The sequence below is a fragment of the Muntiacus reevesi genome, chromosome 1 (assembly GCF_963930625.1).
Source record: "Muntiacus reevesi chromosome 1, mMunRee1.1, whole genome shotgun sequence".
Lineage (NCBI taxonomy): Eukaryota > Metazoa > Chordata > Mammalia > Artiodactyla > Cervidae > Muntiacus > Muntiacus reevesi.
The window spans coordinates 49,054,685-49,115,632 of NC_089249.1; the positions used below are offsets into that span (position 1 = coordinate 49,054,685).

General features: G+C 45.0%; 1 protein-coding gene across 1 annotated transcript; it reads right to left on the minus strand.

Annotated features, from left to right (window-relative positions):
- Positions 1 to 14,492: 14,492 nt before the first annotated feature.
- Positions 14,493 to 50,468, minus strand: GALNT8 (polypeptide N-acetylgalactosaminyltransferase 8). Its single transcript, XM_065936436.1, has 12 exons — positions 50,392 to 50,468; positions 50,069 to 50,304; positions 42,332 to 42,629; positions 31,008 to 31,174; positions 27,551 to 27,734; positions 26,020 to 26,217; positions 25,216 to 25,330; positions 21,835 to 22,020; positions 20,087 to 20,224; positions 18,885 to 18,980; positions 17,762 to 17,929; positions 14,493 to 14,636 (listed from the first exon to the last, which is right to left on the minus strand). The coding sequence occupies exons 1-12, from the start codon at positions 50,466 to 50,468 to the stop codon at positions 14,493 to 14,495; spliced, it is 2,007 nt and encodes a 668-aa protein (XP_065792508.1).
- Between the last annotated feature and the right edge of the window lie 10,480 nt (positions 50,469 to 60,948).

Genomic DNA, 60,948 nt, shown 5'->3' on the forward strand with positions numbered 1-60,948 from the left:
GCACGCTCATTTGGTAGTTGCTTCCTGCTGCTTTTTCCAAGGTAGGGCTTGAACTGGCAAAAGGGAGAAGAAATAATCTCCGCATTATGTCTTAAGAAAATAAATCCTTGCCCTAATAAAATCAGCAGTTCTGAAATATGCAGGAAGGGAGATGGAAGGTCCTCCATTCCTAATTAAGTTTCCATCCTAACGTGGGATTGGAAAGGCATTAGGGCCCTAACACTTGGAAGAAACAGTCTTACTTCGTTATAAGGCGTTAGCATGAGTGGTCCCTCTGCTTTCTGTTCAAGTGATGTGCATATTCCCTAGCACAACGTCTGAATTAGTCTGGACCTTTCTCTTAGGCCAAATGCCACTTCATTCTCCTTTTGATTACTGTGTGCTTAGTCGCTCAGTCATATCCAGCTCTTTGTGACCCCGTGGACTGTAGCCCGCCAGGCTCCTCTGTCCATGAGGTTTTTCAGGCAAGAATACTGGAGTGTGTTGCCGTTTCCTTCTCCAGGATATCTTCCCGACCCAGGGACTGAACCCATGTCTCCTGTGTTTCCTACTTTGCAGGCAGATTCCTTACCTTCTGAGCCGTTGATGACTGAGGTTGCCTTATTTATTCCTCTAAATTATTTGGTCCAGTGCAACCCAGCCATCTCCTATGTATCACGCCTGAGTCAGCCCCTATTAAACCTCCATGAGGGGAAGTAGTGTGGGTGTGGGCGGGGTGGTCTGAGGATGGGGAAGGGGGCAAGTCATTGAAGACGAAGCAGCAAAGGAAGCTGAAGAAGCCTAGGGACCCTGACCCCATCAGAGCAGACAGGAAGAAGCATCTCCTGGCAGACAGCATCTCTGTCCTAAGGGTGCCAAGGCTAATGCAGTTTCCCTTTGAAGGATGTTTTACTGCTGCTAATGGACTGTTTCTTACTGAATCTTGTTTCCTGCTACATTTAAAGAAACCATGAAGGAGGAGAGCTCTCACAACCCACAATTTACATTTCCTTCCTGGGGTGTTTGTTTTCTTCAGAGACACACTTTCCCGGGCACAAAAACCACATTCAGAGAAACAAATAGCATACATTAATGCATATGTGTGGAATCTAGAAAAATGGTACAGATGATCTTATTTGCAAAGCAGAAATAGAGACACAGACGTAGAGAGCAAGTGTATGGACAGCCAAGAGGTAACAGTGTGGAGGAGTAGGATGACTTGGGAGGTTGGGATTGACGTATATACACTACTCACGCATGCGTGCATGCTAAGTCGCTTCAGTTGTGTCCGACTCTGTGCAACCCTGTGGACTGTAGCCCACCAGGCTCCTCTGTACGTGGGTTTCCCAGGCAAGAATACTGGAGTGGGTTGCCATTTCCTTCTCCAGGGGAACTTCCCAACCCAGGAATTGAACCTGTGTCTTCTGCATTGGCAGGTGGATTCTTTACTACTGAGCCACCAAGGAAGCCCCAATGTCTGTGTATATAGAGCTAATTCGCTATACAGTAGTGTATACTATAGCACAAACTAACACACCATTGTAAAGCAACTATACTCCAATAAAAGTTCATTTAAAAAAAAAAACCCACATTCAACCCTTACCTGTCCAAGGCACTGCTAGAGGCACGGATCTATCAGCAATTTAACTCTGGAAAACATTTGCCCATATAGTCAAATAGTGGGAAAGACTGACCCAGTGTGCAGTGAACCATTTCCTTCTCATCCTGGACACACAACTGGACTACATTTCCCAGCTTCCTTCGACATTATGTGGATACAGTCATGTGACTGGGTTCTGCCCAGTGGAATGTAGACAAAAAGGATGTGGGTTACTTCCGGGACTGGCCCTGAAACCACACAAACCTGAACACTCTCTTTCCTTCCCCCATCTGTTGACCAGATAAGGAGGCGCCAAGGACTGCGGGGTGGAGGGGCTGAGGGAGCCCTAAGGTGGAGGCTGGCTGAGTCCCTGAGTCACAAGGTGGAGGAGAGCTAAGCAGAACACCTGCGTGGCTGTTGTATGAATAATTCATAAACTTTTATCAAGTTAAACTACTAGGTAAACGTTGGTTACAGCAGTTAGCCTACCCTGGCTAATACAGGGCTTCCCTGGTGGCTCAGACAATAAAGAGTCTGCCTGCAACGCAGGAGATGTGGGTTCGATCCCTGGGTCGGGAAGATCCCCTGGAGAAGGAAATGGCTACCCACTCCAGTATTCTTGCCTGGAGAATTCCATTGACAGAGGGGCCTGACAGGCTAATACCTCCCCCATTCTAAAGATTATGGAATTGAATTGCAGCTGAATTTCTGTGACTTGCTCACTGTCAGATGCTGTTCAGTGGCAGGGCTGGGATTCACAGGCAGATTTTCTGCCTAACACCGGTGCATTCACCCCATCCCACAGCTGCTCCATCATCGCTTCTGCTCCTGCTCTCAGAGAAACAACAAATCTGCTGAGACAAGCGATCATCTCCTACAGCTGCATTTACAGCTCATTGCTGCTGTCCTAATTAGGACCTTAATGAAGATGGCCTCTGGGGGGGGAGGTGGGAGGTGGGGGAAGACACTGGAAGCAGGGAGGTAATCAGAGCCTCGTCCTGGACATGACGTGGGAAGAGATTCTGCAGAGTCGCCTTTGAGGACCTTACGGCAGCCTTAGCAACAGCAGGCACCAGGGTTAACCCAGAGGGTGGGCTGTGCTCAGTCCCCATTCGTATCCAACTCTTGGCGGCCCCATGGACGTAGCTTGCCAGGCTCCTCTGTCCATGTGATTTTCCAGGCAAGGGTACTGGAGTGGGTTGCCATTTCCTTCTCCAGGCCATCTTCCCACTTTAGGGATCGAACCCACATCTCTTATGTCTCCTGCACTGGCAGGCAAGCTCTTTACCACTAGCACCACCTGGGATGCCCCAGAAGGTGGGTTAAGAGGGTCTGAAAGGGCTGCACTGCTTATTTTAGAAAAGGTAGAGTGTGTGTTGTCCCCAGGAGGAACCCAAGGAAGCCCCAAGCACGCACGGGAGCATCCCCGGAATGTAATGATACCTGGCCAGCACATCAGCACCTCTGCTCCTCTGTTCAGAAATCTTTCAGTGGCTTACTCGTGGCTACAGCATGAAGTCCAGCACCTTAACTGCACCCAAGTTCCCCCGAGACCTGCCCGTTCTTACCTGTCCATCTCAGGCCCCCTCCTCAAGGACAACCCAGGCAGAGCGTGGAGAAGTACCTTATGCTCCAGCAACGTAGACGATCTTAACTACCATCCCACCCAGGTCTTTGCAAACTCTGTTTGCTCTGCATGGACCCCCAGCCCCGTTCCACCACCTTAAATCTCAGGCCAGCTGCCTTCTCTTTCTCCAGTCTGGGGGGATGCTCCTGTTTGGTGCTTCACAACAGCCTTTGCACACCCACACGTCAGATTGCAGTAGACGGCAGAATAAGCAGAATCCTGACAAAAATCCACTTGGCACGGGGGTAGGTAGAATAATGGCCCCTCCAATGGTCTCCAATCCTGATGCCTATAACCGTCACTAAGAGATGTTACTCAGCACAGTAGAATTAAGGTGATCAACTGACCTTAAGACAGATAATCCTGGGGACTTTCCTGGTGTTTCAGTGGTTAAAAATCCACCCTCCAATGCAGGGGACACAAGTTTGATCCCTGGCCAGGGCACTAAGATCCCACATACTTCATGGCCAGAAAAACAAAATCTTAATCAGAAGCAATATTGTAACAAATTCAATAGAGACTTTAAAAATGGTACACATTAAAAAAAAAAAAAAAAAAAAAAAAAAACCTCAAAAAACAAAAATCCCAGAAAGGAAAATCAGATAAGCAGAGACTTTCCAAACCGAGGGACCAAAGAAAAGTAAGAGATTGGTAGCAATATTTCTCCAATAAATACATATCATTTATAGAGTCTGGAGGAAAGGTGTGTTTTAACAAAAGTGATTCCAAGTCATGTTTTTTGTTTATTTCAAAGGCTATATTTTTTTATCCTGCTACACACTGGAAACCCAGTTATAGTCCTCATCTGACCATTCACCTGTTGTGTGACCGTGAACTGGAATATAATCTCTGAGAGACTTACTTTCTGCCTTTGTAGAATGTGGACATAATGGTTACGTGGTCAGGGTGTTCGGAGGATGACGAGTGGCATTTGCGCAGCCCCCAGAGTCCAGAAGCTAGTAGATGCTCAATAAACATCATCTCGGTTGAGGAACATCTTCCAGGGTGGGAGGCTCCTTTTGCTCTCGGCTGGGAGGTGCTGACTCCATCATTACAGACAAGACCGAGTCCTATAGGTCTATAGTCGCTGGAGAACAGAACTAGGGGAACACACACCTGGGAGAACAGAACTCTTTCTTTCTAACACACCTGCCTCTGCCTTCTTCCTCTTGGAGCAGCAGCCCCGGTGCTGGCCTGTTTGACGGAGGAAGTGCTCTGTTGCACCAAAAATTTGTGCCTGAAAGATTCACCCACATCATCATTCCACCGAGTCATCTTCTAAAGCCTGTACTAGAAACTTCTGTCTTTCAGCAGATGACTCCTCTATATTCAGAAATAATGAGCTAGTGAAAAAGGCTGGATTTTTTTAAAGTATTAAATTTAAAAATTCAAGCTACACCTGTGTATAAAGTATGGTCCTAATTTTATAAAATGTTTATATTCAGACACATAGATTCAAAGAAAAAAAGACAAGAAGGAAATAAGGAGATATTTATCATTATTACCTGAAAGTGGTTGGATGATGTAGGCTTTTTTATGTGTTTATTTTTGCCTTTATATGTTTTGGAAATGTTTACAATGAAAAATAAGACCTGAGTATTATTTATCCTTTTGTTTCTCTGTGCGTTCCTGAAGAAGGCAGGGTGGAGGATGTTTCTTTACTTTTTCTTTTTTATATACATTCTTTTTTTTTTTTTTTTTTTAATATTCTTTTCCACTATGGCTTACCCCAGGAGGTTGGAATATAGTTCCCTGTGCTATACAGGAGGACCCTGTTGTTCGTTCATCCTAAATGTGATAGTTTGCATCTGCTAATTACAAACTCCCAGTCCATCCCTCTTCCTGCTCCCCTCCCCCAACACAAGTCTGTGCTCTATGTCTGTGAGTCTGCTTCTGTTTCATAGATAGGTTTATTTTGTCACAATTTAGAGTTCACATATAAGTGCTATCATATGGTGTTTGTCTCTTCCTTTCTGACTTACTGGAGTGGGTTGCCATTTCCTCCTCCAAGGGATCTTCCCAATCCAGGGATCGAACCTGCATCTCCTGCATTGGCAGGCGGGTTGTTTACTACTGAGCCACTGGGGAAGCCTCGTAAAAGGACTTTTAGTACGCTGTTTTCTTTTATTCCAGCTGTGGCTTAAGACCTGATTTGCATTCCTAGTCTAGAAGTCATTCTTGATCACAAATATCAGGAGTGATGACAGAGTTGAAAGTCTTACTTATCAGAATAAGAGTCCAAGAGAACCTCTGATTGACTCCAAAGTTTCCCCTTTTTAAACTTGGGATGTTTGTCTCTCTTCATGCTGCTATGTCAGGGGAAAGCGCTGCCAAATGGAGTTTTTCCATATTTGACTCAAAGCGGGTGGAGGGTTGAAGTTGATCCTTGTTATAACGTTGGTGCCAACAGTTGGCCAGGAATAAGCATTCACAGCCAGATTTTTTAATTCCAGCAACCAGGAGCCCATAATAAAAAGACTCCTACAAACCCCCACCTCTCTCTCTCTCTCTCTCTCTCTCTCTCTCTCTCTCTCTAAGGCCTTCAGCCAAGAAAAGCAGGAACCTCTGGAGCCAAAAGGATTCAAGGATGGAGTGGAGAGAGACAAGAGTCCTGGCAAAGAACTCGACTGGGTGCACTCATTCCAAGCATGTCTGAGACGAAGTCTCTCCATTGCTGGACCGGCCAGGCCACTCCCGCCTCAGGCCAGGGCAAGCTGGACTTCAGAACAGTTGCTGTTTCAACCACATCGCACTCAGTTGGTGACCAGCCAGCTGTTCTATTTGCCCAAAGAGGCCCAACCCAACCACAGCCACCACCCCACGGAGAACTTGGCTGCTTCTTAAGAACCTCCCTTCCTTGCCTTCTGGATAGAACAGATCCTGGACTGTTTTTATTTTTTCAGCACCCCTGCCCTCCCTCCAGACATAAGCAGGATGTTTAGAAAAGCTCAAGATGGCCAGGGGTCGGCTGTGTTGGCCATTGGTCCTCACTTGGAAAGTAGTTTTGATCAATATCAGTGGATCTACTTCTGTGAAGACTTTGGATAGAGCCCAGGACTCCTGAACCTCTCTCTCTCTGTCTCTCTGTCTCTCTGTCTGTCTCTCTATGTTTCTCTCTCTCTCTCTCTCTCTCTCTCTCTCTCTCTCTCTCTCTCTCTCTCTCTCTCTCTCTCCCTGAGAGAACTTGGCTACAGGGAGTCCTACATAGTAAGGTAGAAAACATGCCTTCCCTTTTTAAGGATTTTTCTTATTAGACTTTCAAGAAATCTTCCCCAATCCCAAAAAGTTCAAGGGAGAAAATAAGTCTCATTTTGTTGTTGTTTACCCACTAAGTCCTGTCCAACTCATTGCAACTTCATGGACTGCAGCACACAGGTCCTCTGTCCTCCATTATCTCCCAGAGTTTGCTCAGATTCGTGTCCATTGAGTTGATGATGCCATCCAACCATCCCATCCTCTGTTGCCACTTTCTCACTCTTTCCCAGCAGCAGGGTCTTTTCTAATAAGTCAGTTCCTCACATCAGATGGCCAAAGTATTAGAGCTTCAACTTCAGCATCAGTCCTTCCACTGAATATTCCGGCTTGATTTCCTCTAGGATTTCCTTTAGGACTTTGCTCTCCTTGCAGTTCAGGGGACTTTCAAAAGTCTTCTCTAGCACCATAATTTGAAAGCATCAATTTTTCGGTGCTCAGCCTTCTCTAAGGACCAGCTCTCACATCCATATGTGACTATTGGAAAAACCATAGTTTTGACTCTAGGGACTTTTGTCAACAAAGTGATATCTCTGCTTTTTACCATGCTACCTAGGTATGTCATAGCTTTCCTTCCAAGAAACAGGCATCTTTTAATTTCATGGCTACAGTCACCGTCTGCAGTGATTTTGGAGCCCAAGGAAAGAAAATCTGTCACTGCTTCCATTGTTTCCCCATCTATTTGCAATAAAGTCATGAGCCTCCTAGCTGGGGGTCTTGCCCCTTTGCAGCAAGCTCTTCTCAGTCTCCTAAGGACTGGGATAGGATCCAAAAAACAAACAAACAAAAAAACTCCTCTATAGAAAACAACCTGTCTGATTAAAGGTCTGTTGGGCAAAGTGTCCATGAGTAAAGACCTCCTCTTGCTCCCTCCAGACTGAACAGAAAGCTGCACAAGAGCAGATTCACCACTGATGAATTGAGCCAGTGCCTGCTCCTCCAGAACTGAGTTCATCCCAGAAGCAAAAGTCCTAAGATTTGAGGATGGAGGTTGGGAAGCCTCAGGCACAGTGAGAAAGCCAGAGCTGTCTTGCAAGGAATGGATCAGGAACAGCGGCAGCCACACAGAGGCCCCCTTCTCCTGGCTGTTTCACACGTGCCTGTCTGGTCAATCCCCAGGCTCGACTATCAGCATTTCACTACCTGCCACTGCCAGAGCTCCCTGGGGGCTGTTCAGTACCATGGGGGCTCCTGTAGCAGCTACTAGAGGCAAAACTAGCCTTTGCCCACCCTGCACCTCCATCACCCTGCAGGATCCACTGCCCTAGGATGTGCAGGTACCGTTGGTACCCACACAGCCACACCCATCCCACAGGTTCTCCATCACCCAAACTGACTTTGCAGTGGCCACACCTTTTGCCCCCAAGTCAATTCTTTTCTGCTCCGTCAGTCCATCCCCCCTGTTCCCTAAGCCAAGCTGGACAATTCCCAGTGATGCAGTGTTCCAGTCCAGCAGAGCAAGGCAGGCTCAGCAGGTAGCCAGTCGCCAGAGCAGCAGCCCTCCCAGGACCCAGCAACTGGTTACAGTTGTGGAAGATAAGCCATCATCAGGATGGCAGGACCCATGCTTAGAGTGGGCTTCCTTGGTAGCTAAGATGGTAAAGAATCCGCCTGCAATACAGGAAACTTGAGTTCGATCTCTGGGTTGGGAAGATCCCCTGGAGAAGGGGATGGCTACCCACCCCAGTATTCTTAACTGGAGAATGCCATGGACAGAGGAACCTGGCGGGCTACAGTGCATGGGATCTCAAAGAATTGGACGTGACCAAGTGACTAACACTTATGGCTTAGAGTGCGGAGCATCCATCCTGAGGCATCTTCACAGAATCCATACACCTTCCCTGCACCTTCTACCAGTCAGTAATAAAAGACTCCAGCAGGCATTGAAGGCATCCCTCCATAAGGCTGGGGTTGGCACTTTTGGAAGAAAGGGGTTCCCCAAATTATGATACTAGAGCTTTATGCAGAGTCCCCTTTTTTGCCACTGTCCTTGTAACCCATATTTCTAGATTTTCCCCTTTCCCGCATGGATCAGAGGAAACTGGGGAAGTATAAATACATTTGACTTTATTCAGTCTTCAGCAAAACTCTCCTGCCCTGGAGAGAGAAGCCTTGGAAGATTAAAAAGTCACAGGGAATCCATTGCTGAAGATGGTTACAATCATGAGAACCACTGTGAACCCCTGTGAAGCCACCAGACACCATATCCAGGCTGCTCCCCATGGGGCCACAGCTCCCCTGGCCACCCACAGCAAGGAACACATGGACATGAGAAGAAAAGCCTTCTGGGAAAGTAGCTTTGTCAAAGGCATTTTGAAAAGTTTGGCAAATGTGTGGCAACATGGCTAGACCTAGAGGACATGATGCTAACTGAGATAAGCCAGATACAGAAAGACAAATACTGTATCATCTCATTTATATGTAGAATCTGCTGCTGCTGTTAGGTCATCAGTCATGTCTGACTCTCTGCGACCCCATGGATGGCAGCATGCCAGGCTTCCCTGTCCATCACCAACTCCCGGAGCTTGTTCAAACTCATGTCCATCAGGTTGGTGATGCCATCCAACCACTTCATCCTCTGTCATAGAAGTTTAGTTAGTTTTAGATGTCATAGGTTAGTTTTCTAAATCTAACTAAATTTATAGAGGTAGAGAGTAGAATGGTTGATGCCATGGGTCAGGGAAGGGGGAGAGGGGGAGAGGATGGTCAGTGGGTATAAAGATGCAAGATGAATGAGCTCTGGGATCTCCTCTATAGTCTACTCTATGGCTAATCATTCTGCATCTTTAAAAATTTTGGGGGGCATGTGGGATCTTAGTTCATCCATGAGGGATTAAACCGAGTCCTAACTGCTGAACCACCAGTGAAGTACCAATAATTCTATATTTTACACTTAAAATTTTCCTAAGAGGATAACACTTATGGTACGTGTGCTAACAATGATAATAATGGCCAAAGGAAACTTTAGGAGGTGATGGGTATCTGTGCTCTTGATAGGAGGGATGGGTTCCTGGGTGACACTTGTCCCCAGACTCATTAAACTGTGTGCATTAAATGTGTACATATCAGCCACTCCTCAATGAAGTGGATTCTTAAAAATATGGCCAAAAAAATTTGGTGAAAAAGAACAGTTTTTTAAGAGGAAATCCTGAGAAACCCAGTTTGATTGACTATTTAATGGAAACCCTGGGCAGTAAATTAGGGAAAACCACCTGGCAGTTTCCAGCACTGTTAAGGTATTATCCCCAACAATTTATCAACAGGTACTATCTTTAGGGTTCAGGAACAAAAATTAGAATTTAGGGGAATTTTCAGTAACACCCCAAATCATAAGTTATTGTTTGTTAGTGTCTCAGTCACGTTAGTTGCTCTTTGCAACCCCATGGACTGCAGCCCACCAGGCTCCTCTGTCCATGTAATTCTCCAGGCAAGAATACTGGAGTGGGTCACCATGCCTTTCTCTAGGGGGGTCTTCCTGACCCAGGGATAGAACCTGAGTCTCCTGTACTGCAGGCAGATTCTTTACCATCTGAGCCACCAGGGAAGCCCAAGCTATTCTTTAATTATTTCTAAAATTAATTATTTTCTTTACTCATGGATATCTAAAAAATTATATACAAAAAAATATTAATTGTAGTTGCATTTATGAACACTAGAGTCTATAGCAAATATTCAAACACTAGAAAACACCAGCAGAATGCCCTGGTGGGTAGAACTTCTCCTTCCAATGCAGGGGATTCAGGTTTGATCCCTGATTGGGGAGCTAAGAGCCCACATGCCTCTGGCCAAAATGCATAAAACAGAAGCAATATTGTAACAAATTCAATGAAGACTTTAAAAATGATCCAATAAAAAAAAATCTTTAAAGTAAATACCAGCAAACATCATGGTGCTTTATAATGTAACATTCAGATCTCCCAGTGAGACACTAATAGTTAACAGCACTAGTCAGAATCGTACATTGAAATCGCTCTTTTTAAAACGTGTTTTGCTTCCAAAATTTATTATTTCTTGGAACACCATTCATAAGATTCGTGGAAAGCATACAATGCACAAAATGTATTAATAAATTAATAAAATGTATTAGTTATTATTTTATTTGCAACAGTCACTCACCATTAGAGACAGGCAGGTCACAGACACACACTTATAACATGGCTCTAGCTATAGCTTGGAAGATCAACTGGTTAATCATCACTGCTTTTCTTCCGGGTGTTCCTGTCCTGGTTTCCAAAACTATCACCCTTAACCTTGGACTGTGTGTGTCAACATCTCCTGCACTCATGTTCCATTACACTTCAGTGGATTCCTTCAGAGCAGTAACATCTCTGTGTTACTTGCAAAGTTTTCATTATCAAAGGAGAATACTAATTTTTTCTTGTTTTCCTAGCGTCTCTACTGGTTTTCCTAGAAATTTGAAATTTGAAAAAACACAGAAATTTCCCAAGCAATTCTTCCAAGTTTGAGCTGCAGGTCTGGTGGGGATGGGCCATCAGCAGGGCCCCTGGAAGGCAAGTAGGTAGCTTGATGGGGTAGGGGAGGAACTGGGACATGGGGCTGCAGTCTAGCCTCAGGACAAATCATCTGTGAAAACAGGAACCCATAAGCCTGTCTTCTTCAATTTAGCCTTGGCTAGAAACCGTATTGGCTTTCCTGGTGGCTCAATGGTAAAGACTGCCTGCCAGGGCAGGAAAATCAGGTTCAATCCCTGGGCCAGGAAGATCCCCTGAGAAGCAAATGGCAACCTACTCCAGTATTCTTGCCTGGAGAATCCCATGGACAGAGGGGCCTGGTGGACTATAGTCCATGGGGTCACATAGAGTCGGACATGACTTAGCGACTAAAAAACAATAGAAAACATAGAAACAACAGCCCCCAGCTTCATTTAGTAGCTAGTGAAGAAAATTCGAAGAATGAAGAAGACTGACAAGGTACTTGGAAAAGACAAGTCCTGACTTAACTGTGATGACTTGTCAAAGAAAGAAGGAAAATATTAGGGAAATACTGATACAACGGTTTATATCAAATAAAATGAAAACTACACCTATTTCTTCTTTGTCATAAAGTTGAGTTTCTGCCTAAAGCTCTTTGTTAGGAAGGCCAAACAACTTTCTCGTAATATTGAGAGATTTGATTTTTATAGTTTCAAGGACAGTAGACTTGAAATCCTGACACAGGTCTGCTCTTTGAACTATACTTGTCAAAATGTTTGTGGCAGGGGAACAAGCCATGTTTTTTAAAATTATAACAACTTAAAGTCATGAGAAGCTGATTTATTCACCAGTTCTAGTGATAATTTTTCACCAGGACATTTCTCAGTTCAGTTCAGTCACTCAGTCGTGTCCGGCTCTTTGCAACCCCATGGACAATGCAGCATGCCAGGCCTCCCTGTCCATCACCAACTCCCGGAGCTTACTCGAACTCATGTCCATTGAGTTGGTGATGCCATCCAACCATCTCATCCTCTGTCGTCCCCTTCTCCTCCTGCCTTCAATCTTTGCCAGGACGTTACTGGCCTAACTCTATTCCACTTAATCTTTATTAAAGGACTTTATGGGGCTTCCCCGGTGGTCCAGTGGTTAAGAATCTGCCTTGCAATGCAGGGAACACTGGTTCAATCCCTGAGTCTGGGAAGATCCCACATGTCACAGGGCAACGAAGCCTGTATGCCACAACTACCGAGCCTGCCCTCTGGAGACCACGAACCTCAACGAGAGAAGCCACTGCAATGAGAAGCCTACACACGGCAATTAGAGAGTATCCCCTGCTTCCACAATGAGAGAAAGCCCACAGGCCACAGGAGGACCCAGCACACTGAAGATAAATTTATTTTTTTAAAGAAAAGGACTTTACAAATTTCCTTAAAATTAGGAAATTAGCTAAAAGCACATTTCCTATTGTAAAAATGAATTGCAAGGAAAATAAAGCGACTGTTGAGGAGATTAACTTCAGAACTGGTAGAATCTCAGTTTGTTATGACCCAGACCTTGGCCCTTTATCTCAGGTTTTGCACAGATGAGGAAAATGCTTGTCCTAAAGAGCACTGGGATGCTCAAGGCTGCTGTGGATGACAGCTGGGGCCTGGAGAAAAGGCCCAGACACCTGACCACAGTCTCAGGCCCATCTTTCTTTGGAAAAGTGCCAGAATCCACGAGCAGCAGGAGGTGCAAACAAGAGAGGCCTGTCCTGTCGCTTTAATCTCCTTTACTCTGGGGCAGTTCCTCAGTTGGTCTTTGTTCTTTATGACTGACGTCACGAAATATAAAGACCATTTATTTTGAAGAATGTCCCTCGGCTTGGGTTTAAGTGATATTCCCTGAAGATTATAGAATCAGGCTCTGTATTTTGGGAAAAAGACCAAGCCCCTGATGCTGCGAAAGACTAGGGCAGAAGGAGAAGGGGGCAACAGGGAATGAGATGTTTGGATGGCACCATTGACTCGACGGGCATGCGTTGTGCAAACTCCAGGAGTGAGTGAAGGAAAGGGAAGCCTGGCCTACAATGCACATAACTTTAGAGGTTGCTTTTCCTCTTTCACACTGGAAATCACTCCATATCCATTCAAAAAGTGGCCCTCATTCTTTCTTACAGCCGCACCCCACTAGGCGAACCACTCTCTGATGTTTCAGTATATGGTTTGTTTCCAGCATTTTACAACTGCAATCAACACTGCAAGGAATTATTTTGTACATAACTATTTTCTTGTTTTTGGAGTCATGAATTTCTAGAGGTGCAATTAGTGGCACAAATAGAAAGTACACATATAATATTTTTAGATAATGCCAAACATCCCCCCAAAAGCATTGTACCAGTTTTCGTCCCTACCATTGAAACATAAGATTGCCTACTTCCCCAGTCCTGCTGACCAGAATGTGCCATTATACTTTAAAATTTTTACCATTAAGTGAAAAATGATTTCAGTACAGTTTTAACTTGCATTCCTCTATGAGTGAGGTTAAACATTTTTTCTTTTAAGAATATTGTGACTTTTGAAAAAAAAAAAAAAGAATATTGTGACTTTTGCCCATTTTTCTATTAGGCACATGCTTTAAAAGAAAAAAACTTGGCTATGAATTGAATTTTCCTTTCAAAGTGCTGGGCAGAAGCTAGAAGTTATACATTTGCTTCACATTTATCCTCTTCATTTTTTTCATCATAAAATCTCTGATGGCGGTAACATTTTAGTCCTTGATATTGATATGGTCACTTCAAACATTTTATCAAGCTGTACATGTATGACTTGTACATTTATAAAAAGTTACTTGAAAAAATCTGGGCTGATTTAATTCTGCGCTAATTTATCAGTGTCTTGTCTGCCTAATGCTTAAAGGAAGCCCGATGATTCCCAGAATCACACCCAGGTAACCCTGACATGAAAAGATAAAAGGATGCACTTGAAAGGCAAACCCAGCAACATAGCACACAGCGCGTTCTACTTCTCCCACCCTGACGCTCACTCCCACCAGCCTCTAAGACCTCATGGAAGCTGATACCCCTGATGGATCTGCCTAACTCACCACCTATCGGAAAGGATTTATCCAATGGCCAGCAGTAAGGATCCCCTGATCTTAGTTATTTGCCTACAATCCCTTCTTTGTGTCCCAATAAGTGATGCCCCTCTGTTTCAAGCCTCCTTTTCTCCATAATTTTCAAGTATAGTAGCAGGAAACAAGTAGTCAAGCCTATTAAATGTGATAAGCTCCTTAGAGAAAGACCCTCAAGGGCTTGGATTTTTTTCCACCGTTTTCATGCACTGGGCAGAGTGGGACTGGCTAGTTAGGTGTGTCCCCCCCCTACCCTGTGGGAGAGACGGGGATTTCCGAAGAAACCTGCTGTGGGGTGTGGGGCTGGCTGGATGGAGGGCTTTTTTTTTTTTAAAGATTACTGGTTGATTTGCACCTTTCAGGATAGTACTAGCTGAAGTTACAGTAAACACACACACACACATGCACACGCACTTTCTCTCCCCCTTCTCTGTTTGAGCAGCATTGGGAGCTGTGGCAAGAACCCAGGCTCTCCGAGCATCCCTGGACCTTACTCTGACCCCCAGTTTCGGACAGTGTACTGGATTGTCCACACTTGTGCGGTGCAGGCCTGGAGAACAAGCGTGTAGCCACCCCAAATGTCCTTCGTCATCTCCAGACATCGTTTGGTGGCTCTGTTGATAATGGCTCTTCCCTGGATGGAAGGAGAAAGAGCGAAATTACTAACACACCCTGGGAGAACATCCCTTCGCCTGCTCCCAGTCTGCCTGCCGTGCTCTGATAGAAGTCCGAGGGCTCCCTCAGTCCTCGACAAGTCATTCAGAGGAGACAGGAAGCCTAGCGCAGATTTGATCACCCAGAACCTTCTCTCCTCCCCCCACGGCGAGCTAACCCCAGACCCAGGAGTGAGCAGTGCTGGGCCGGCTCCTCTGTTCTCCTCCGCCCCTCCTGAGCTGGAAGCATCAGGTCAGCACGGCTGGCAAGTCAGCCTGCAGCCTGGAGAACCGTGGTCTTCTACTTGGTCTCCTTTCTACGTCTTCACCACTGAGCTCATGAAACCCATCCGAACCCTCCCTCCCACCAGCAAAGCTCACTGGTGAGACAGGAGCAAAAGCCCCATTCAAGAATCTCAGCCTGTTTTATCCACCTGCTTTCTCTGAGGGGCAGTTCCTGCCCCCCTGTTGTAGGGGCTTCACCAAGGTTTACTGCTGGAAACACTGAGGGCTTTAAAGCCAAAGAGTGTGGGTTGAATGCTTGCTCAGTTAATGGAGAGAGAGATGTGAGCAGATGACCATATCAGGGTTAATACTGACCAAGCTCTGTGCCTGACATGCAAGACGTGCCACAGATCTTAGCTCATCTCTGCCTTTCGGCATCCTCATGGGGCTGAGGGAGGGACAGCATCCTCATGGGGCTGAGGGAGGGACGGCGTCCTAGTCTGTGCCCCGTTGTGCCACCTCCGTCACCCCCGACATCACCTCTCTGCTCCTTACCTGCTCACTCTGACACCGAGGGCCATGCCATCTGTCCTGGCCCTGTCTCCCTCTCCTAGTTTTTCCACTCCCCATCCCGCTCTCCACTACTTTGCAGGAATCTGCTTCAGTGCTGTGAATTGGTTCCTTATATCCTCAGAGTTCACAGCATCCAGGCAGATGTCTGGTGAGAAGCCCAGAGCTCACTGCTCCCCCTCCATGACCTACCCCTCCCCACGTGTTTCCTTGGCACCAAGCAAAGCTGCTTCTGTTTAGTGGCTCAGTCATGTCTGACTCTTTGCAACCCTATGGACGATAGCCCGCTAGGCTCCTCTGTCCATAGGATCCTCCAGGCAAGAATACTAGAGTGGGTTGCTGCTCTCTATGATGCGAAGACCTGACTCATTGGAAAAGACCCTGATGCTGGGAAAGATTGACGGCAGGAGCAGAAGGGGGCGACAGAGGATAAGATGGTTGGACCGCATCACTGACTCAATGGACACAGGTTTGGGTGGACTCCAGGAGTTGGTGATGGACAGGGAGGCCTGGCGTGCTGCGGTTCATGGGGTCGCAAAGAGTCGGACACAACTAAGTGACTGAACTGAACTGAACTGAACATCCAAATCTCTGCTCCCTCTCTGACCCCCGCATCCCTGCCTCTCATCTCTTCCAACCACAGACTGCCTGCAATGATTCCTCCCTTGCCACCTGGGTCTCCCTCTGCCAGCCACCTCCACATCTCCCTGGGTACATCCCTCCAGCATCAGTCATTCAGGCTGCCCTCCCGTTCTTCAACTGCCCCCATCACTCCCACTGCCCCATTCTCTGGGCCCCATTCCTGGACTGCAGAGTGCTCCTGGAGAGGGTGTGTTAACCGAGTAGCCTGGTCCCAGAAGTGCCTGGAGCAGTCTGGCCTCAGAACTTGGCTGACTCCTGCGGGCTCCTCGTCCAGGCCTCCTCAGCACGCTTTTACCCCTCGACCACCTTCACTAAATGCCTTCATTTGTTCCTTTGTCAAAAGACCTTGCTTCCAGCCAATCTAGCCCCCTCCCAAGTGTCATGAGCAATCCCAGGGATGGTCTCAGGGGAGCTGCCCTGTCTCTGCCTCTGCAGTCAGCGACCCCATGCTCCGAGCCCGGCCATCCCTGACGCTGAAGAAACACCCTTCCTGTCTAATATCCTTCTCTTATTTCTCCCTCTCGGCAGATTCCTTTCCTACTGACTTTAAATATATCCAAATGTTCTATTATTCGAGAAGGGAAAAAAGCTCCTAACTCAACCATCTTTTTCAACCAACATTCAGTATTTTGTTCCCTTTAAGAATCAAACTTACAAAAAAAAAAGAATCAAACTTACCAAGCACTAAGGCAAAAGCAATGGATATGATTCTGTGTTTGAATCCTGGATATGCTGTGTGACCTGGGGGATGTTGTTTGACTTCTTTGTGCTTTAGTAACTTCACAGAAAAGTTGAGCTAATGGTAGTACATCTCTTATAAGAATTGGGTAAGGATTAAATTAGGTAGTGTTTATTCCAATGCTTGGTATTTAAACATATACACATTAAATCTTGGTTATTACAATTTACAGGCTTCCCTGGAGGCTCAGTGTGTAAGAAACCTTCTGCCAATGCAAGAGGTGTGGATCTGAACCCTGGATTGGGAAGATCCCTTAGAGAAGGAAATGGCAACCCACTCCGGTGTTATTACCTGGGAAATCCCAGGACAGAGGAGCCTGGCGGGCTACAGTCCATGGGGTCTCAAAAGAGTTGGACATGACTTGGTGACCAAACAACAACAAAAATCACCCTGATACAGATCATTATCCCTAATGAGTTCAGACAAAAAAAAGTCTTCAACAAAATACTCAAAAAACTGTGCACCTTAAGTTCAGTTCAGTTGCTCAGCCGTGTTCAACTCTTTGTGACCCCATGGACTGCAGCATGCAGGCTTCCCTGTCCATCACCAACTTCCAGAGCTTGCTCAAACTCATGTCCATCAAATCAATGATGTCATCCATCCATCTCATCCTCTGTCATCCCCTTCTTCTCCTGCCTTCAATCTTGCCCAGCATTAGGATCTTTTCCAATGAGTCAGCTCTTCACATCAGTTGGCCAAAGTATTAGAGCTTCAGTTTCAGCATCAATCCTTCCAATGAATATTCAGAATTGATTTTCTTTAGGATTGACTGGTTTGATCTCCTTGCAGTCCAAGGGACTCTCAGGAGTCTTCTCCAGCACCACAATTCGAAAGTGTATATTCTTCAGCACTCAATCTTCTTTATGGTCCAACTCTCAGACTATACATTAATATATCTATCTTAAAAAGAAACAGAAGCATGTGACTCACCGGTTTAAAATCCCAGTGTATGTTCAGTCTATCTTTGACCGCCTTGGAACATGGCTCCAGAGTGGGCTTCTCCTCTTTGCCGGGGTCTGTCAGGCAGCGATCACCAGCGTCTCTCTGTGCAATCAGTGGTCCCACATAGAGTTCCCCAGTTAGGTGATAGTAGACGTTCTGCAAGAGAACAAAGGGATCAGCCATGGACCCTCAGTCAGGGATGCCCTTGACCTCACAGAGGACATAAAGACTGCTCTTGGGTCCCTTAGACACCCAGTCACCATGGAGGAATCCTTGAGCATTCCTGGGTAGCAGAGTCTCCTCTGTTCCCTTCCCCATCCCCAGCTGACTCGAGAAAGAAGACCAGGCATGACAAAAAGACACTAGCCTGCTTCCTTCCACACGAGGGCTCCAATAGAATCATTTCCTACTGGACAAGGGAGCTTATCTTGGAAAACAGAAACAATACAACTCAGCTTCAGAAGCTGTCATTATAAACCCCAGTTAAGGACTTGTCAGGAAACCTTTCAAACGCTCACTCACTCCCTGCCTTGTTCTGTGAACTTGGACAAATTGGTTGTTTCGTGTCTTCGTTTTTTTTTTTTCCAATGCTGTCTACCCTGCAGACCTCAAAAGGTTCCCCATGAGGCCAACATGCAAAGTCACATGACAGCTGGAAAAAGTCTCCTGGGGGCACCCTCCACGTGGTCCCCGATCGCTCCTACCCTGTGGAGGGGCTTCCATTCAGCTTCTCTCTTCCCTAACCCCCTGTTTCCTCCTCTGTGGAAGAAGCCACAGGGAGCATCACCTGTCCACCTTCCAAGGCATACAAGGTGGCAGTGGGAGGATGGAAGGGGTGGGGAGGAGGAGGAAAGGAAGGGATCGGGGGTCGTTTTCAATGAAGGTATTACCATAGAGAGTGCAGCCCTTCTACCCACCCTTCCTGTACCTGAGATGGAATGACCTCTCAGGTGAGCTCAGAAGAGCTGAGTTACAAGCACAAGTTTGGGCTTCTCCTTGACCCATTACCCAGGCTGCTCAGCTCCTGTCTCCCCATCACCTAACACCAAGTCCAAACCTGCCAGGGGCTGAGCCACAACAGACTGCCCGGGGGGCCGGAGCAGGACGATACCTGGGAACTGTACTGATGGCAGTGATGCATGATAGGGGTGTTGCCTGGAACAGCTCCCTGGTCCAGGCAGACGCTTTCATCCAATGTGTTTTTCATCTGAGGGAGCAAAACACATGGCAACACAGTTGGAAAGAGGCAGAGATGGAGGTTCCCCGACCCTCCCAGGCCCCTGCACCTTTGCCTGTACTCCAAGGGTACCCAAAAGGGGCAAGGGTTTGAGATCCTGGCAGCCACTTTCTAAGCTCTAGACAAATGCCGAAGCAAAACTCTGCTGTGATGCGCTTCCTGGGAATGAAGGAGGAAAGAGACAGAACAGGCTCCATCTTGAAAGCAGGACTCCATCTTGGGCCGGACTGTGGACTTTGAGCTATATGCCCAGTATATACATGATCTATGTGCCCAGTATTTCCAGTATCTATGGAAACAACATACCAACTGGAAAACCAGACTCCCCGCGGATGGAAGAGCCCCAGGACTTGTACCTAGACTCTCCCCTAAAAGAATACCCTAATTATCTGTTAACCAAATAGAATCATAAATTCTATTATGCTTATTGGGGTATGACCACAGGCCTATTGATAATTGTCCACTGTTAACTACCTAGGCTTAAGGCATACGAATCATGGGTTAACTTTGTATCTTTCTTCTCCTTTGTTCAGGCTAGTTTCAGGGAATTTGGGGAGGTGGGTTTGAGCACGTACACTTAGGGTACATAAGGTTTTCACAAAAACTGGTTGGGGTCCTTGGCTAAGAGGAGACTCTGCCTTGGGCCTGCCAGTGTAATAAACTGCACTCCACTATCTGCATTGTCCTTCTGGGTGAGTTTGTTTCCTGGAACACGTGGCTACAACAGGAACACCCACTCCTCAGACCATTATACCACAGGCAAAGGAAGGACTCCTACACCTGCATTCAGGGGGGTGAGGCCACACACCCCAGTGGGCCGAGGAACCGTGAGGGTCCGAGCAAGGGCTGATGCTTGCAAAGTAAGGAACCAGAGGCAGAGAGAAGGAAAAGATGGAGACTGCGGACAGAGAGGAAAGAAAACCAAGAGGCTGGAGGAGAGAGTTGGGGGAAGGAAGAGAATGGGGGCGGGGGGAGTGGGTTTTGAAAACCCTTGTCTGGAAAGTCATGAGACTGAGATCTCTTCATCTTTTACACGCAAATGTTTAAAACCTGCAATGAAGTTTCTTAAAACATACTCTTCCATAGGCCACAATGCTGCGGACTGGTTTCAGAAGAGGATAAACATTTTTCAGATACCAGTCAAAAGTTTTGCATTTCAGTTTCTTCCGGAGTGCCATTCTGGAAGAAATGTCTCCAAAATCGATTTCGGAGTTCTGCAAAGAAAACACAGAACATGGCTGTACCCTGAAACACCCTGGACTCCACCACAGGAGTGTGCTCAGATGTGTCTGACTCTGTGCAGCCCCATGGACTGTAGCCCACCAGGCTCCTCTGTCCATGGGATTCTCCAGGCAAGAATACTGGAGTGGGTTGCCATTTCCTCCTCCAGGGAATCTTCCTGACCCAGGAATCAAACCTGTGTCTCCTGCATTGGCCGGCAAGTTCTTTACAACTGAGGCATCAAGGAAACAGACAGTGCAGGATGGAAGCAAGTATTTTCCTGATTCCCTGTAAGATAACCTTTATCACATATAGATTTCCAGGGAAACTGGAAGAAGCTTGACCCCTAGGAATTTCTGCTGGTCTCAGAGGCACTTTTGAGGCCTGCATATCCAGGTTTATGTCTCATCAGTAGCAAGCAGATGCAGACTGCTCCTGTTTGAGACCATATTCACGTCAACCAGGCACAAAATGGTTCTCATGATGGCCAGGAAAGGCTTCCAAAAGGAGCATTCTGGCAGCAAGCCTGGGAGGTTAAAGGAGACGTCCTAGAAGTGGTATCTGTGGGGAATCAAAGTGGAAGGATGCTTGAAGCCAGAGCCCCATCTCAGGGACAGAGACAGCATGTCATATCAGCCTCAGGGACTAAGGTCATCGATGTGACCTTAACCAAGGTTATCCTTGCTCACATGCGTCCAGTAGAAATACAGTGCCTGCTACCACCATCCCTCACCCCACTGCCATATTCAAGTCCTCTTAAGACAGTGAATCCTTGCCCACTCCTGCCCACAAGGAATCCCCGTATAGATGACAGATGAAGGGCACAGAATCTAGAAGTTTCCTTGGTTTGAGTCCTATCTCTGCTCTTAGGACATTATTACCTTGAACAGCTTTTCCCCTTCCATTCTGTGTCTCCGTTTCTTCTAAATTGGTAAACTTAGAATAATAAAAGCAAATCTTAAGCCAGAGCTACATGGTGATGGGACGGGCGTGCCGGAAACTCAGTCCTGGGACGCAAATGCTAATGCCATTGCCCCCACGCTGTGAGGACGTGGCCTCAGGTCTTCAGGGCTGCAGTGGCCCTGTTGCAGAGAGAAGCCAATTCTGACTCCAGGCCGAAACTGCTTCTGTTTGACTTCGCTCTCTGTTGCTTTCGTTTATAATCATAGCTAATGGGCTGCCTCAGAGAATCTTGCCTCTCTGCCTGACTCTTAAAGTGCTTTTGTTCAGAATCTTGTCCACTTGTGGATGGCAGGAAGGAAGAAATTAACACACCCCCTTGCCTAAGGCCTGCCTCCTAGGAGATGTTTGCAAGATTAATGGCCTTTTTACTTTGTTTCTTCACTGTCCTTCCCTCCATCTCTGATCTATAAAAGAACAGGACATCCAGACCCCACAAGATGGCTATTTTGAGACATTCCGTTGCCATCTTCTGGCGAACAAAGTCATATTCTTTGCCTCAACACCTCATCTCTTGGATTCATTGGCTTGTGGTGCAGCAAGCAGACCAAGCTTGGACTCTTGTCCCTTCCCATTCCCGCCAGGACCACCACCCCTTTCTCCTCCTCCATCCTTCTCAGATTCTGTCCCATCCAGGACGAACCTGCAGAGGTATGTTCCAGGCCATGTAGACCATGTCTTTGTACTCGTCCATCCAGATTTCAGCCACTCTCAGGGCATTCCGCTTCAAAGGAATTGTCAGATCTAAGGAGTAGGGCTTGTGGTGTCTCTCCAGGTGGGCAACTCGGGAGCAGGGCAAGACCTCAATGCTGCCTCCACACTGCCACACCTGCAAAGGAAGGAAAAACAAAATCACCCGGGCAAGCGTGAAGAGCACAGCCTGCTGACGAGGACACCACTCTTCAGAATCACTTTTTAAAGAGTGTAGGGACCTCCCTGGCAGTCCAGTGGTTAAGCCTCCGCGCTTCCACTGCAGGGGGTGAGGGTTTGATCCCTGGTCGGGGAACTAAGATCCCAGATGCCTGGTGACCAAAAAAACAGACCATAAACCAGAAGCAATATTGTAAAAAAGTTCAATAAAGACTTTAAAAATGGTCCATATTAAAAAAAAATGTTTTTAATAGAGTGTAGATTCAGTCTTTCTACCTGTCTCTATGAGCCTCCCAACCTATTCATTGAAAACAAACTGCTTTTCTCGTCGCTCAGGAGCTCCAGAAATCCCACCAGGCGTGGGCTCCGACCCACAGGAACTGTGAGATAATCACTGATTTTGCTTTGAGCCACTAAGTTTGTGAAAAATTTGTTACACTGCAATTGATAGCTACTACTTGGCTCAGAGGTTAAAGCCTCTGCCTGCAATTCAGGAGACCTGGGTTCAATCCCTGGGTCAGGAAGATCCCCTGGAGAAGGCAATGGCAACCCACTCCAGTATTCTTGCCTGGAGAATCCCATGGACAGAGGAGCCTGGTGGGCTACAGTCCATGGGGTCGCAAAGAGTCGGACACGACTGAGCGACTTCACTTACTTACTTACTTACTTACAGGTAATTCTTGACCAAGAGACACCCCGACTTGATCATGGTCTAGTCATAAACATTCTTCCTTTGCTTTCCTGATGGATACACACATACTTGTCATTCTAACATGTGGCTTAAAATATTTAAAAATTTGGTCTTTGTCCCAGTAGATGATAGAAGTAGTAGCAAGTAGATCTATCACTTCATCCCTGTAAATGCTACATCTAGTGATGTTAAATTGATAGAATGGCTCCAGTATGTTCTCTTCCAAGCAAGTTGCATTTTCTGGGAAATACTAGCCTGTCTAGCTGTTATGCTCAGTCATGTCCAACTCTTTGCGACTCCATGGACTGCAGACTGCCAGGCACCTCTGTCCATGGGGATTCAGGCAAGAATACTGGAGTGGGTTGCCATGCCCTCCTCCAAGGGATCTTCCCGATCCAAGGATTGTACACAGGTCTCTCGCATTGCAGGAGGATTCTTTACCGTCTGAGCCAGCAGGGAAGCCCTTCCAACAGTGGTTAGCAACTTACCACACTCACGTCTGCAAATCCCTGAATATCTCAGGTCCAGTGGCTCAGTTAAATACCTTGGGATGGGTTATCTTAGACCAACAGCTTTCAGATTTTTCTCTCTCAATTTATTCCCACTTGCCAGATGTCCCCCCACCCACCCATCCTCCATTCCCTCCCCCTTTCTCTGAAACACACGAAAAGAAACAGGAAGCTTCTGATTATAGTAGCAATGGCTTACTTTGCATCACAAACCATCCTGACATTTTTCAGGAAGTTAGCCTTCACCATGTAGGTATCATGATTATTCCCATGAAGGTAATGGGCCCACCCTTACCAGCTAAGAAATGACAAAGCCAGAAGGATTCTGTGATGCTCTGGCACAGCCCCAGGGATACACAAGGTTCTGAACCAGGGTGGGAGTACTTCCTCTCCCAGCAGACCAGAACTCCTTCTGCATTTATACACATCCAGGGGCACCATCAGGGCTGTGGCCTCTAGGTGTCAGAATAAAACATCACATGCAACTCTGATGGCCTCCAAGGTCTGTTCCTAGAGAAATGTACATCCTAGCAAATGCTTAGAGGTTTGAAAGGACCAATGGCCACATGAGCAAACCACGGAAGCTGGATACAGGTACTGTTTTATCAAGAAAAGGGAAGAATGACCCTTCAGAGGGTACGGCAACCCACTCTAGTATCTTTGCCTGGAGAATTCCATGGACAAAGGAGCCTGGAATGAGTGGAGTGGGTTGCTATGCTCTCCTCCAGGGGATCGTCCTGACCCAGGGATTAAATCCGCATCTCCAACATCTCCTGCTTCGGCAGGCGGGTTCTTTATCACTGAGCCACCTGAAAACCTGTTCTCTTCATACCGATGAGAATACAGATGTGGTGTTGAGTGTATCAGAACAATGAGATGGAAGAGGCTTGGTTCCCAACACCCTGCTGGTGGTAATTTAGTCACTAAGTCATGTCCAACTCATGTGACCCCGTGGCTGTAGCCAGCCAGGCTCCTCTGTCCATAGGATTTTCCAGGCAAGCGTACTGGAGCGGGTTGCCACTTCCTACTCCAGGGGATCTTCCCAACCCAGGGATCAAACCCACGTCTCCTGCGTTGCAGGCGGTCTCCTGGGTTGTAGGTAGATTCTTTACCGCTGAGCTACCAGGGAAGACTGGAACTGTCGTCTGAATCCTGAACTGCTCATGTTCAAACTATTACAGGAATTAATTTCTATCTCATTTAAACCTCTGTTATTTCGGCCTCTGTCACAGAAATCAAACAAGGATTCTAATTCTCAAATGTTTATAAATTATTTCAAGTTATTTATCACGTTTGAACTGCACTGTCATCCTTAGGAGGGAAATAAACTGGGGTTTCTCTGGTGACTCACAGGTAAAGAATTGCCTGCAGTGGAGGAGATGAGGGTTCGATCCCTGGGTCAGGAAGATCTCCTGAAGAAGAAAATGGCAACACATTCCAGGATTCTTGCCTGGGAATATTCCATGGACAGAAGATCCAGAAGGGCTACAGTCCACTCGAGTGTTCAGTTGCTACAGTCCACGGAATCGCAAAAGAGTTGGACATGACTTAGGAACTAAACAACAGCAAAACTGGGCAACAGATCATGGAAGAAAACGGACATGAGCCCACACGTCTTTATCAGCTGGTCCCTCTGCCCATTCCGGTTTCTGTCTGACTGGTCTTGCAGAGAACCACCCACCCCAAAGTTGGTGTATCTCAGGAGATGCTTGGAAAATGCCTGAAGTCCTCAGGGAAATAGGGACACCATCTTCCCAGCAATATCTCCCAGACTATACAGACCTATACCAAGAAGCTCCACTCCAGAAGTTCCACAGCCTCTACCTAGCGACCTGGAAACATGAGAATTTGTTCACCTCTTGAGCCAATGGCATCCATCCTTGTTCCAAGGTTCCAGAGATCCTCTACCTTACCCTTCTGCTTTGTCCCATAATGAAAATGGAAACATACCTACCCTCAGGCTAAGTTCCACATTCTCTCCTCCGTAGGTCAGCATCCCACCATCCAGAGAGCCAATTTCTTCCAAGAAGAGCCTATTGGCAGCCAGGATGCCCATGATGGAAGGACTTCTGTGGAGCACATGGCAAGAGAGTCACTAACCCTGGATGCAGAATGTCAGGATGAAGGTGATGGATAGGAATCTCAGTGATGATGTAGCCTTTGAAACTCTCTCTACCCAAGCTTCTTCTTATCCTGAAGGCTTGCCCTAAATCCTCAGGCTGAACTAAGAGCCTGGAGCCTTCCCGTCTCAGATAATATAGAAATCCATGTTGGTATCCCTACTTCATAGCATGATAAATGCTTAAAGGGGCTGAAGTGTTTTCTAAGAAGTTACACACTTTGCTTTATTTTGCTTAAAATTCCTTAAATAGCCAAAGTATCTGTGATTTCCTTTCTGGGATCAGTTCTTTTTTTAACTTTTAATTTTGTATTGGGGTATAGTCAAGTAACAACGTTGTGATAGCTTCCCTTGAACAGTGAAGGGACTCAGCCATACATAGACATGTATCCATTGTCCCCCAAACTCCCCTCCCATCCAGGTTGCCACATAACATTGAGCAGAGTTCCATGTGCTCTACACGAGGTCCTTGTCGGTTATGAGATCTGCTTTTTTCTCTCTATCCCCTGTCCTTCACCCCAACTCCTCTGCTCCTCTCACCCCACTCCTAAGACTACCACCAAAGACAAACAAAGCCCAGACTGTCCATCCCTGACTTCCCCTGGACTAATCAAATTTCCCGAGCTCATGCAGACTGACCTGATAGGAGCAGTGACATCATGGAGATCAACCCAGGCTTCCGGCAGTGCATCATAGCGGCACCAGAGTTCCCAGTCAAACCCGTCAACCGCCAATGCATACTGAATCAGCTCAAAGGTGTCAAAAAGAATGTTGTCAAACACGGGAGACACGATCACAGTGCGGTCTTCCTGAATCCGAGCCAAGATGGGCTCTGCCCTGCAAGAAGGGTGTGCAACAGACCCAGGTGGGATTTGAGGATAACAGCCAAAGCGAGCAGACAAAGCTGCTCCATCCCATCCCCTCGTCCTGACCCTGAGCACCTTCTTCACTCAGGCCACGCTGGCTAGTGGGCAGAACTCTCCAGAGTCCCGAAAATCTGCAGGTTTGAGGAATAGCTGGGGCTGCTGGCAGCTGACTCCAGACAAGAGCACATTTGAAACTGGGGTACCCAAGTACCAACCCCAAGCCACTCTGAGCAGAGCTATCAGTATCTGTCTGAATTTGCTTTATTCCTTGGGTCTCCCTGCTTCCAAAATAACATCTCTTTACTATCTGATTCCCCACATTCTTTGAATAACACAACTCTTCGTATCATGTAACTTCATGGGAAAACCTTAAGAATTACCAAAAGGTAGTCTCTTCATGTATGGATGTGAGAGTTGGACCATAAAGAAAGCTGAGTGCTGAATAATTGGTGCTTTTGAACTGTGGTGCTGGAGAAGACTCTTGAGAGTCCCTTGGACTGCAAAGAGATCAAACCAGTCAATTCTAAAGGAAATCAATTCTGAATACTCATTGGAAAGACTGATGCTGAAGCTCCAATACTTTGGCCACTTGATGTGAAGAACTGACTCATTGGAAAAGACCCTGTTGCTGGGAAAGATTGAAGGCAGGAGGAGAAGGGGACAACAGAGGATGAGATGGTTGGATGGCATCACTGACTCAATGGACATGAGTTTGAGCAAGCTCTGGGAGTTGGTGATGGACAGGAAAGCCTGGCGTGCTGCAGTCCATGGGGTCACAAAGAGTTGGACATGACTGAGTGACTGAACTGAACTGAGTCTCTTCATTTCACAGATAAAGTAATCTGTTTGTTTAGTTGTTAAGTCATGTCTGACTGTTTTTCAACCCCATGGACTGTAACCCTCCAGGCTCCTCTGTCCTTGGGGACTCAAGGAAGAATACTAGAGCGTGTTGCCATGTCCTACTCCAACCCAGGGATTGAACCTGCATCTCCAGCATTGGCAGGTGGATTCTTTACTGCTGAGCCACCAGGGAAGCCCTAAGTTGTGACTCATTCAAAGTCACAAAATATCTGTCATAGTCAGGGTTGGTATCCAGTTGTCAACACTCCAAGCCTATCGTTTTTTCTCTAGCCTACTTCCTGTAGCCAACCAAAGTCCTTGAATAAAAATATCCAGTTTTTGGAGCTTCCCTTTTCTTAAGTTCTGGTACTGACTTTCCCCACTTCCTCAATATCCCGTCTCTACTCACTGTACGTACAATTTCTCCTCTCTCCCCTTCCCCCAGCGAGCCCCTGGAGCCTTACCACCCAACGTTCACTTCAATATGAGCATCCAAGATGGCCACCACGTCGGCCGTGGCCCCCTCCCTGCCGGTGTTGCGAGCCGCAGCCAGACCTCTTCTCTCGGTATGCCGTATTATCTTCAGGAGTCCTGGAGACTTCTGGTTGTAAAGCTTAATCTTCTCATCCAAGTCTGCCTTTAATTCTCCTGCCAACCAAAGGCACACCTATAGAAATTCTGAGTGCAATAATCAACACAGTGCAGAAATTTTATACTAGGATATCGTAATGGTTGGACTACCTCCTGCATAGGGTGGGCAATTCTACAGCCTTGACTGAGAAAATAGTCTTTCCCCTATACTGACTTCTCCTCTGCCTTCCATCCTCAGAATTTATGTTCCCATTCCTAATCTTTCTCTTGAGGTTAAACTATCTTAGCATAATAAAACTGCTGTGTCAGGCACTGTTACAGGTACTTTAAGTGTATTGAGAAATTATTATAAGAATGAATGGGACCAGAGAAAACCATAATTTGAAAAGACACATGCACTCCAATGTTCATTGCAGCACTATTTACAATAGCCAGGACTTGGAAGTGACCTAAACGTCCATCAACAGGAATGGATAAAGAAATGTGGTACATATATACAATGGAATATTACTCATCAGAAAAAAGAATGAAGTTGTGTCATTTGCAGAGACATGGATGGATCTAGAGACTCTTACACAGAATGAAGTAAGTCAAAAAGAGAAAAATAAATATCATATTAACATATAATGTGGAATCTAGAAAAATGATATAGACGATCTTATTTACAAAATAGAAATAGAGACACAGATGTAGAGAAGAAACGTGGACACCAAGGAGAGAAAGTGCGGGTGAGATGAACTGAGAGATTGGGATTGACATATATACACTATGACACTATGTATAAAATAGATAACTAATGAGAACCTGGGGTTTCCCTGGTGGCCCAGAGAGTAAAGAATTTGCCTACAATGCAGGAGTCATGAGTTCAATCCCTGGGTCAGGGAATTCAGTGCTCTGCGGTGATCTAAATGGGAAAAAAATCCAAAACAGAGGGGATATAGCTCATTTACTTTCCTGTACATTAGGAACCAATACAACATTGTATACACCAATAAAAGTTTTTAAAAAATGAATGGGACATGCCTGACCTAACTAAGGTAGTGTTGCTGATAGACAGACATTGCAGATACAGCCTGGAACATCATCTCTACAGCTAACCTCTCAAGATTTTCTGGAGAGCACATAAACAACTGAAATTGTTTCATTTTCTTTCAGATATTCCTACTTGACCTTCTCAGGCTAAATTGGGATGGAGTGCCCAGATGAATCTGCTTTTCAGCTTCTATATAATATGTTTATCCCCAAAATAAAGAAGGCTGAGTGCCTAAGAATTAATGCTTTTGAACTGTGATGATGGAGAAGACTCTTGAGAGTCCCTTGGACTGCAAGGAGATCAAACCAGTCAACCCTAAAGGAAATCAGTCCTGAATATTCACTGGAGGGGCTGTTACTGAGGCTGAAGCTCCAATATTTTGGCCACCTGATGTGAAGAACTAACTAATTGGAAAAGACTCTGATGCTGTGAAAGATTGAACACAGGAAGAGAAGGGGATGACAGAGGATGAGATGGTTGGATGGCATCACCAACTCAATAGACTTGAGGTTGAGCAAGCACCAGGAAATGGTGATGGACAGGGAAGCCTGGTGTGCTGCAGTTCATGGTGTCACAAAGAGTCAAACACAACTGAATGATTGAACAACAATCTCTAAAATAATGCAAACAAGATTCGCTATTCCACATTGTTCACAGTTTCTTCTTCTCTCTCTCCTCTGTTTTAAAAAAAAAAATATGTCTATGCATTCCTATCAATTTTTAAAAACTTGGATTAAATCCAAGTTGTTGGACCCCTTTTGACCCTTGAAATATTTGACTTGATACAAATGAAGCTTCATATCTAGGGGGGACAAAGGAAGTGGGTACACCTCTCATGTCAATGGGTAGCATTTCAATCTTACTACTATTGATGGTGAAGACAAGGAGAATTACACTAGCTAACATTTATTAGGGACAAGCCCTGGGCTGAGGACTCTACAGGTGTTAATTCCCAAAGAGCCCTGTGAGGAAGCACTATTATTTTACAGATGGTGACACTGGAGACATGAAGTCACTGAGAGACTCGCCACCACCTAGAGTCACATGAGTAGTAAGCTTCTCCTGTGGCTGACATGGTAGAGACTTCCGATCATCTTCTTCAATTTAACACACACAAAAAGGTTTTAATACAATACATAATTCAGTGCAGGCTCAAACTGGCTGCTGTTTCCATGGTTACTAAGAGAGAAGGTGATTGCTGCCCCAGTGACACCAGTCAAAGAATGACCAACAGTTCCCTCTGCCATGCCCTCCCAAGCAAATTATCTCCATGGAAGACACAAATGGGCTCCTGACCCAAGTGAGCAGGATGTGTTATACATAGGGTCTGGAACAGCCTAGAACTTTCTTTGGCTTCAAATAGTTAATGAACATAAGGTATTTAGAATAAATGGTGTTTACTGCTATCACTACCTCTTTAATTCTCACTCTAGTCCATGAGATCATGATTATTCTCAACATCCGTGCTTTGCAGATGAAGAAACTAGTGGAGAAGTAAGTCACTCAAGGGATAGAGCTTGCAAGGGTGGAACTGAGATTCCGTTAAGTGAAGACTCAAGTGCACTGCCTTCTACTTCTCCCTGTAACATCTCAGCGGGGACTGGACCAAGTTGGGGGAGAGGGTGGGCCTGAGCAAGAGACGCAGCCACTATGGAGAGTCTCAGCACCCAGAGCTTCCTTCTCTCCAGGCTTAAATACCCAGGAAGGTTGGGGTTTCCTCCTAGGGGATGATTCTGAATCTCTCCCTGGTATCTGGGGTTTTCCTTTGGACCCGCCTCTCTCCCTGCCGTCTCCCTCGTGGTGCATGGGCCCAACTGACTGCAGATTCACATTGGAGCACATTGTGTGACCTCTCTGTCTTTGTTTCTTCTTCTGTGTGACCAAGAGGACCATCTTCATCCCCTATTTCAACTATGGGAAGATTAATGTGTCCTGCACAGTCAATAAACAGTCCCTCTCTTTCCCTCCATGAGAAACCCAACTTCCTGTCCTCATATGTGTGTGTGTATGTGTGTGCATGCTCAGTAGTGTCTGACTCTTTGGAACCCTCTGGACTGTTGTCCCCCAGGCTCCTCTGTCCATGGGATTCTCCAGGCAAGAATACTGGAGTGGCTTGCCATGCCCTCCTCCAGGGGAACTTCCTGACTCAGGGATCGAACCTGCATCTCCTGCATCTCCTGCATTGGCAGGCAGATTCTTTACCACAGTGCCACTTGGGAAGCTAAGCTAAAACCCCTTTATCCCAGCACAATCCATACACGGTCATTTTTATACTATTCCTTGATCAAGTTGCTCACCATTTGAGCTAAAATCATCCACTAAGATGATCTCTTTCAAGAATTGAGGGGGGGTCCGCTGGATGATGCTGGTGATGGCTCGCTGGATGACAGACAGAGCTTCATCCATGAATATGAGGATGACGCTGAGAGATGGGAGCTGTGAAGGGTACTGCTTCCAACGACACCTGTAAGAGACCTTTCATAGTAACCATATCACTCTTTTAATTACTTAAACATTGTTATCTAAAGTCCCCCTTCACTACATAGGATGTTATAATAACTCAATCAGTTCACCAACTCTCAAACTCATTAGGAAGGGAAACTGTCAGTTGCTTATCACAGTAGAAAGATTTTCATTTGTTTGTCCAAAGTTCTCCTGTTGTGGGGATAAACTTCATTTCTTTTTGATTGATCATCAGTAGACATTTCCCCTTGAACAGTCAACCTGCCCCACAAAGAATTCCCATTCCTTCCCCTGCCCCAAAGTAGCTTCTTTGCCAGAAGTCCTCTTTCTGCCTCCCTTTCCCCATGTTCTCAGACCTTCCATCATTTGGACACATCCCTCAACTTCACAACTATAGAGAGGTGGCAGACTGTCCAAAGAAGTGTGCTTGACACATGTTTTAAATGTCACAGCTTACATTTAGTAAATGCTTACCACATGCGAGGCACTGGCTTACTCTTTTTTTTTAACATCCTCATCAAGATATATTTTACACACAATAAAAGTCACCCATTTAAAACTGCACATTTCATTGTTTTTAATAATATTCACAGAGTTGGGTAATCATCACCACCATCTAATTTTAGGACAGTTTCATCACACTAGAAAGAAACCCCATACCCATTAGCAGTATTTCTTCATTTCTCCCCAATCCCATTCCCCCTCAGCCATAGGCAATTATTAATCTACTTTTTATCTCTATAGAATTGCCCATTCTGGACTTTCTATATAAATGGAAACATACAATATGTGGTCTTTTGTGTTCACACAGCATAATGTTTTCAAAGTTCATCAATGTTGTACCGTATGTCAGCGTTTCATTTCTTTTTATTGCCAAATAATATTACATTGCATGGATATGTGACATATTTATCTGTTCATCCAATATTGGACATTTAGGATGCTTCTACTTTTTGGCTGTTATAAATGCCACTATGAAAATTCTTGAATGAGTATGTTGGCATGTTTTCATTTTACTTATACACACATCTCACCCTAGGTGAAGATTCTTGGAGAAGGATCCTCTTGACTGCAAGGAGATCAAATAAGTCAATCCTAAAGGAAATCAACCCTGAATATTCATTGGAAGGACTGATGCTGAAGCTGAAGCTCCCAATACTTTGGCCACCTGATACAAAGAGCTGACTCACTAGAGAAGACCCTGATGATGCTGGGAAAGACTGAAGGCAGGAGGAGAAGGGGACAACAGAGGATGAGATGGTTGAATGGCATCACTGACTCAATGGACAAGTTTAGCAAGCTCCAGGAGTCGGTGAAGGACAGGGAAGCCTGGCAAGCTGCAGTCTACGGGGTCATAAAGAGTCGGACAAGACTGAGTGACTGAACTGAACTGAACTGAAGAGTGAAATTGTTAAGTCATGTGCTAACTCTATACTTAACAATGTGATGAACTGCTATACTGTTTTCTAAAGTGACTGCACCATTTTACATTCCCACCAATAATAAATGATGGCTTTAATTTTTCTCCACATTCTGGACAATATTTGCATTATCTGTCATTGGGATGATAGCCTTCCAGGAGTATGAAGTATGGTCTTACCCTTGCTTTGATTTCCATTTCCCTAATAACCAACGGTGTGAACATAACTAATGGAGTTAACTCAGGCATGACTCAGTGACTAGCACTTTCAGTTTTCACTTCATGGCTGATTCACTTTGCCTAGAGCAGAAGCTAACACAACACTGTAAAGCAACTATTCCAATAAAATAAATTTTTTTTAAAGAATCAGAACACATTTCCTCTGATTACAGAACTGTCAAAAAAACAAATTCTCAGAAGGCAAAAAGGAACATTACAAGGCTTTGAGAAATCAGGAAACAGAACATAAAAGTAAAACATAAATAAACACAAGTTGGAATAAAAATTAAAACGGGGAATTGCACAGTTAAGCTTTTCTCCCCAAATCAGTTCCTCCTTTTTCTTGCCACTCCAACATTGATGAAATGCAGAGTAATCGAGATTGACTCTGGAGACACATCAAGGGACTCCAAAAGGCCATGCAGGGAATTTCAAGTAACACTGAAAAGCCATACAGAAGTCTGCAAGGATCTCTCCTTTCTCCTTGTTTCCGAGCACCTGACTGGCATGTGTGGACCAGTTCTGTCCAGTAGAATTTCCTACAGTGATACAGATGTTCTGTACATGCTGTCCATTGTGATCTACACTAGCCACGTGTAGCTAGTAAGTATTATAACAAGGCTATGTAAATTTAAAAAAAAAAAACTGCTTTTTAATTTAATCCAATTTTAATTAATTTAAATAGCCATATGTGACTGATGCTACCATATTGGATAGTGCAGTAAAATATACTAAAAAATATTTATTGTTGGTTAATAGCTGGAGGAATTAATCTTTAGCAAATACTTCCAGTATAGAATTACAATTGCTCCCTCACCCTTAGTGGGCTTCCCAGGGGCCTCAGTGGTAAAGAATCCACCAGCCAAGCAGGAGAGGCAGCAGATGTGGGTTTAATCCCTGGGTCAGAAAGATCCCCTGGAGGAGGAAATGACAACCTACTCCAGTATTCTTGCCTGGAGAATCCCATGGACAGAGGAGCCTGGCAGGCTGCAGTCCACGGGGTCACAGAGAGGCAGACACAACTCTGCACACCCACATGCGCTCACTCACCCTTAGCAACAGGAGGGTACAAAGGGAGAAATATATAAGGTGAGTATGTTAGATGTTAGATGTTAGCTCTAGATGTTAGAGCTAGAAGTGTGTGTGAAGTCACTTAAGTCATGTCTGACTCTTTGCGACCCTATGGACTGTAGCCCGCCAGGCTCCTCTGTCTATGAGATTCTCCAGGAAAGAATACCGGAGTGGGTTGCCATGCCCTTCTCCAGGGGATCTTCCTGACCCAGGGATCGAACCCATGTCTCTTATGTATCCTGCACTGGCAGGAAGTTTCTTTACCACTAGCACCACAGCCAAATCCCAGATGTTAGAGCTAGAAAGATAAGTTGTATGCAAATGACAACGTTGCCAGAAACTGCTGTTGTGAAAAACAAAAAAACTGATATGCACACATGCAACAATTGCCAAACATCTTCTTATTGATACATTGGGGTTTCCTGAGGCAAGTTAGGAGGGCAGCAAGACCAGCTTCCTGGGTGTCTGGCTTGTGCAATCACACAGGTTCCGACACTTGTGAATTAACTCGATTTAATAATTTGCTATCACCATCTTGAAATATTTTTTTAGTAATTTTTAAATGACAAGCCCCACGTTTTCATTTTGCACTGGGCCCTGCAAGTTTTGTAACTAATCTGGTCACGGCATTTTTCTGAACTCCCTATTAAAGATTAGCTATTGAAGCCCTGCCTTTCCATGTGTTTAATTGTTTGTTGGAACTTAACATCTCCTTAGGGGTTCCCAGGTGGCTCAGTGGTAGAATCTGCCTGCCAATGCATGAGATACAGGAGATACGGGTTTGATCCTAGGTCAGGAAGATCCCCTGGAAGAGGAAAGGGCAACCCACCCCAGTATTCTTTCCTGGAGAATGCTATGGACAGAGGAGCTTGGTGGGCTACAGTCCATGGACTTGAAAAGAGTTGGACACAAAAGAAGCACCTGAGCATGCAGGATCTACTTGAAACTCAATAAAGTTTATTGATTCCCCCGAATGGCCTTTCTCTGGTCTCTGAAAATTAAAGGGAGGGTGTGACCACTTGGAGACTGCCAGGGCTGGCATGTTTCTGGTATCAGACAACCATCCAGGAAACTGGGGAAACCAGTAGTGATGACCACCACTTTGCACCTTGCTGGTAGGCTGCCTTCTATGGGGTCACACAGAGTCAGACACGACTGAAGTGACTTAGCAGCAACAGCAGCAGCAGACATAGAAGGTCTATCCTCATATTATCTTGTAATTTATGTGACGGCTCTGAATCACTAAATTACTTCTTTCTCAGAGAAAGTCCAAGGAGGACTTTCCTGGTGGTCCAGTGGATAGAAATCCATCTGCCAATGCAGGGGACACAGGTTTGATCCCTGATGTGGGAATGTTCTATATGCCGCAGAGCAACTAAGTCCATGTGCCACAGCTACTGAGCTGGTGCTCTAGAGCCTGTGCTCTGCAACAAGAGAAGCCATCCAACAAGAAGCCCAGGCACCGCAACAAAGAATAGTCCCAGCTTGTCCTAACTAGAGAAAGCCCTCTTGCAGCAGTGAGCACCCAGCAGGGTCAAAATTAAATAATAAATAAAATAAAATTTAAAAAGTCCAGGGAGTGGTCTTCCTATAGTTCTCAAAGCGTGGTGGTTTCCAGGATGCCTTAGTTCTGGAATCCATCCACCAGGGCCACATGGATTTTATTTTATTTTATTTTTTTATGGTCAGCAGGATGGAAGAGCACTCATTTGGTTTGTAAGCAGCAGACATGACTCATGTTATTCAAGTATAGAAGGGTACTTGAATCAGACATAGTTTGCATCCACACTAATACTTTCTAATAAGCCCTTTCATGACTTAATCTCTATAGAATTCAACCTTAATGATCCAAAATGTGTCAGTTACCCACTGATCTCAGCATATTATCCACACACCTAAAGACTTAAATGATGAAATTGAGGCAGGTTCCAAGGAAAGTAGGAGAAATGCAGAGATGCACACCCAGACACACCTTAGTCCAAATACCAAAAGCCAAAGATAAAATATTGAAAGTAGTCAGAGAAAAATGACTCACCATATACAAGGAGATCCTCAACAATATTAAGAGTTGACATCTCATCAAATACAATAAAAATAGAAGGTAGTGGGACAACATACTGAAATTGTCCAAAGAAAAAAGACTATCAACAAAGCATCTTACATCTTTCAAATGTGAAGAGGAAATCAAGGCAAGTAAACATTGAGAGAATTTGTTGGTAGTAGACTACCTTAAAAGAAATACGAATTTCTTTTTTTATACTTTTTTTTTTATTATTTTAACATTTTTTAACTTTTTATTTTATATTGGAGTATAGTTGATTAACAATGTTGTGATAACTTCAAGTATACAGTAAAGTGATTCAGTTATCTCTTATTTTTCAAATTATTTTCCCATTTAAGTTGTTACATAATATTGAGCAGAATTCCCTGTGCTATACAGTAGGTTGTTGTTGGTTATCTATGTTAAATATAGTAGCGTACACATGTTTAGCCCAAACTTCCTAACTATCTCTTCCTCTTTCCTTCCCATCTGGTAACCCTAAGTTCATTCTCTAAGTCTGTGAGTCTTTTTAGGCTAAAAACAAGTGATCTTGGGCCATAATGCAAATACACACACACACACAAACAGGCAAAAACAAAGAGCACCAGTAACGGTAACTGTGTAATTATGAAAGACAGTGTATTTCTTCTCTTAACTAATTTCAAAAGCAATTGTATTTTTTAAAGTGTATGTAATTGTATTATTGGGACTATAATATACAGCAATTTGATATACTTGACAAAACAGCACAAAAGAGATGGATGGGAGCAAAACTGTATTGAAGTAAGGAAATCACACCAGATGGTAAATTGAATCTACAGGAATAAGTGCAGAGAATCAGGCATGGTAAATAAGATAAATATAACACACTGTAAATTTATACTTCCTCTGCTTTTTTCTCATCTTCTTTAATAGATATAAAATTATGTAATGTAATTATAATAGTATATTTTGGAGTTTGTACCTTACAATTTGAAATATGTATAAAAATAATAGAAAAAAGGAGGAAGAGGGAATAGAGCTAAAAATATAATCTTCCTATATCTCACTGAAATAAGTCTAAACAGACTCTGATAAGTTAAGATGCATGTGACAAGCCCTAGAACAACCATTAAGAAAACAACTATAAAAATATACTGAAAAATTAAATTATTATACTGTTACATTTGAAAATAGCCACTTAATGTAAAAGACAAGCAGTAATGGAGGAATAGCGGGAAAAGATGAGAGGCATTAGAAAACAAAAATAGAATGGCAGAGGTAAACCCAACTATATCAATAAAAACAATGATTGTGGGTGAATTAAGCAATTCAATCAAAAGGTAAATATTGTCCAATTGCATTCTTTTTTAAAAAAGGTCCAACTATATGTTGTCTTTAGGAAACATTTTAGATCAAAAGATACAAGTAGGTTGAAAGTAAAGGATATATCGGCAGACAGCAACCATAAAAATTAGAGAGGTTATTCTAAAATCAGACAAAATAGATGGTAAAATTAAAATGTTGCTAGTTATAAAGGGAGAGACTTTGTAACCATAAAAGGATCTAGCCATCAGGAAGATATACCAGTTTTAAACATTTATTCCTAGCATCAGAGTACCAAAATACATGAAGCAAACCCTGACAGACTGAAGAGAATAACAGACAATTCGACAATAATCACCGGCTATTTCAATACCCCACTTTCAAAGAAAGTGGAAAGGAAAGTGTTAGTCGCTCAGTCCTGCGCAACTCTTTTCAAGTCCATGAACTGTAGTCAGCCAGGCTCCTCTGTCCGTGAGGTTCTCCAGGCAAGAATACTGTAGTGGGTTGCCACTTGCTTCTCCAGGGGATCTTCCCGCCCCAGTGATCGAACCCAGGTCTCCCCCATTGCAGGCAGAATCTTTACTGTCTGAGCCACAAGAGAAAGCCCCGTACAACAACTAAACGCAAGATAAACAAGGAAGGCTCTCCTGGCAGTCCAGTGGTTAGGAATACACCTTGCAGTGCAAGGGACACCAGTTCAATCCCTGTTCCGGATTGAACAAGCTCACATGCCTCAGAGCAATGAAGAATGTGCCACAACTAGGCAAGACTTACACAACACTGCGGGCTTCCCTTGTGGCTCAGCTGGTAAAGAACTGGCCTGCAATGCGGGAGACTTGTGTTCGATCCCCGGGTTGGGAAGATCCCCTAGAGAAGGGAAAGGCTACCCACTCCAGTATTCTGGCCTAGAGAAGGAGAAAAGGAAAGATATTCCCATTTGAATGCAGAGTTCCAAAGAATAGCCAGGAGAGATAAGAAAGCCTTCCTCAGCGATCAATGCAAAGAAATAGAGGAAAACAACAGAATGGGAGAGACTAGAGATCTCTTCAAGATAATTAGAGCTACCAAGTGAACATTTCAGGCAAAGATGGGTTCGATAAAGGACAGAAATGGTATGGACCTAACAGAAGCAGAAGATATTAAGAAGAGGTGGCAAGAATACACAGAAGAACTGTACAAAAAAGATCTTCATGACCCAGATAATCACAATGGTGTGATCACTCACCTAGAGCCAGACATCCTGGAATGTGAAGTCAAGTGGGCCTTAGAAAGCATCACTACGAACAAAGCTAGTGGACGTGATGGAATTCCAGTTGAGCTATTTCAAATCCTGAAAGATGATGCTGTGAAAGTGCTGCACCCAATGTGCCAGCAAATTTGGAAAAGTCAGCAGTGGCCACAGGACTGGAAAAGGTCAGTTTTCATTCCAATCCCTAAGAAAGGCAATGCCAAAGAATGCTCAAACTACCGCACAATTGCACTCATCTCACTCGCTAGTAAAGTAATGCTCAAAATTCTCCAAGCCAGGATTCAGCAATACATGAACTGTGAACTTCCAGATGTTCAAGCTGGTTTTAGAAAAGGCAGAGGAACCAGAGATCAAATTGCCAATATCCGCTGGATCATCGAAAAAGCAAGAGAGTTCCAGAAAAACATCTACTTCTGCTTTATTGACTACGCCAAAGCCTTTGACTGTGTGGATCACAATAAACTGTGGAAAATTCTGAAAGAGATGAGAATACCAGACCACCTTACCTGCCTCTTGAGAAATCTGTATGCAGGTCAGGAAGCAACAGTTAGAACTGGACATGGAACAACAGACTGGATCCAAATAGGAAAAGGAGTACGTCAAGGCTGTATATTGTCACCCTGCTTGTTTAACTTGTATGCAGAATACATCATGAGAAACGCTGGGCTGGAAGAAGCACAAGCTGAAATCAAGCTTGCCGGGAGAAATATCAATAACCTCAGATATGCAGATGACACCACCCTTATGGCAGAGAGTGAAGAGGAACTAAAAAGCTTTTTGATGAAAGTGAAAGAGGAGAATGAAAAAGTTACCTTAAAGCTTAACATTCAGAAAGCTAAGATCATGACATCTGGTCCCATCACCTCATGGGAAATAGATGGGGAGACAGTGGAAGCAGTGTCCAGCTTTATTTTTTTGGGCTCCAAAATCACTGCAGATGGTGACTGCAGCCATGAAATTAAAAGACGCTTACTCCTTGGAAGGAAAGTTATGACCAACCTAGATAGCATATTAAAAAGCAGAGACATTACTTTGCCAACAAAGGTCCATCTGGTCAAGGCTATAGTTTTTCCAGTGGTCATGTATGGATGTGAGAGTTGGACTGTGAAGAAAGCTGAGCGCCAAAAAATTGATGCTTTTGAAGTGTGGAGCTGGAGAAGACTCTTGAGAGTCCCTTGGACTGCAAGGAGATCCAACCAGTCCATCCTAAAGGAGATCAGGCCTGGGTGTTCATTGTAAGGACTGATGCTGAAGCTGAAACTCCAGTACTTTGGCCACCTCATGAGAAGAATTGACTTATTGGAAAAGACCCTGATGCTGGGAGGGGTTGGGGGCAGGAGGAGAAGGGGACGACAGAGGATGAGATGGCTGGATGGCATCACCGACTCAATGGGCATGAGTTTGAGTAAACTCCAGGAATTGGTGATGGACAGGGAGGCCTGGAGTGCTGCGATTCATGGGGTCTCAAAGAGTCAGACACGACTGAGCGACTGAACTGAACTGAAACAACACTTCAGACTGATGAGACCTAGTGGCGTCCATAAGAACAGGCTACACAACAAAAGCAGATTGCTTTTAACTGTACATGCAATATTCTTCACGAGAGGCTGTGTGCTAGAGCATATAATAAGCCTCAATAAATTTTAAAAGACTAAATTCATATGAAGTATGATTCTCTGATCACAGTGAAGTGGCATGAGAGGTGAAAACAGAAAGATATTAGAAATTCACAAATAGGTGGAAATCAAAAAACACATTCTTAAATTACTGTTGGGCCAAAGAAAAAGATTACAAGGAAAATTAGAAAATAGGGAATGCTATAAACAACTATCCACCAACAAATTTAAAAACAGGTTAAATTCCTATTAAAAAACACTTGCAAGTCAATAATGAAAAGACAAATACCTTCTTAAAAGTAGAAAGTGTCTAAATGGACATTTCTCCATAGAAAATAAATAAATGGCCCACAAACACATGAAAAATGTTCAGCATAATTAGACAACAGGGAAATTTAAATCAAAACCACAGTTGTATACCACTTGGGCTTCCCCAGTGGCTCAGCTGGTAAAGAATCCGCCTGTAATGCAGGATACCTGGGTTTGATCCCTGGATTGGGAAAATCCCCTGAAAAAGGGCAAGGCTACCCACTCCAGTATTCTGGCCTAGAGAATTCCATGGACTATAAAGTCTACGGGGTTGCAAAGAGTCGGACACGACTGAGCGACTTGCACTTTGCACTTTCACACTCACTAGGATGGCTATGATCAAAAAACAAACACAAATCTTGATAAGTATGTTAAAAAAAAATCAAAACTCTCATATGCCACTAGAGGGAATATAAAATGATGCAGCCACTTTGGAAAACAGTCTGGCAGTTCCTTGGAAGTTTAAATATAGAGTCATCATATGGTCCAGCAATTCTACTCCTAGGGTATAACCAAGAAAAATGAAGACATATGTCCACACAAGAACTTGTACATAAATGTTCAAACCAGCATTATTCATAGTAGTCAAAAAGTGGAAATAATCCAAATGTCCATCAACTGGTAAACAGATAACAAAGAGGTGGTATACAACTGGACAACGAAATCCTATTTTACCATAAAAGGAATGTTAGTGACAAATGAAGTAGTGATGAATGTTACAAGCTATAACATGAATGACACTTGAAAACATTATGCTACATACAGAAGAGTCCATGTTATATGATTCCATTTATACAAAATGTCCAGAAGAGGCAAGTCCATGGGGACAAAAAGTGAATCAGTGGTTGCCTAAGGATGAGGAAATTGTAGGTAGACAGGGAGAACCTGTGAGGAGGGGTAGGTTTTCTTTCGAAAGAGGTGAAAATGTTTTAAAATTGATAATGGTGATGAATAAACTAAAAATCATTAAATCATACACTTTAGTAAATTGTATGGTATGTGAATTTATCTCCAAAAACTGTTATTTTTAAAATTTATTAAGAAGGCAGAAAAAACTTACTAAAGAGAGGCAGAATGAGAAAAAAAAAAAATAGAAGGGAAAAACAGAAGGAGAGAGGAAAGTTTCTTTAAGTTAAAATTAATAAGACCCTGGTGGTCCAGTGGCTAAGACTGTGCATCTAATGGAGGGGCCCCGGGTTCGATCCCTGGTCAGGGAACTAGTTCCCACATGTTGCAACTAAAGATCCTGAATGCCACAAAGAAAACTCACCTGAACCAAATAAACAAATATTTTTTAAAATAAAGAAGGGTCCAAGCAGAGAATTTGAGAGAAACATCAGGGAGAACAGTAGCACTGTTAACTTCCTTCAACTTGTCCAAGTTGTTTCTCTCTCTCAGCCTCGGTTTCCTCATCTGTAAAACTATGAGTTTGACCCATCCTATCAGAATTCTCAAGGATCTGTGTTTCTCTGATACCTCTGCTCAGCTCTGAGGGACTGTAAACACTTAAATCCATCAGTTATCTTCTCAGAGCTGCCATTATAAAATGGACTAAAGTCGAGAATTCTGTTCTGTCAGTCTTCCGGAACTTTCTACACCCTGACCCACTTCCTCACGAATTTCTCACTTTCCCACACTTCTTTTCAACCCTTGACTTCTGCTACTCTCAAAATGTTAGTCATTCAGTTGTATCCAACTCTTTGCAACCCCAAGGACAGTAACCCACCAGTCTTCTCTGTCCATGGAATTCTCCAGACAAGAATACTGGAGTGGATAGCCATCCCCTTTACCAGGGGATCTTCCCAACCCATGGATTGAACCTGGGTCTCCTGCATCGCAGGCAGATTCTTTACCACCTAAGCCACCTCCCAAAGCTTGTCTTCAGACAACACTGAGGTCCCTAGAAAGCCTGCCTTTGTCCATCTTACCTGGAATCTCGAGTGTCTGGGAGGGTACGATCCAGGGGCAACCGGTCACTGAGATACACGTTATAGCCAAACTTCTGGAAGAGGTCCTCAGCCTCTCTCTGCTGAGCCTCAGAAAGGTCCCTACCCCACTTCCTGAAAAGTTTTGAGTCTGGGAAGAGAACCTTGTGGGGATTTTCCTTGAAGAAGCCACCCTCCTTGGCATGAGCTGTATCTGGAAACGGATGCTTTTCATCTTTCACCATTGCCAGCCTGCCAACCCCATCTTCTGATTGTTTCGTAGCCAGCTTCATAGTTTGTTCTGCAAATGAAGGGCAGGGGAGAAAACAACTCAGCCAGTTGTTAGCTACCGGGGCGTTACTTTCTCATCCACATTTCCTGAAATGCTTTTCTCCCCAGACTTTCAGCAGGGTGCAACAGAAAAAGTGTGCAAGGAGTTGTAGATATTCACAAGAGAAGACCTAGAGAGATGGTCTTGTTATGGAGAGGTTGAATGAGCTTGCTCCAGGGTTCTGAGGTTGTGGTCAGGGCTAGATAGTATGTGTTTGTCATTTTCGAGGGGAGCAGTCCGGGAGGATGACAAAGCCCAGAGTACACTGTGAAAGAGTGAGGCAGGAGCCTTTACAGAGGGATAGTTGAGCGATTGGATCAGTTAATCACAGGACGCTGCAGGGACCCGGGTGACAGCGGGACTCAGGGCAGAGATGAAGACTGTGAATGGATGGCCGTGGTATGGCCTGTAAGGAGGGAGAGAGTGTGTCGAGATTGGCAGGAAAGTGTCGGCTGAGGAAAGAGGACAGTCAGGCTTTCATGATAAGTAATGGGCTGTTACAATAGTCTTCTGACTCCTTCCTTCAATGGAACCAAAAGGACGTTTGGGATCACCCGAGATGGTGGAATACAAAGAGCCCGAGATCACCCTCTCTCTGTCAAGCACACCAACATCAATACCATCCACAGAGCAACCATGGGTGACAAAGGCCAGAAAAGATCTTCCGCAACTAAAGGCATCAAGAAACTGGAGGGACCTCCCTGGGGGTCCAGGGGGCCTGGACCTGTTGTCAGGAAACTAGATCCCACGTGCTGCAACTAAGACCCAGCGCAGCCAAAGAAAAATTGGAGACCCCCAAACTGGAGAATGATTATAATGCAGAGGTTCTCCTCCAGGAGTGAGAGTTCTGAGCTGCATGTAGGATTCCCCAGTCTGGGGGTCCTGCACCAGGAAAATGAATCCCCACAGCATTAGACTTTGAAGACCAGAAAGGCTTAATTTTGAAGTCCCAAGGGGCTGGGAAAAATAGAGATTTCACTTTTAAAGGGCACACACACAAAACCTCAGGCACACCAGGACCCAGAGCAAAAGCAGTCATTTAATAGGAGCCTGGGCAGACCTACCTACCTGTTGGTCTTCGAGAGCTTCCTGGGGATGGGGGTTGGGATGCTGTCACTCTGGGGACAGAGACACTGGCAGGAGCCATACTTGGGAACTTTCAATTGAACGAAAGCTAGAGTTGACTGATTAGTATTTTCCAAGTCCAACATTAACTATGACACTCCTCAGCATTCAACCCCAAAATGGTAATCATGGTGATAGCAACAGAGTAAAGGGATCAAGTAGGTGATTAAATAGTTAATCCCACTATCGAGGTGCAAATAGAAAAAAATATGGGAGACCTCTGTAAGTTAACCGTCACTTTAAGAAAGCAGGTTTGCTTAACAACAGAAGCAAGCAGGCTTCCTTAGCCACAAAACCATGCAACAGAAACATGAGACATGCCCCCAAACAATGAAACAATGGTGGCATGAGCCCCACATCCTGCCTAGTGAGTTCAACAAGTTAATGATCTTAGGGTGCGCTCTCTCTACACATCAAAACAATAGTTATGGAAAGATGACCTTTCAAAGTGAAAGGCACTCATTGTACTGAGACCTGGAATAATTTTCCCATAGTGCCATGATAGTCCTGGCTTGACCATGTAGGGACAAGAAAAACCCCCACACGAGGGGCTGATGATGGAAGCATGACATCTACCCAAGAACAAGGAAGAAGGTTTTCTCCCCCTCCCCACTTTTCCTTTGATTATAAAACTGTAGCCTGCTAAGTTCTTGCGGAAGCACCCTCTGGCCTACCCACTTTAAGTCTCTCAAGCATCCTATTCTAATCAGTTCAGCTCAGTTCATTTCATTCGCTCTGTCGTGTCCAACTCTTTGCCACCCCATGGACTGTAGCACGCCAGGCTTCCTGGAGCTTCCTCAAAGTCATGTAGATTGAGTCAATGATGCTATCCAACCATCTCATCCTCTGTCACCCTCTTCTCCTCCTGTCCTCAATCTTTCCCATCATCAGAGTCTTTTCCAATGAATCAGTTCTTCACATCAGGTGGTCAAAGAAGCTGGAGCTTCTTCAGCATCAGTCTTGCAATGAATATTCAGGGTTGATTTCCTTTAGGAATGACTGGCTTGATCTCCTTGCAGTGACTTTCAATTTTATTCTATTAAGAGACTCTCAATTCCTATTCTAATAAGTTCCTTATCTATCACTTTGCCTTTCTCACATGGAATTTTTTCTGCTTTAAGACATAAAGCACCAGAACTCTTCAAAGGCCCCCAAAATATCCACCTAGTGGTTTTGATTCAAAGGCACTCCACCAGACGGACTCGCTTAAGGTCCTACCAATCCCCGCTCTGTTGTTTTTCAGTCACTTCAGTTGTGTCTGACTCTTTTTGGCCCCATGGACGGTAGCCCACCAGTCTCCTCTGTCCATGAGATTTCCCAGGCAAAAGTACTGGAGTGCATTGCCATTTCCTCCTCCAAGGGATCTTCTCGGGCCAGGGATTGAACCTGCATCTTAAGCACTGGCTGGCAATTCTTTATCACCGAGTCACCAGGGGAGTCCCAGTCCTCCCTTAAACACACACTAAACTCCAACCAAATTGATGGGATCACCTCTAGCTCATGTAGTACCATCCTGCAAGTTAGAAGAGAATCCCTTTTTCGGATGATTGCAGCCCTGGGGTACCAGCTTCAGGAGAGGACGGTCCCACTGTGTGAACCCCTCTGGACAGAGGCAGCTCCACACCACAGCACGCGGTTTGGTGTGCAAAACGTGGTCAGAATTTCAGCTACATGCCTAGCCCCTAAGAGGGATGCAGGGAAACCTTACAAGTGGGAGGAGGGTATTTTTGGAAGGTGACCTAAACCTGGCCCGTGAACGAGAAGAGTCAACCACAGAAGTGCCTATGAGACGGAAAGAGGATGGTCAAAGCAAACCTGGAAAGAAAAATAAATGGAGGATCTTTCAGAGAAGGCTCCTGGGGACTAGCTCTCATATTTGCTCAGGCAGAAAATAAAAATGGGAGCGGGATTTTCACACTATTCCAAACCAAGTCATATTTTGATTCAAACTCTTCTGTGCTAAGCACGGGGATCACAGAAGGGCCTTGGATTTTTGGGCCTTTAAACTCTTTTATACTCCTCTTTGGAGATTCCCCAGTGGCTCAGATGGTACAGAGTCTGCCTGCAATACAGGAGACCTGGGTTCAGTCCCTGGATCTAGAAGATCTCCTGTAGAGGGAAACGGCAACCCACTCCAGTATTCTTGCCTGGAGGATCTGGTGGACAGAGGAGCTTGGCAAGCTATAGCCCACGGGGTGGCAAATAGTCACACACGACTGAGTGACCAACATTTTCACTTCTCACACTCCGCTCTGGGGGTTATCTGATCTTCCACTCTCATTCACTGCTGTCAGTGGGAAATTATTGACGGTGGAAGTGCAGAACCCGGTGGGATGAAGACTGTTACTAGATCACCTCCAAGGCCCAAAGGGGACACACCCAAGTGTCACTCTGATGGGGCCTTTTAAGAACCCCCAGGGAAGTTCCAGAAAACTGGTTTAGAGTTATCAAGCCCTCCCACAGTAGGGATGTGATTATCATTATGTGTTTGCTTTGACTCTTCACAGACTTCATAATTTGCTCAGGTGTCCTTAAAAGTCATGATTTTCTTCAGTCTTCTCGGAGATAAGGAGCAACCAGAAGGAGGGGTCGTTGAACCAGCTTTCCATTTCAGCAAGCCCTTCTGGAAAGAAAAGCATTTGTGATCTGGAAACGGGGTCCAGGAAACATTTTGAAATTCATCTCAGTGGGTAGGGAGTCCCTGACACCACGTCATTTCCCAGTGAATAGAACGTGTAGAGCATAGAGAACAACAAGCAGAGGAGGAACCAGTTGTGCAAAGAAAGAGATGGAAATAAACAGCCCTGGATGGCTTCTCGGGGCACATCGTGTCCCAGCCGGAGGAAAGACTAGCCAGGCTCTTGGCAGAGCTCCTGCTATTTTAAGACCTGAGGAGGCTGACACAGGGTGGTTGAGCCAGAGAGCTGGTGTGGTCTGTGTGCTCAGCCAAGGAGTGACAGTGATGGCCAAGGTACACAGACATCCTCTGGTGAAATTGCACGGGGAATGTTTGCATAGTCAACGTGCAAACCAGCCAAGGGCTCTCAAAGCCAGGGCCTCGGGAGCTGACAATCTTCTCTGTTTTCCCTAACTCTTTCCCCTGGATCACCCTTCTCTTCATCCCTGGCTGCCTGTCCTCTGTTCTCTCCTTCCTACACTCAGTCACTCACTCATCTATTTAATTTCTCTGTGCCAGGCCCAGGGCATAGAGTGGTAAAGCATATCACAAGACACTCATCTACTGAACCGTCCCCTGAGAAACCTTCCCTGGTGGCTCAGACTGTAAAGAATCTGCCTGCAATGCAGGAGACCCAGGTTCGATCCCTGAGTTGGGAAGATCCCTTGAAGAAGGAAATGGCAATCCACTCCTGTATTCTTGCCTGGAGAATCCCATGGACAGAGGAGCCTGGTGGGCTACAGTCTATGGGATCTGACATGACTGAGTGACTAACACTTTCACTTTGAGAAAAATGCCTTCCAGAAATCTGAGCCACAATAACATAAGAGTCTTGTGATGGGGGATGGAAACCATGCTTCATGCCTCCTTCTCTCTCCCCTCATCTATTTTCCCTTTTTTCCTCCCTATCAATTCTTCCACCCTCCGCCCTGGACATTTTCACTCTGGGCTCCATTTCTGTGCTCCTCTCTTTTCTCCTCTCTTGTCCCCTCTCCATATCTCCCCTTCTCTGATTTCTTCCCTTCCTTTCCTCTTCCTCTCTGACCTTCCATCTATCCCTCTCCCTCACCCTGAACCCTGACAAGGCTCAGTTCTTGTTTTTTTTGAAAGACACTCCCTAGGCTTCCCTGGTGGTCCAGTGGCTAAGAATCTGCCTGCCAATGCAGGGGGACATGGGTTCGATCCCTGGTCCAGGAAGATTCCACATGCAGTGGAGCAACTAAGCCGATGCATGCACACAACTGCTGAGTCTGTGCGCTAGAGTCTGGGAACTGCAGCTACGGAGCCCACAGATTGAAACTACTGAAGCCTGGGTGTCCTAGATCCCGCGTTCTGCAACAAGAGAAGCCACTGCAATGAAAAGCCTGTTCACTGCAGCTAGAGAGTAGCCCCTACTCTCCGAAACTAGAGAAAGATTGACTTCGACAACAAAGACCCACCACAGCCAAAATAACTAAAATAAATAAATAAACATAATTATTTTTTTAAAGACACTCCCCAAGGCTATTATGATAAGTGAAATAAGTCAGACAGAAAAAGACAAGAACTATATGACATCACTTATATGTGAAATCTAAAAAAAAAAATACAGTAGACTAGTGAATATAACAAAAGAGAAAAGAGAAATAGACTCAGATATAGAGAACACACTAGCGGTTATCAATGTTTGCGGGCAACACAGGAGTAGGGCAAGGGGAGGCACAGATTTTTACTGGATGTAACGTAGGCTCATGCATGTACTGTACAACATGGGGAATATAGCTGATATTTTATAATAAATGTAAATGAAAAATAACCTTTGAAATTCTATAAAAATTAAAAAAATTAAACAAAAAGAGGAAATTTCCTGGTGGTCCAGTGGCTAAGACTGCACTCCCAATACAGGAGGCCTGGGTTTGATCCCTGGTCTGGAAACTAGATTCCACATGCTAAAAGGTATTACGTGGCATAACTAAAGATCCTGCATGCTGCGATGTAGATCAGAGATTCTACACACCGCAACTGGGACATAGTGCAGCCAAATAATTAAATAATCATTTTTTTTAAATTAAACAGAAAAAAAAGACACTCCACAGGCACACAGCCACACATCTGCGCAGTCGATTCTCTGCTCTCACATTCCAGACCCCTCTCCTCCAGGGCATGAGCATGAGATTCTTATCATGCGGAAGCCCATGACTCCTGCCTTCACTGGAAGCAGATGCCAAGATACATGAAATTCACAGGGGGTAGAGTTTCATGGTGAGTTTTAAAAACAAACCCCAGCATTACTGGGAAGAGGTTAAAATGTGCTGGACCCTGAGGGCATCATCTTAAGTGAAAAAAGCCAAAGACAAATATTATTTGGTCTCATTGATGTGTGGAATCTAAAAAGAATGGGGGGAAATGAGTTCATAGATGCAAAGAACAGGGCCTGGCAGGCCGGTGGCTAAGACTCCGCACTCACAGCGCATGGGGCCCTGGTTTGATCCTTAGTCAGGGAACTAGATTTCACATGCTGCAACTAAAAAAAAGATTCTCAAAGATCTTATATGAGGTGCAGTCAAATATATATATATATAGTTTAAAGATACAGGGAACAGATTAGTGATTGCTAGAGGCAGGGTGGGGGTGAGCAAAGCGTGTAAAGAAGGTCAAAGCTACACACTCCCAGTTATAAAATAAATAAGTCCTGGAGATATAATGTACAGTGTGGTAACTATGTCAATAACGCTGTATTGTATGGTCAAAAGCTGGGGATAGAGTCAATCTCAAAAGTTCTCATCCCAAGGAAAAAGTGTAGAACTATGTGAGACAGCAAATGTTAATCAGATTTATTGTGACCATTTCACGAAATATACAAATATTGAATCCTTATGTCCTACACATGAAATTAATGTAATCCTATGACTTATTTGAAAAGACCCTGATATTGGAAAAGATTGAAGGCGGGAGGAGAAGGGGACAACCGAGGATGAGTTGGTTGGATGGTATCACTGACTCAGGGGACATGAGTTTGAGTAAACTCTGGGAGTTGGTGATAGACAGGGAGGCCTGGTGTGCTGCAGTCCATGGGGTCGCAAAGAGTCGGACACGACTGAGTGACAGGACTGAACCGAACTATATGTCAGTTGGGCTTCCCAGGTGGCACTAGAGGTAAAGAATCTGCCTGCCAATGCAGGAGACTCAGAAGAAACGGGTGCTATCCCTGGGTCAGGAAGATCCCCTGGAGGAGGGCATGGCACCCCACTCTAGTCTTCTGGTCTGGAGAATTCCATGGACAGAGGAGCCTGGAGGGACACAGTCCATGGGGGTGGCAAAGAGTCGGACACGCCTAAGCAGCTGCAGCATATGCCAACTCTAACTCAATTTTAAAAAGAGGTTGACATGTAGGACACATCAGCCAGGGGGCTCTTTCTGCACAGACTTCACCAGGGTGTGTGTGCCCCGCCTGAGTTGCACACACACACACACACATACACACAGCCTGCTCCCCTCCATCAGCTGCTGGCTCTAATTCTCCCTCCTTTTTCCCTCCACGCCCCTTTATTCTGTGCCCCTAAACACACACTCACAGGCACAGACAGGCACACACACCGTCCCCTTCGAGTCAGTGCTGCCGACTTACTCAGATGCTGCAAATCCGCCTCCAGGTGAGAGAGTCTGTCCATCACCGTCCCATTCTGCTCAGACAGAGCAAAATGCAGCTTTGTCTGATGATCACCCAGGATCAACTCCTGTACAATCCTCTTGGTGTAAAATATCATTAGGAGGTTAAGAGCGAAGACCAGCGGCAGCCCGATGCTGAGGGCTCTGAGGACACTTCTCCTGAGCATGTTATTCTGTCCCTGGCTCTGCTGCTCCCTGGGGGCCGAGGGGAGTGTCACTACCCAGGCAGGCTGAGGATCACAATGAGCTGAGCACTGACTGTGCTGGTTGCATAGAGGATACCCTGGCCGCTGAGCCAGGTGTTCTGAGTAGGAAAGCCGCACCGGGCTGCCTGGTTCTCCCTGGGCAGCGTCAGGCATGTGGAATGTGTCGTGGCAGCCGCCCAAGGATGGGCAAGTCACCTGGGCACACCTTGTGCAGAAGTCAGGTTACTGCTTGCTCCCGGAGCCAGCGGAGGCTCTTCTCTCTCGGTTCTGTTTGATTTCCTTTTGGTTCTGAATGTTTCTTCTCTCTGGTAGGAGCCCTTAGGAGACTCACCGAAAGGGCATGTGAGGTCTGGACCTGTGAGTGTAGCAGAGAAGAAACGGTAGGAGGGAAGAATCCACTGAGTGAGAAGTTTCCGGACCACGTGCTTTTCGAGAGCAAGGATGGTGTCTGAGATGTCTTTTTCGCCGGTGGCTCAGTGGTAAAGAACCCTCCTGCCAAAGCCAGAGACACGGGACATGCAGGTTCAATCCCTGGGTCAGGAAGATCCCCTGGAGGTGGAAATGGCAACCCACTCCAGTAGTCTTGTCTGGAGAATCCCATGGACAGAGGAGCCTAGAGGGATATAGTCCATGGGGTCACAAAGAGTTAGACACGACTGAACGACTGAGCATGCTTGCATATAGGGTCTTGAAAACTATAGGTCTGCAACAGTTGTCAGTTCAGGAAAACTTCCTGCGGGTTCTACCTAGAAGCAGATGAGTGAGCTGGAGGGGGCCCACTGGGGTAAGCCCCAGGGCTCAGGCTTGCTTCTCTAGTCACTGCCCAGCTCTGCACACTGGGGTGCTAGCCTCCCCTCACTCTCAGCTTCCAGTGACTCTTCTGCCCCACACCTTGCACCCACTGCATGCTTTGGACAAATCACCTGATTATCATCATCACAGATTAACATTTAAAATAGTTCCCCAGGGCTTCCCTGGTGGTCCAGTGGTTAAGAATCCACCTGTCAATGCAGGGGACAAAAGTTCAATCCCCGGTCAGGGGAGATCCCACATGCTTCAGAGCAACTAAGCGCGTGTGTCACAACTACTATTGAGCCTGCTCTCTCGAGCCCACGAGCCTCAACTACTGGAGTCCAAGTGCCCTAGAGTCTGTGCTCCTCAACAAGAGAAGCCACTGGAATGACAAGCCCCAGCTCACCATAACTAGAGAAAGCCTGCATGCAGCAATGAAAACCCAGCAGAGAAAAAAATAAAATAAATAAATATTTTAAAAATAATAATAGTAAAATAGTTACCCAGAGCCCCAAAGTTCAAAGTTCTCAATTAAGGGTTGAATTGCTTCATAATATCATCCACTCTGTCCCAGGTCCCCAAACACAGCACATGCAGACGAGTGTGGATTAAAGCAAAGACATAGGGTTTTAGGAAAAGCAGGTGGAAAGAAAAAGAACCAAATGAAAAGTAATCAGTTCTTTTGTTTTCATCAGTTTTTCCCTTGCGTTCACATACAAATTAAAGTCAAAAGAAATTTGAAATGGCTGATTGCTTCTGTTTCTGAAGCAAAGTAGAATGGACCCACTTGTCTCTATTCCTCTCCACTAAGAATAACCAAAAGCTCTGGCCACTGTACATCAGACTCTAAAAGGTGGAGAGAATAGAGCAGACCAGTTAGAGATCTTGAGACCTGAGGAAAAACTCAGTAGTGAGTTCCCCGGTTTCGCTTTTCAACTGAGAGGTCCTAGACTGAACACTGAGAAGGTGCCAACCTGTCGGTGTCAACAGGCAAAGGCTATAAAAGCACCGAGAAATGCCTGCTGTCTGTACACAAAGGAGCTGTCTGTACACAAAGGAGCAGTCTAGCAAGACAGAAAACCTTCAAATAATAACTGCCCTACTCCAGGGATTTCTCTGATGGTCCAGTGGCTAAGACTCTGCACTCCCAGGACAGGGTGCCCGGGTTCAACCCCTGGTCAGGGAACTAGATCCCACATGATGTGCAACTGAAGATCCCACATGCTGCAACTAAGACCCAGTGCAGCCAAGTAAGCAAAGATTTTTTTAAAAACAAAAACAACAACCAAAAAACTGCTCTTCTCCAGCCAAACAGCCCTGAAAACCCATCACATCAGGACCAGTCATCAACAAAGGCCACACGGAATGCCTTCACTACCCCCCTTCTCCAGCTGTGACAAGGGCCGCCTTCCACCATCCCCCTTCAGGATGGAGTCAGAGAGCCGTAACTTTTGTCCCTGTTCCCTGTGATGTCAGTAAGAACAGCACTGAAGTGTCCCTCCCTCTCAGCCAGTGTGGTGTCAGCAGAGAGCTCAAGGGGAAACTGGACTTCCTCCCCCTCCACAACAATAATGAGGCCTCCCTCCCCCAGGTGTCAATGGAGGCCAGGTGGGAAGCCTAGACTTTCACCTCTCCCTGTCATAATGAAGTGGCATCTCCCTTTCCCCACCAGAGCAGTGTCAGAAAGTCCTGCTAAAACAGAAAATTTAAACAAGACACAGAATCTCATGATAAAATACCAAAATGTCCAGGATGCAATAAGAAAAAAAAAAAAAAAATTATGTGCCATACCAAGAACCAGGAAAACCTCAACTTGAATGAGAAAAGGCAATCAACAGACACTAAAAGCAGTAGGACACAGATGTTGAAACTGTTTTATAAGGGTTTTAAAGCAGTCATTAGAAAAGTACTTTGACAAGCAGTTAACAAACATGCTTGAAAGAAATGAAAAAAATAGTAAGTCTCAGCAAAGAAGTAGAAAATCTCAGGAAAGAAATAGAAGACATAAAGGAGAACCAGATGGAAATTTTTTAACTGGAAAGTAAAATAAATAAAAATTTTAAATGGTTTCTGTCTGTCTGTCTGTTAGTCGCTTAGTCGTATCCAACTCTTTGCAACCCCACGAACTGTAGCCCGCCAGGCTTCTCTGCCCATGGAATTCTCCAGGCAAGAATACTGGAGTGGATTGTCATTCCCTTCAATTACAGTGTCTTAAATCCTCCTGGGGAAAAAAAATGGTGATTCAATCATTAATAATATCTGCCTTTTCTTTCCCTTGCATACAACCTCCAGCCAGACAGTAAACATTTCAGAGCAGGTTGCTTTTGTCGATCATAAATGCTGACTTCTTACAAGGAAATTCCAGCCCCCTTCCATAGCTTCACCACTAAAATTTCTGCTCATTCTATGATCACTAAAGGATAGTATGTCCTCAATAGGTTAAACTGTACCCTTTCTTAACCAGTTACAAATATCTGCGTAATTTCAGAGGATTCATTCATTTGACAAGGAATAGGGTTGATGACAGTGGCTAAGAAAAAGCTTATTTGTGGATTGTGAGCACGTGTTGGAAGGAAAGAGAAAATAAATCTCTTGTAAGTGGTAGGACCAGCCCGCGGTAGGCACTGGGTGCATGTGATCTCATCTGGCCTTCATAACCACCCTGTGATGGGAGGACTATTACTCCACATCACAGATAAGGAAGCAGAATCAGAAGGTTAAGCACTCTGGATTAGGTTGTACTTGTTTCAGCTTTTTAATCATACTTTTTTATGCTATGGGGCTTCCCTGGTGGCTCAGCTGGTAAAGAATTCACCTGCAATGTGGGAGACCTGGATTCAATCCCTGGGTTGGGAAGATCCCCTGGAGAAGGGAAAGGCTACCCACTCCAGTATTCTGGCCTGGAGAATTCCATGGACTGTTACAGTCCATGGGGTTGCAAAGAGTCAGACATGACTGAGCATCTTTCACTTTTTTATGCTGTAATTTGGGGCTTAGTACAGATAAACTGCAGAGTTTTTCTTTTGCACAGATATCCATGTTCTAATGTCCTTCCTGACCTCCTGGACTGGTTGCCTATACATTTGTCATTATGGTAAAGTGTATGTATCATGCAGAAACAAGAGTTCCAAGGCAATAGTTTTTCACTTCAACTGCTTAGCTGGGAGTGGGACTATAAGATCGTAAGATGCCTCCCCTCACCACCCCCAAAGTCATAAGGTGAGCCAAATTGTTGAGTAAGAAATTCACTTTAAAGATGGCCTTTCCCATTGATAATCAAGAGGCTTAGACAAGTTTTTCCACCAGAACAACAGAGGAAAGAGAATCACACTGCAAAATTAGCACTGTAAAATCTAACGCATTTGTACATAATTAGGAAGAGCCAATGATGTAATCGATACAATTGATAAACATTTAACTTTGAGAAATAGGAGAGCAACAGGATTCCTTGCAAGTAGTTCATCAGTTCTGAGCACTTATCAAAGAACAGAGTTGGGCCAAGGAAAAAAAAAAAATAGCCTGAAAAATGGACCAATATAGATGGCAGAACAAAGCAACATAAGAAGAGAGGATCTGGACTCACAACCAAAGCATGTCTGGCTTTTTTCTTTGTTTTTTTACCACATCTAGTTGTGAGATTCATCAGAGACCTAGCCAGAAAGTCTTGGCCATTATCATCAGAACTAGAGTAGATGTAAGTTTTATGTAATTGTCCATGTCCAGACTTGTCCATGTAATTCACTTTCATAAACCTTTAAACTCAGTTCTTCAAATGTTATCTGATGGATGATATTTGAAGCACGATCTTAGTTACCAGCTGCCACCTGCCAGCAACAGCTCAGCTTTTGTTTCATTTAGGCATTCCAGTGAGACTTTAAATAATTCAAGGTGAAACTATCCCTTTGGGAAAAAAAATATATGGAAGAAGCACTTAGGAAAAGATATTCAGGAATTTCAGACAAGTGCTGGTTAGTTTGTTGGGTTTGAGAAAGTGGTATCTCTACCTTACGTTGAATTTACTGAAGATTCAGCTGAAAACAAGGGCTTCCCAGGTGATTCAGTGGTAATGCATCCACCTGCCAATGCAGGAGACAAAGACACGTGGGTTCGATCCCTGGGCCAGGAAGATCCCCTGGAATAGGAAATGACAACCCACTCCAGTATTCTTGCCTGGAAAATTCCATGGATAGAGGCATTTGACGGGCTGCAGTCCATAAGGTCGCAAAGAGTCAGACCCAAATGAGCACACACATGCAGTTGAAAGCATATAAGAAAACACCACAATGCTTTAAAAAAAAAAAAATTCTGGAATCAATGTCTGTTTCCAGCTATGACAGAGTATTTGGAATCAGATTGTCCCTCTTGACAAGACTATAAAACTGAACAAAATATATGAGACACTGGTTTTCAGGCAGTAGGCAACAATTAACTGTGATCCTGAAGAGAACAGAAACATGAGATGAACCCTACATTTACCCCCATCTCTCAATCTGGAGACCATTTTGCAACCATGGCGTAAGATAGTAAGCCCCAAGCAGAATCAGAGAGCAGAGTTTGGCAGTTGCTAAAGCATCTGTAAATTTCAGGCCCAGGAACCAAAAAGTTAAAGGAGCTACATAGAAAGAGGAGGATTTCTGAGGAGTCCCTCCAGATTCCCAGACAAGGGAATGAGCCAGGGAGAAACTCCACAAGGTCTAGTTAGCAAACTGCTACAGGCCTGAGGCATAACAAAGATAGTAGAGATCACACAGTCTTGGTAGATACAGGAATTCTGGCTGAGTCACAAAGAAGACATCTTAGTAAAAACACCCTGAGTATTCTGCTAAGACAGTAGGAAAACCACTGCTTACATGTAAGAACCATGCCCAAGGATAAAGGACACTCTAATCCCATCACTTCATGGCAAATAGAGGGGAAAACAGTGAAAGCAATGGCTGACTTTCTTTTTCTGGGCTCCAAAAGCATTGCAGATGGTGACGGCAGCCGTGAAATTAAAACATGCTTACTCTTTGGAAGGAAAGTTATGACCAACCTAGACAGCATATTAAAAAGCAGAAACATTACTTTGTCAACAAAGGTTTGTCTAGTCAAGGCTATGGTTTTTCCAGTAGTCATGTATGGATGTGAGAGTTGGACTATAAAAGAAAGCTGAGTGCCAAAGAATTTTTGAACTGTGGCATTGGAGAAGACTCTTGAGAGTCCCTAGGACTGTAAGGAGATCCAACCAGTCCATCCTAAAGGAGATCAGTCCTGGGTGTTCATTGGAAGGACTGATGCTGAAGCTGAAACTCCAGTACTTTGGCCACCTGATGTGAAGAGCTGACTCATTTGAGAAGACCCTGATGCTGGGAGGGATTGGGGGCAGGAGGAGAAGGAGACAACAGAGGATGAGATGGTTGGGTGGCATCACTGACTCAATGTACATAAATTTGGGTAAACTCCAGGAGTTGGTGATGGACAGGGAGGCCTGGCATGCTGCAGTTCATGGCGTTGCAAAGAGTCAGACATGACTGAGCGACTGAACTGAACTGAACTGAAAACCCACTCTAACAGAGAACAAAACAAGTCTCAGCAGTATCAAGGTAAGTTTCCAGTATATTGACAGTCAGAATAAAACTCAACATTCTTTAAAGGAAAACAACAGGAACAAGATGCTTTGCAAGGATTCATTCACAATGTCAAGGATACAATTGCAAATTCCTGGACATATGGAGAAGAAGAAAAATGTGACCCATTAAAACACAAGTCAACAGAAACCAACAGAAGGTGACTCACATGTGGTCATTCAAACACTAGGACTTAAAAATGGCTGTTATAAAAATGCCCAAGAACTTAAAGAAAGAGAAGGGCATATGAATGAAGAGGTGGTGAACTCTCAATGAAAAAAGTAGAAACTCTAAAAAAGAACCAAAAGAGAATTCTAGAATTAAAATTTATAAGTGTCTGAAATTAAAATTTTACCAGGTGGACTTAATAGCAGACTGGCAACTTCAGACAAAAAGGTAATAAATTTCCAGACCTGGAAATTATTTTCTAATCAATAGAAATTATTTTCTAATCAATAGAAATTATCCAATATGAAGGAAACAAAAAAGATAAAAAATGGTTTTAAAAATCATTTTCTTGAACTGAAGTCTCTTCTTCTTTGTTTCATTTCCTTTCATGCATCTCTTTGGCTGTCTCTTTTTCCTCTGAATGTCCAACTCAGCAGAGAGCTTTCTGGTCTACTGTAGACCACTTATTAGAACATCTTGGCATCATTCTCCTCCACATTTGTAGGTTTTTCTTCCTTCTTTAATTGCCCTTTTCAATCTTTCACTGTGTGTTCCATGTATTATTTTCCTGCCTGAATTATACACAGGGCCCTTGCCTTATTCTCCTGATCCAGATGTTGTTGCTTGTTGTCTAGTTGCAAAGTCATGTTCAAACTCTTTGCGACCCCATGAACTGTAACCCACCAGGCTCCTCTGTACATGGGATTCTCCAGTTAAGAATACTGGAATGGGTTGCCAGTTCCTTCTCCAGGGGATCTTCCCCACTGAGGGATCAAACTAGGGTCTCTCACACTAAAGGCTTTTCTCATTTGGATTTGTTCTTCATTTAAGGCTTGGATGGTTTTATCACTATCCAGGAGGACTTGTTTTGTGAAATTAGTCAATTAGTTTTGTGAAATTTACTCTACTTTAATCATAATATCTGTTGTCCCTATCAGTTCAGTTCAGTTCAGTTGCTCAGTCGTGTCTGACTCTTTGTGACCCCATGAATTGCAGTACGCCAGGCCTCCCTGTCCATCACCAAACTGGAGTTTACATCCTGGAGTTTACTCAAACTCATGCCCATCGAGTCAGTGATGCCATCCAGCCATCTCATCCTCTGTTGCCCCCTTCTCCTCCTGCCCCCAATCCCTCCCAGCATCAGGGTCTTTTCCAATGAGTCAGCTCTTCGCATCAGGTGACCAAAGTACTGGAGTTTCAGCTTCAGCATCAGTCCTTCCAATGAACACCCAGGACTGATCTCCTTTAGGATGGACTGGTTGGATCTCCTTGCAGTCCAAGGGACTCTCAAGAGTCTTCTCCAACTATAGAAGGTACAAATAAGACAGCAATATACTCATACCATTGAAACACAGACCTTATCCACCTAGCATGTAAATAAGGTAGATTTACCAGGGCTTGTTGTGGGTTAGGTTTTATGGTGCCATGGGCAAAAGTGAATCCCAGTGTGCCACGGCCTACCCCGCCAATTGGTAACCAAGGCCAAAGGTTAGGCCCACAAAGCCATTGGGTTCCATTGGGCGCTACCCAGCGGATTCCAGGGTTGTATTTCCAATCAAAGCCTGGCTAATGGATGGACTAGTTGGGGTGGTATGTGACCTCAAATGTTCATTTACATTGTTTGGGAGATAGGTACCCCATATATTTTAGTTCTTTTGAGTCTAATGGACAGTCACCAAACCCTACCCTTTGTTCTTTTTGTTCCCAGCATATAGCAGTGGGAGTAATTAATTGACCCTTTTCTGGGGTCATCCAGAAATATTCATCCCAGACTTGGTATAATTGTTCAACATACCTAGAAAACTATCCTTCCTTGCCAGTCAGGGTGTTCTTTTCCTTTTTGTTCTTTAAATATGAGGTAGGTGCCCAATATGCTACTCATTGGAAAAGACCCTGATGCTGGGAAGAATTGGGGGCAGGAGGAGAAGGGGATGACAGAGGATGAGATGGCTGGATGGCATCACCAATTCAATGGACATGAGTTTAAGTAAACTCCGGGAGTTGGTGATGGACAGGGAGGCCTGGCGTGCTGTGATTCATGGGGTCGCGGGGAGTTGGACACGACTGAGCGACTGAACTGAATTGATAGGCTTTTGTTACTTCTATGAAACTGGTGTTTACATCAAATGTAACCCTGTGACTCTAGTCTGTTGACTGTAGGTCTGGCTTACACCAAGAGAGCAGGGAGAGATTATGATTGACAAGAGAAAGGAAAGTCTCTTTTTGTCATTCCAGAAAAGAGCAGAGTGGTTTAAAATCTCCTTGGCGGAGCAGTGACACCCACCAAGGAAGTCCATCCATCACAGACAGAGGCATAGCCCCAGATTCCCAGCAGTTGGAGGTGTTGTGGAAGTCCGCGTAGGAATATGCCCATGAGATGAAAACACTGTCCTCAGCTGAAACAGAAGTTAAATTCAAAACCACGTTGATGAGGCCAAGCCGCAGGGGTGGATTACGTGGCTTCATCCTGAAGGGGCTCGTCCAGGGTCTTCTTTTCCTTCTTCTTCTTCTTAAGGATGATCTTAGTCTCTCGAGGGTCAGTGGGGTCCTTTGTGCAGTCCACTCAGCGTTTTCTGGGTCTGCGTGGTATGCTGTCTTCCTCCTCATGTGGATCCAGGGAGTGACGCCTGCAACTCTAACTGCCGTAGGGATGGTTAGAACAACAGTATATGGACCCTTCCGATGTGGGGCCGAGGAGTCATGTTTCCACTCCTCGACCCACACCTGATCCCCGGCACAAACTCGTGGATCTGTTCCCCAAGGGGGAACGGCACCCTTCCTTGTACAAAGTTAGTTACCCGATTTATTACCTTACCCAGTTGTTCCATCTGCTGCGAAATCTCATCTCCCCTTACCTGAGGCAAATTTGTTGACACCTGTTATATTATGGGAGGGGGCCTCCCACACACAGTTTCATATGGAGAATAGCCATGGGACCGTGGGATCATCCTGAGTCTGAGCAGAGCCGTCGGAAACAAGTCCCCCCCACAGTCAGTCTCTGTGATCCACTTGGAGGGTGTCTCTTTAAGTGTCCAGTTGGTTCCTTCCACCATCCCAGAACTCTGGGCCTATATGCTGTATGCAATTTCCACTTGATGTTTAAAGCTTTGCTTACTTGTTGTACTAAATCAACTACGAAAGCCAGGCCATTGTCCAATCCAATGCTGGCTGGAGATCCAAATGGAACTGCCTCCCTAAGCAGGCACCTAGCTACTTCTGACGCTTTTTCAGTCTGGGTGGGAAAAGCTTCTACCCGTCCTGAGAATGTACATGCCATGACCAGCAGGTAATGGTAGTGTCGGTGAGGTTTCATTTCAGTGAAGTCCGCTTCCAGGTGTTCAAAGGGCAACATGCCTTTTAGCTGAATCCCCGGAGGTTTCTGTCTATGCCAAGAGGCAGCGTTGACCTGCGAGCAGGCAGTGCAGTTCTGAGATTCTGTCCTGCATAGGGAAGAGAGGCGAGGAACCAAGAAATATTTTCCATTAGCTCCCCCAGTTGATCGTGGCCTAGGTGGGTCGCTTGGTGTGTTTGGCTTACCAGAGTGGGTGCCAGCTCCTCCGGCACCAACAATTTGCCACTTGGCAATTCCCACCATCCCTTTTTAGTCTTGACTTTGGCTAGTTGGTTTTGGGCTTCAGTGTATTTTTGAGAGTCTAGTGTTAGCTCAGGCAGCTCCACCAATACGAGAGCTTTAATAGGGGCTTCACTTGTCACCCCCAAGCCCTCGGCTGCTTGTTTAGTGGTCTTATCTGCCAGTCTGTTTCCCCGAGCCCGGGGGATATCCTCTTTTTGATGTCCTCGGCAGTGTATGACTGCAACCCTTTCTGGTTCCCAGGCAGCATCTAATAGGGTCTTAATTTCCTCCTTATTTTTCACTAGCTGTCAAAAGCCCTCTCTCCTTATAGAGAGCCCCATGTACATGTAGTGTGGCAAAAGCACACTGGAGTCTGTGTAAATGTTTATCTTCTTACCTTCTGGCAGTTGGAGGGCCTGGATTAGAGCATATAGTTCAGCCTGTTGAGTGGATCATTGTAATGGCAGAGAGCTAGCCTCAACGATGGTTTCTT

What these genes read in the sequence shown, in the direction of transcription:
- GALNT8 (XM_065936436.1), bottom strand. Translation starts at nt 50,468, where the DNA reads ATGCCTGACGCTGCCCAGGGAGAACCAGGCAGCCCGGTGCGGCTTTCC. An exon ending in ATTGAAGTGAACGTTGGGTG is followed by an intron (nt 26,218 to 27,550) that starts GTAAGGCTCCAG and finishes CCCTTCTTGCAG; the next exon opens with GGCAGAGCCCATCTTGGCTC. An exon ending in GCATTGTGGCCTATGGAAGA is followed by an intron (nt 18,981 to 20,086) that starts GTATGTTTTAAG and finishes TTGCTCCCTCAG; the next exon opens with ATGAAAAACACATTGGATGA.